We start from the raw sequence: 72,089 nt of genomic DNA, 5'->3' as shown, positions 1-72,089 counted from the left end.
AGCCAGTGATTTCATTTTCATACAGAGAGCGCTACGTGGCGGCGGCGTTACCAATATAAGAACCTAAACAGCCTACTTACGTAAAGAAAACATAAACAGCCTACTTACATAGCCCCCATGCTCCCCACAAAAAATTTTTACAAATGGTGTTGGGCACTGGCCAATACAGATTTGACAAGAATTTTTCACAATTACAGTAACAAAGATATAAAATGCACACACTTATTGATGCAATGTTGGTCGAAAGCTAAAATTTTCTCACAGTCCATAAAGATAGTCCTGATCATTCATCATAATAGTAATTACAGTTTCTCATTAGTAAAATAAATTGCACACAGAAGTAGTGGATTTCCATACAGTCTTGAAGAAGTAGTGTTGTCCTTCCAATGGAAAGACAGTGCTGACTCTTGACATGCTGACAGGTGATGGGCCATAATGGAGCAAACCCACAGCAGAGTCATTCGAAGTTTTGAAGAATATTGGTAGGTAGGTCATCACAGAGCAGACCCACTGGAGTCCTGGTAGAGATTGTGGTATTGGCGGGCCACCAGAAGTGCAGACCCACTGCAGTCCTTGTAGAAATAATGGTATTGATGGATCATCAAAGATGTAGACCCACTGCAGTCTTTGTAGAGATAATGGTACTGGTGAGTCATCAAAGATGCAGACCCACTGTAGTCCTTGTAGAGATAGCCAGCAGCCATCTGTTGTGACTGTGCAGGTGCACAATCACCATTGAAGAGTCTTGCGGATAATATAGCCACCACTTGTGCACTCACAAAGTTTTTGGAATTGTCCTTAGAACCAGCAATGCTGTTATCCAGTCCCTTGCTGAATTATTAACACACATGCAAACACTAACAAGTCCCTACTTCTCACATATTGTCCATATACTATGACCAACAGAAACGTGTGCAGTGAAATGTAACTAACAAGTTAATAAGATCATGAACTGGTGACAATTACAATTTTATAACATAAGAATACAATAAAGGTACAAAATACATCATTAAAAACATAACAATATAGATAACATTTGTAGTACAGGCTTTACAAAAGAATAGAAATAGACATATACATCAGTGTTATAAGAATTATGACATAAGTAAATACATAAACGATCAGAATAACTTTTGAAACATCAACTTTACACATGAGCATTAAAACAAAATAGAATAAATAATGTCTAACATCTTTACAAAGTAAATAACATATTATTAATGCCAATTATATTTGAGGATAACAGTAGTCCTCACCATAGTGAATGTAGCTTAATATTAGAAGAGGAAAAAATTCTATGAAACAGTACACAGAGACAGGAAGAAAACAAATACACAAGGGTACACAAACATATAGTGGGATAACACAAAAGGGAAAGGACAGGGTTTGTTTTACTGCAGTATTTTGCATGGAGATCTCCCTTTGTTCATCATTATTCCCAAAAAGTCCTACCTAAGCCTGCTTTCTGTATTCTGTTCATATTTCTTTCAAAATAATTATTTCTGATTGTACAATACTCATTTGGGCCCAAATGTTTTTCATATAACTTCGCAATGCATTCTTTACCTATTCTCCATAGTCAGTTTCTTATATAGTCTACCCCCTCTTAAGCTCACTTAAATCTACTGAGCTCAGATATATATACCAAGGGACGAGGCAATGCAGCATCACGTAAAACAATTAATATAAACAGCAATGAAAAAATGGAAAATTCAAAGCAAGCTACAGTAAATCTAAATTACCAAGCAATTCAACATTACAACTAATATGAGGCAATGAGCAGCAAACAAAAAAATAAATCTGGCTTAGCAGAGTAACACAAATTAAAGTTCAGTAGCACTATGCCTGGCAAACAGCAGCTTATATCTAAACATGACATAGCTCAAGCAAAAAAAATAGTACACTAAAGATAACAATGCAGATAAGGGAAATGTATAATCACATCTTAATATCTAAGTAATTAAAGTGGTGCACCACAACAACTTATTGTAAAAGAAATATTACCATGTATTTGAAAAGAATATTATGTATGCAGTTACTGTTACTAGTCCCTTCTTATTGTTCTTTCCTTTCCAAGTGCTCCGTTTTTGAAGAATGTGGATCACAAAATTATTATTTAATAGATCTGTTGACAGAAAGTGTTCACATTAGCAAATGCATTTAATTTTATTTTATGAAACCAATGCTGCAACACAGCTGAAAAACAGATGTCAAATGAAATAAGCAATTACGCAAACCAAAGCATAAAAACATCATTCAATAGCTATGTGGCATTTCGTAAGTCAGTAGCACTCAACTCTCGTAGAAAGACGCTTGTCGTAATCAGGTGTGCAGATGTAAAAATATTTCTCGTCATTTCATTAGGCATTTCAGTAAATATCATAAATTACGAGCTCCACAGTATGCTTTCAACAAGGAAATGTCAATAGCGAGGATAATGGCCTCCACCTTTTTTTTTTCTACCTGTGCCGCTGAAAGGCTAATGGCTTTTTTTCGGGCGGCTGTCGCCCAGGTGGGTGCCTGCAACGCATTACGTGCCGGTGGTCACTTAACTTTCTTACGGAAATATTTACGACACCAGTTTCCGCTACAGTGACAGTCTCATACGAAAATTTCACAGGTCGAAAATTTACGTCACAAGTGTGTAGAAACAAAATCCTATGAATATAACAGTGTCCAAAAAAATTTTCGCCAGCATTGTGATACATTCACGCATTTACACACGCATTTCATAACTCTTAAAGTACGATTCTTGGTTTCCAACATCCTGTTTCACAAGTCAAGAGTCCTTAACTTCTTTCATTATTCATATACATATAAACACGTAATCACATTCCTCATATATGGTAGCATCATCTTATTGACATAAACATACCTCAACAGCATAATACACATCGTCGTCATAATAATAACATCATAACACCTCAGTCAAATCTCAAAAACGTCGTAGCTTTCTGCAATAATTTCAAAACCTAAAAAAATTCTCTGCTCATTTCAATAGTGTCATCTACCTCAAACGTACTTTAAAATCATGCTCCCTTACCAAATATATCATTCAAAGCTCTCATAGTATCACAATGGTTCCGAAAAAATATGAACAGATCACACAGTACAGACAAAATACAATTTCGTAAGTGTAAAGTAATCCAACTCTGTAATTGCGTAAACATATGTCACTGATGTAATAAAAAAAGTTTATCTCTCAGTTACATGATCAGATAGCTGTGTAACTTGTGCGTTAGAGAAATATGGTACCGATGTGTAAAGTTGTATAAGCAAATACCATATTAGCTAGGGTTCCTTGTGGTTGCCACACACATGGTACACAAAGTAAGTGTGTACCCCCCTGAGGATTAATGTGATTATACCCTCAGGTGTTACAGATTACAGCAATGGAATGAAATGTATCACGGAAAACGTTCTTTGTAATTCAAAAATCTTTAATAATAAATGTTGTAAGTACAACATTAATCACTGAAATGCGTGTCCTGTAGCACTAAATGTGCATCTTGTTGTAAGATAATCTCTGTGGAAGTGTCGTAGTTATCGTCCTCCAAAAGCTAAGTTCTGCAGAAGCCAACGTACTTACCTCATGATAAACAAAAGTGAAATGCTTTGCGTGTAGATATCTTAGTTATTACGCTTATTGTTGTGATGAAGAAATTACTGTGCTGTAACGTATTGTTGTGCTACGGAAAAGGCTGTCTCATTGTAGCTATACCACAAAAGTTACTATTAAAACATATTTTACCTTCCAGAATAATACAGAAAAACTGTGCAGATATAAAACAGAAACACTGCAAAAGCAAACATTGTAAATTGTCACTCATTAGTAGCGTCGTGATAAAATCGTGTAGCTGTCACATAAACTAACCACTGTGTCACCTGGTATCTCACAGAAAGTACTTTAAATCCAGAATATATTTTCAAGTAAATCAAAATGTTGCATTAAAATCTCATTAGCATTACCAGTATGTGTCCTAAGTATGTAAGCCTGATAGTCATTACGTAGTCGTGCAACTAACAAGCAAGAATGTACAAATGCAACATTGTGTAGTCTGTTCACTATAACAATGCATTCGTAATTTCTGTTTAAAAATGTTCCCTAGGTTCTAGACTGGATATTTAACTTCAAACATTGTTGCATGTTAACAGTTTCTAAAGCATACTAGTAACGCGAAGTGAAACGTTTTATGGCAAAGACAAAGTTAAAAAGCAGATTATCTTTCAATAAATGGTTTCACATGTGAAATGTGGTGTAAACCTTTACTCTTCCTAGTACGCAGAGTTTCAACTTCAACGCAATTATCATGTGGTATACGTCGGATTCTGTAAGGTCCATTGTAAACTAGAAAGAATTTGTGACTCAAGTGTTTCTTCTTATGTGACAATGAATGAGCTTTAATGAGAACTTTCTGACCAATACATAATTTCTTTGCATTTGCTTTACCGTATAGTTTTCTCCTTTTGTCTGCTGCAGATTTTATATTTTTAAGAGCCAAATCAATTATGTCTTTGTGTCGAAGTTTACGTGTATTCGGGAAAGGTACAAGCTCTCTGATTCTGTTCGGTGGTTCTTCATTCTTTAGTACAAGAGTGGGTGGTAAAGCAGTGGAATCATGAGGCATTTCATTCAGCACATTTTGAAATAAGTGTAAATATCTGTCCCAATGCTGATGCTTTCTGTGGCAATAAAGTCTGCAAAGCTTATTGATTTCTTTCATAATCCGTTCAGATGGGTTACAATGTGGTGAGTACAATGAAATAAAGACAGGTTTGATTTTATGGTTGCGAAGCATGCGTGACCAAACAGCAGATCTGAATTGCGGTCCGTTATCTGAAATGACTTTACTAACGTGTCCAACTTCACGTAAGAAATTTTTAACAAAGGCGTTGGATACAGACCGTCCAGTGGCTTTACGTAACGGTGTGAAAGAAACAAATTTTGAAGTAAGTTCAACAGCGACTAGAACGTACGAAAATCCATTAGATGTTCTGACAAGCGGTCCCAAGAGATCAACAGCAGCAAATTCTTTTAATTTAGAAGGAATAATAGGAAACAACGGAGCACGATGTGAGACAGTAGATGGTTTCGCCTTTTGACAATGTTTACAAATAGACAAGACTCTTCGAATTCTCTTTTCCATATTGTTAAAATAACAAGTCGTTCGAAGAATATGATAACATTTTCGTGGACCAAAATGTGCGTAGCTGAAATGAATGTACCAAATGAGCTTATTAACAAAATCGTCTGGAATGCAAAGTACCCACAGCTTGTCATCAACAGTGCAGCGTTTGAAGAGTATGTTGTTTCTAACCAGGTAATAATGCTGAATCTGAGTGTGTGTCTTTTCATGCCATTTACTTTTGATGTCTTTCCAAATCGGATCTTTATCTTGTTCATGAGCAATGTCCTTTAAAGATGTGGTGATGAAGTTTTCAAAGGCGACTTTCTGAATGTAAAGAATACTGAAATTTTTCTCGAGGTTGCCTTCTGTGTTACTTTTCTCAAGCCCAGCCGGTGCGCGTGACAGTGCGTCCGCAACAATGTTCTCCTTACTGGGAATGTAGACTATTGTGAAGCGGAATTCTTGCAGAAACAATGCCCAACGTTTTAACCTGTCATGATTTAATTTTGAAGACATAAGAAATTGTAATGCACGATGATCACTGTATACTTTTACGTGCTTACCAGAAAGAAAGAAACGGAATTTGCTAAATGCCCAACCGATAGCTAAAGCTTCTAATTCAGTAACGGAATAATTTTTTTCAGATTTGGTTAGCACTCTGCTAGCAAAAGCAATGGTTTTCTGAACAGTAGTGTCATTTTCTGTGGCTTCTTGAAATAAATGGGCACCAAGACCGACTTTAGAAGAATCCGTGCTAAGGCAGAAATCTTGTGACAGATCTGCATGAGCTAGTATTGGCGCGTTAAGTAGCGATTCTTTCAAAGAATTGAATTCCAACTGTGCTTGTTCGTTCCAGTTCCAAATAGTATTTTTTCCAGTGAGAGAACAAAGTTTTGGTGTAACAAGAATTTGCATGTTCAGAAAACGACGGTAAAAAATTACGAGACCTAGAAAACTGCGGACTTGTCTTTTTGTGGATGGAACTGGAATGGCTCTGATTGCTTCTAACTTTTCAGGATCCGGCTGAATGCCTTCAGAAGAAATAATATGTCCCAAAAACCTCACCTTTGACCTACCGAATTCAGACTTTTCCAAGTTAACTGTAATTCCAGATTCTGCAAAAATACGTAACAAACTGTTGAGGATGCGATTATGTAGTTCCCATGAAGCTTCTGCTATTAGAATATCGTCCACATATAAGGTGATGTGACGTTTTAAGAACTCAGGTAATATGGAATTTAGCCCGCGAATGAATGCTGCTGAAGAAATGTTCAAACCAAAGGGAAGTTTCCGAAACTGATAACAAACGCCGAAACAAAGGAAAGCTGTGTATTTTCTACATTCTGGATGAAGTTCGATCTGATAAAAGCTGGATCTGAGATCAATGGAAGACAACACTTTTACACCATAAAAATTTTGAAGAAGTTCTTCCAACGTTTGCGGCCTGTCTGTTTCAGGAATAATGATCGTATTGATTTGTCTCGAATCTAAGACAAGCCTGATCGATCCATTTTTCTTCTCAACAACATGTAATGGATTGTTGTATGAGCTTACTGCAGGCTCAATAATGCCCTCGTCGAGCATAGATTGTATTTCTGTTCTAACACGGTCCCTATAATGTGCTGGAATTACATATGGTCTAACACAAAATTTAGTATGCTCACGAACACGAAATTGGTATTGAAATCCCTTGATTGTTCCTGTTTTGTGAGTAAAAACTGTGGAATGTGCTTGTAAAATCTCAAAAAGGTCCTGCCTATCACTGTCATTACAATTCTCAATTGTTTGAATTTTATTCTGAATTAACTTATTAGTGTCAAATACGCCGTCGATATCATCCCTGTCAGTACTTGCAGAATGATTGTTAGCGTCAAGTTCCGTCGAAAATTCCGAACTGTTGTCTAACAGGAGGTAAAGCCGATTAATTTCTTCGTCATGGTTTGAGAGCCAATCTTAAAATTTCAAAGCTACTGACTTACCTTCTTTTTCTAAAGTTATTTCAGCATCATGAAAGTTTAAGATTGCTTTGTATTCATTCAAAAAGTCTACTCCCAATATAATTTCCGTCGACAATAATGGAACAATAAGAAAGTTCATAGAGAAGCTGTGGCTTTGACAAAAGAATTCTAAGTTGGTTTGTTGGCGTACATCTACACTTTTTCCAAAGATTGCACCTTGTAATTTAATCTTACGTAACAGAAGTGTGGGACAATCGTTCGATTTGTTGCATTTGCTAAAGGCTGTTTCACTAATTACTGAAATGGGACTGCCAGAGTCAAGTACTGCCGTAAATTTTACGTCATTTACTGTAATGTGAAGCACAGGATATGCAATGTTGTTATGTTTTATGTCGTGTTCCTGGAGTAAGATGTCCCTAATGTCTTCCATTTTTACGTAATTACTAGCTACGGCAGCTGCGTCGTTAGTGTTATAAGAACGTTTTGTGGCTGCCAGCGGTGTGAGTCATTGCCTATTGTCTCTTTGTTGGCGCGTGTCGTTATTGGGATTTGGAGACCTAACTTCTACAAATTCACCGTGGCGAGAGGGCCCTGCCCTGTTTAAGTCCCGCCAGTTCTGATGCAATTCAGGTCTGTCGTTACGATCACATCGTCTGTCGTCATGTCGGTAGTTCCTGTAGTTTCTTTCTTGTCGGTTAAGTGGTGGAGAATTTCTCCCTGAATCGTAACTGCGCGCTGGACCATTGCGTCTAAAGTTATTCTGTCTCCCGTAATAATCATTATTTTGGTTCCCATATTGTCTGTTTCTCTGATTGTCTCTGTGATAGTCACTACCGCGGAGAGGTGATCTTTCCCTGTAATTATTACTACTCTGCCAACGGTTGTCGTACGGGTGGTGTCTGTTTTGGTCACGATATGTGTTGTGAGAATAGCCTTGTCCTGTCCAGTTATTATTTCTTTCATCGCGGACTTGCGACGGATGAGATCTGTAATTGTTGTGCTCCTGCGTTCCGCGATTGTCAGTGTCAATTTCCAGTTCTTGTAACAGTCCCTGAAAAGCTTCAATGTCGTCTTTGCAACGTCCTGCCAAAATAATATGTCGTAAATGTTCAGGTAATTTGATTAAGCAAATGCGGATGAGTTCTGAGGGGCTGTATGGGTTTGAAAGATACTGATTCTTATGCAACATGTCTTCAAAATATTTGACAAGACTGGAAAATTCAGATTGTTCAAAGTGTTTCATCATCATGATGCTATGTTTTACTCGGTCTTGTGTAGCTTGAGACCAATATGCTGAGAGGAAGGCATGGTAAAATTCTCCTTCACTGTGAGAATCGTGAATGACCGATCGCATTCTTACAGCTGGTTTGTTCCTTAAATAGCCACACATAAATTCTAATCTGTGTTCTAACGACCAGTTGGGAGGAAAACAATGAGAGAATTGATGGAGCCATGCTTGTGGCTGAATGTCGTTTCCAGAATTCTTAAATGTTTTGAATTTACGTGTAGTAATGAACAGCTTATAGTCAAAATCATCATGTCGGCGAGTCACATGCCGGTCATTGTTACGTCGTGTCGGCTGTTCAATCTCAAAATTCGGTGCACATTGCCAATTTCTTTCATAATTTTCGAAATGCGCTGTGTTATTCTTTTGTGGCTGTTCCGTATTTCTATGTCCCTCTTCCCATATTGGGGCGCGAGTGTTCTCTGATATACGTAATTCTTGTACTACTTGTGCCAACTGATCTTGCACTTCCCGGATTTCTCTTTTGTACTGTGTATTGATTTGATTTTGATTTTGTTTGAATTTTCTAATTTGTTCATACTCTTCAGTGTCCGTGATGGCTACAGGTCTTGTGTCATTCAGATCATCATCTACCTTTGTAGATAAGTTAGTGACCTGATCCGAAAGTTCGGCTACTTTCTCTGATAGTGAACACATTTCCTCAGCGTGTTTTTCTGAACCAAGTTTCAGAGTGTCCATTTGTGTTGAAATCGAATCTACTGTGTCCTTCAAGTTTTCCTGAGTTTTTGCAAGTTGCGTAACCGAATCGGTAGATGCAACTGAGTCAAATTTAGCTTGCAAGGTCTCATGATTTTCATGAACAATAGTTTGCAGTTCTTTTATGGCTGCTTCGTGATTCTGTAATGCATTTTCATGCCGCGAAAAAATAGGTTGAAAATGCTCACAAATTTGTGTTTTTACGTCATTACAGACTTTTTGACATTCCGATTCGATTTTATGTAACTCAGTAGTTAAATCTTCACGTGTTTGTTCAAGTGTGGTGTCTAACTTTTGAAGCTTTTGCTGTGTTTGTCTCTGATTTTGTTCCATTGTGTCTAACTTTTGAAGATTTTGTCCCATTGTGTCTAACTGTTGCTGTGTTTGTTTCTGATTTTGTTCCATTTGTTGCATTAGTTGTAATAACAATGCATTAGTGTCTGGAATCTGTTCCTCTCCTCTTTTCGGCAGTGCACTTGCACCGGCAACATTCACATTTTGACAAGCTGAAAATGTGTCTTGACTTATTTGAGAAAACGGTGAGGACGCAAAACCTGAATCTACAGTATTTGTAAAATTGTGTCCTGTCATTTCGGATTCCTGAGGCGAGCTGTTGCCGAACGATCGATCGATAATGCTTCCCTGTTCACTACCTGTTTCACTGTCTCCACCATTATTTGCCGCCCGCTCCATTTCCCTATGCACAGTTACCAAATTACTACTTGGAAAGTCTGTTAATTCACGACACAGTGGTGCTGATAAGCTACGCTCGTCGTCACTATTATTTCTCAGTTTACTTTGGAGCCTAGTGTTACGTTTTTCACACGCCATTATTGTGACAATATTTCACACGATAACACAGAAAAACACAATTTGAAGAGCAAAAATAAGAGAACACATTAATATAGCACTGAAAATAATATCTAGTTAATTGCAACTGCGAAATACTTGGTGCAAATCTACATGCATGCCACAACTGTTTTACTGTACAACAATGAAAGACTGCAACTACAAAGGAGATTTTCTCTACAATTACGTGCTAGCAATAAACAATAGCTACACTAATTACACAAACTACAAGAAAAAATCAGAAGATTCCAGTGAGGTATCCTGGCAGGGTCGCCATATGAAACGTCCACTTTGAACAATTATGCACGACTGTGCTTAACCTGACACACAATATTTTTAGCGCAACGCAATCTGACTTTCAAAAATCCCTACAAAAGATTGGCCCTGACTAACATTAAACTATACCTTCCAGAAATCACTTACCTCACAAAAATCTTCATTACTCGAACTGCTGCAATACAGCGAGCGCCACTACTGCCAGCTAAATAAAAGATTCAAACTACTGAAGGCACTAACTACTGATAGGGATAGTTAGCAAATGAAAGATATTAATAGAGAACGAACAATGTATTTACCTTGATATCATCATATATAAATATAGCAGTTCATGACAAATTACAAACCTCCGCCATCTCTCTCGCCACATCCACCACTGCTGGCGGCTCACCTCCAACTGCGCAACGCTACGCGCTGTTAACATCCAGCTGCCCCTCTACAATGGCAGACAACAATGCAAACTAGCCACAGACTGCACACAGCACAGCCAGTGATTTCATTTTCATACAGAGAGCGCTACGTGGCGGCGGCATTACCAATATAAGAACCTAAACAGCCTACTTACATAAAGAAAACATAAACAGCCTACTTACAGACTCTCATTGCCACACCCAAAGCAGGACTTGGGCTGACCACCGTATACAACGATGGCCCGACACCCGCTGATGATTAAATAGGACGGGACGTGACAACGAAGATCAATTATGACTTGATGCACCCTGTTTAAAACGGGATGTGTACCGAACTGTGACAGCTACGGCGTCTTCCGCCAGTAGCTCTACAGGCAGCTGAACCACCCATATGGTACGAACGCACAAGGTGGCATCTGTCACCGTGCAGTTGACCGCGCCTATGATACCGTCAGCGTCACAAAACCGGAGGCCACGTTGAGCGCTTTTCAGTGTCCTGTCACACGCCACATCGTCAACGATTCTGACATACGTTACGCTACTTAGAATGGAAAGATGTATTCCTAGTATGTACAATGGTGGTATATTTTCTTCATCACTGACGAAGCGTTTTACCTCCAGAGCTTTCGGTCTTGTGTATTCCTTGCTTTCCGTAAGCGGATGGCCATATTCCTGTGCAGAAAAAAAAAATGATCTCGTGGCATTGACGGCCGGGAGACCCCATCCGGGGGTAGTTGGGCCGCCGGGTGGAAGACTTATTTGAGGTGACGCCGCATTGGGCGACATGCGCGTCGGTGATGATGAAGACATCACAACACCCAGTCCACGAGCGGCAGGTAATGGAACCCGGGCCTGGTGCATAATGCGCAATGAAGCTGAGTCTAAATCAGCAAAGTAAACAAGTTAGTCCGTCTGTACGCGTCGGCTGGCGAAAACTCAGAGTGCGTCCGTACCGCTCGGCTTAGAACGTCAGACATCGGAAGTTCACTGAGGCTTTTTGCGGATGATGCTGTAGTGTATCGAGAGGTTGCAACAATGGAAAATTGTACTGAAATGCAGGAGGATCTGCAGCGAATTGACGCATGGTGCAGGTAATGGCAATTGAATCTCAATGTAGACAAGTGTAATGTGCTGCGAATACACAGAAAGATAGATCCTTTATCATTTAGCTACAAAATAGCAGGTCAGCAACTGGAAGCAGTTAATACCACAAATTATCTGGGAGTACGCATTAGGAGTGATTTAAAATGGAATGATCATATAATGTTGATCGTCGGTAAAGCAGATGCCAGACTGAGATTCATTGGAAGAATCCTAAGGAAATGCAATCCGAAAACAAAGGAAGTAGGTTACAGTACGCTTGTTCGCCCACTACTTGAATACTGCTCAGCAGTGTGGGATCCGTACCAGATAGGGTTGATAGAAGGTATAGAGAAGATCCAACGGAGAGCAGCGCGCTTCGTTACAGGATCATTTAGTAATCGCGAAAGCGTTACAGAGATGATAGATAAACTCCAGTGGAAGACTCTGCAGGAGAGACGCTCAGTAGCTCGGTACGGGCTTTTGTTGAAGTTTCGAGAACATACCTTCACCGAAGAGTCAAGCAGTATATTGCTCCCTCCTACGTATATCTCGCGAAGAGACCATGAGGATAAAATCAGAGAGATTAGAGCCCACACACAGGCATACCGACAATCCTTCTTTCCACGAACAATACGAGACTGGAATAGAAGGGAGAACCGATAGAGGTACTCAAGGTTCCCTCCGCCACACACCGTCAGGTGGCTTGCGGAGTATTGATGTAGATGTAGATGTAGATGTAGACCACTGGTCTGATACCTAATTCATTGGGAGAGACTAAAAAATAAAGTTAATCGTTACATTATAAAGGAGGGGCCAGACCGCAGTTATGACACCAAGAACAATGCAAATTGAAGATTATAATTCTAATGTATGATACACCGGTGATATACACTATGTGATCGAAAGTATCCAGACATCTGGATGAAAACGACTCACACGTTCGTGGCGGCATACAATGGTAACGCTTGAATTCAATATGATGTTCGTCCACCCTTAGCCTTCACGACAGCTTCCACTCTCGCAGGCATACGTTCAGTCAGATGTTCGAAGGTTTCTTTGGGAATGGCAGCCCGTTCTTCACGGAGTGCTGCACTGAGAAGAGGTATCGATGTTGGCCGGTGAGGTCGGGCACGAAGTCGGCGTTCCAAAACATCCCAGAGGTGTTCTTTAGCATTCAGGTCAGGACTCTGTGCAGGCTAGTCCGTTACAGGGATGTTATTGTCGTGTAACCACTCCGCCACAGACCGTGCATTATGAACAGGTGCTCGATCGTGTGGAAAGATGCAATCGCCATCCCCGAATTACTCTTCAACAGTGGGAAGCAATAAGGTACTTAAAACATCAATATAGTTCTGTGCTGTGATACTGCCACGCAAAACATCAAAGCGTGCAAGCCCCTCCGTGAAAAACACGACCACACCGCCTCTGAATTTTACAGTTGGCACTACACATGCAGGCGGATGACGTTCACTGGGCATTCGCTATACCCACACCCTGCCATCGGATCCCCACATTCTGTACCGTGATTCGTCACTCCACACAACATTTTTTCCACTGTCGAATCGTCCAATGTTTACCTCCTTACACCAAGCGAGGCGTCGTTTGGCATTTGCCGGCGTAATGGCCGCGGTGGTCTCGCGGTTCTAGGCGCTCAGTCCGGAACCGCGCGACTGCTACGGTCGCAGGTTCGAATCCTGCCTCGGGCATGGATGTGTGTGATGTCCTTAGGTTAGTTAGGTTTAAGTAGTTCTAAGTTCTAGGGGACTGATGACCGCAGCTGTTAAGTCCCATAGTGCTCAGAGCCATTTGAACCATTTTTGAACCGGCGTGATGTGTGGCTTATGAGCAGCCGCTCGACCATCTCATCTCCCCTCTGCCATAGTTCTTGCAGTGTTTCCTGATGTAGTCTGCAACTCCTGTGTGACGGTCGGGATAGATGTCTGCCCGTTAAACATTACGACCCTCTTTGACTGTCGGCGCTCTCTGTCAGTCGATAGACGACGTCGGTTCAAAATGGCTCTTAGCACTATGGGACTTAACGTCTGAGGTCATCAGTCCCCTAGACTTAGAACTACTTAAACCTACCTAACCTAAGGACATCACACACATCCATGTCCGAGGCAGGATTCGAACCTGCAACCGTAGCAGCCGCGTGGCTCCGGATTGAAGCGCCTAGAACCGCTCGACCACCGCGGCTGGCAGACGATGTCGGCCTGTACGCTTTTGTGCTGTACGTGTCCCATCACATTTCTTGTTGACTATCACATCGGAAACAGTGGACCTATTAATGTTTATGAGTGTGGAAATTTCGCGTACAGACGTATGACACAAGTGACACCCAATCACCTGACCACGTTCGAAGTCCGTGAGTTCCGTGGAGCGCCCATTCTGCTCTCTCACGATGTCTTGACTACTGAGGTCGCTGATATGGAGTACCTGGCAGCAGATAGCAGCACAATGCACCTAATATGTAAAACGTGCGTTTTTGGGAGTGTCCGGATACTTTTGATCACATAGTGTACATGTTCTCAAGCAACAAATAATTTGCACGAAAGTGAAGAACGTACAAGGTGCATTTGTACTGGTCACGAGGTTTACTTGCTAACAAAGACATTAATTTTCATTTAAGTTTCGAAATGGATATCTTCTTATATTAAAAAAGGTGCAGTAGTGCTGAGAATAACAAGAGGGAGAAATGCTTAGGATGAGAAGCGACAGCGTTTTATCCAGCCGCTCGGCGATAGCATCTTGACAGGGAGCTACAGTCCACTAGATGGTGATTAATTAATGATCGGAACGCCAACGATAAACGCCATGCTGTACATAACTCTTCTGAAAGCGCAAGTGCTCAGTACATGGCGTTCGGCAAGATGACACCTTGCACGAAGAAGTCACTACACAACACGTACATTGCACGCGGGTCACGTCACATGCCTAACGAGACTAATTTTTGTGGGTAATACTAAAAGATTTGTTCCGAACAAGGAAACAACTAACGGTCGTGGTTGACACTACTTTGTATTCACATCCTAAATGCACTCCAAAGTGCGAGAACTATTGCACAGTCCAAGTTGCCGACAAGAATAATGTAGGGAAAAATAGAAAAGAAAATTGAGGATCAGTTAGTTTGGCTCTAGGAAGGGAAATAGCACTAGAGAGGCAGATCACACTTTGTGGTTAATAATGGAAGGAAGACTAGGATTTGTTGACCTTGAAAAAGTGTTGGACAATGTCAAATGGTGCAAGATGTTCGGAATTCTGAGAAAAATAGGGGTAAGCTATGGGGAAAGATGGGTAATATACAATGCGTACAAGAACCAGTGAGCTGTACGTGGCCGCGCACGTGCCATCTCTTATTTTACATCCTGTCTCTACGCAGTGTCGGAGTGTGTGGAGCTGTTCCGATTGCTACAGGGTTCGTGGCTCACCGATGCATGAGATCAGAGTTGAGTGGTGATTTAATTACCGAAGCCAGACTGCTCACATAGTGCCATTGGTTTTCATGGTTGGCTTTTGGGGCTATTCCCTTGAGCAACAGCGAGTGTTCGAGGTGGCGTAGGTTTGGCGACCATCCGGTGGAGTTTAACTGTATTTTGGTTACTTGAAGTCCAAGTGCACCAGCGGAATTTTCTGCCTTGTGGCTGTTAGCGTTCCGGTTACCTGCCCTGGCTGCTGACGTAAAACTCAGGCAGTGTCCTTTCCTCACCGTGTTGTTGCTGTACAACACGTGTGTGTAGTTTTGACAGCTTATGCATACTTGGTTGTGGGCGGCTACGCCTTTTACGTTTTGGCTTTGGAGTTCTTTGTGCACTGTTCAGGTGGAAACCAAGTCGTATTTTGGTGGGTCCGTTGACTGTCTCTTGGTTGGGTTGCCGACGGATCGGACAGAGTTGGGCCAACTACCTGTCTCCCCTAAGCGAACGCTAGTATTTCAAGTGCAGACTGACCCCCAGAAACTTCTGAGCACCGCTGGCTGTACTGCCTTTTCTTATTGGTGTTTGATTGCGTATTTTAGTGGCTTATAGCCTATGGTTTGAATTTGTATGCTTTTAGTTGGGTTGTAAGTAATGGGTCTTCAGCCGCTTTAAAATTGAAAGTTCTTACTTGTCAAGTCTTGCACTGTTTGGGCCTTCAGCCTCATTTTTAATATTTTTTTGGATAAAACTTTGGACCTTCAGCCTTTTGAAAATTTGTTGTAGTTGTGTTTTTTAATAATGGGCCTTCAGCTGCTTTAAAATTTAAATTCCGTACTTGTTAAATCTTATATTGTTTGGACTTTCAGCCCGTGTAAAGTATTTTTGAAAGATAAAGCTTTGGGCCTTCTGCCTACTATAAATTATTTTATTTGTTTTAAGGAATCGGCCTTCAGCCGTTTTTAAATTAAAGTTCTTGTCTTTCAAGTATCAGACCGTGTGGGCGTTCAGCAAGTTGAAGATAAGGCCTTCTGCCTTGCGTTTTTTTAATTAATTTTACCTGCAGTCTTAAATCATGGGCCTTCAGCCATCTTTAAGTTAAACATTTCTGCTTTTCAAGTGTTGGATTTGTTGGGCCTGCAGCCAAGTTATAGAACTTACTTACGTGAGGCCTACTAAATATTCTGTTTTGAGTCTGAATTTTAATTTAATGGCTTTCAGCCATTTTTAAATTTAAGTGGTTGTGCCCTTAAGGCAGAAGATAGTGTGGCCTATTCAGCCGATAACTAAGTTCAAAAATTTTTACTGTATTTGTTTGGACAACTAAATAAAGTTATATGTGTTTGAGTTTAACTGACAGCCTCATTTTGGCCCCTTCCCCCAATTCCAACTACCTGTTCTGTCCTGCGGACTTAAGCAGGGCGTTTCAACAACAACAATTCAGTTTGGGGTATTGTTCAACTACTGCTTCACAGTGATAGAAAGTCGGTTATGTCATCGGAGAGTTAACTGTTCATTAGGATTTCTGCACTTTGTCGTTTTGTTGTAGGTTCGCATTATAACACCAAATCTCGTCACTCGTGATGATTTTCTCCAAAACAGAATTGTCCCCTTTTCGCGATCTAATGAAGTCGTGACAAGCGTCCACGCGTCGTTGTTTTTGTTCGGGAGTCATGGTAAGCAGGAAAAGCTTTCGCCCACTCCTTCTCGTCTTAATAACGTTATGGAGAGAAGCATGAAAAGTTTATTTAAAGAGGTTGCACCATTTAGATTCGTGAGACAACATTGACACAATACGTTCGGGCTTCCACTACTTAACACTGCCTGCTCACAACTGAATAGTCGAATGCAGTCTAGCTTGCACCGTAGTTATTGCACTGACATCTCTTACACGGCAGGAATGATATAACCGTGAGACCGTTCTGGACAGGCTCTGTAGTCTGCTATCTGCTAAATCCAGCGCCATGTTGACTTTTCGTGGATGGCGTAGCGTATGTCCATCCTTCTGCGATGTAGGAATTCGTTGTTATTGTAAGGATATTCTACAAACTTCCATCGTCACCAATTGGTTTTAGTATTTCTTCAAGTCGTGCTATCACATAATTTATAATATTGTAAGATAGCACAACATTTCCATTGCTTACAGTGTCTCCTTCTCCGCATTTACCATGCCCCATGTATCGCCAACATACAGTAGTGTGCTCCAAAAATAAACTTTCACGAACGTTGTCCTCAATTTCACAGTAATATATATCAACACCCACTTTATTGAAGAAATTTACTTCTAATATCCTCCTTTCTTTTGTCGTTCTGCCTAGATAAGTTGATTCTTGTACTTCTTCCATTAGTGTGTCGAGTAATTCTGATGTTAATTAAGTCGCCATTCACCTTTCAGCTATTTATCGTCTTCGTATTTTCTGTGTTCATTCTTAAATCATATTCTGAGCCGTGTATGGTGTCCATTTTGAAACACACCTGCTCTTGCACAGCCGTTGTCTGTATTACTTTTACGCGCACGCCTCACGTGAGTCACTTGTTTCCTCAGAGACCCTCAATCGTTGGCAAATTCTTCTGACAGCGACACGTATCTTTGAAAAGCACCACCTTGCCAAACGGGAGGCCGCCAAAATTTCAGTTACGGAATGGCGTGGTTGAGAACACAGGTTTTCCTGCTTCCTCATTGCGTCGATGTAGTGTAGTCACCTACCTTGTGTGTTTCAAGATGAGCGCATTCAACATGCTGGATTACAGGATTTGGTGAGATACTAACTTCTAGCTTGCTTCGTGAATTCGCATTGGATTCAGGCTACTGGAATTTACATAGGCTTCAAAAGCTCTACAGGATTCAACTCAGTTCCTGCGTCGTCTTTTCCTTCGAATTGCTGGGAGAACTGGAAGCACCTGCAAGCCAACAGCTGGTTCTAGTTCAGACATCCAAAGATACGAGGGCAGTTCAACAAGTAATGCAACACACTTTTTTTCTCGGCCAATTTTGGTTGAAAAAACCGGAAATTTCCTGTGGAATAATTTCAAACATTCCCGCTTCGTCTCGTATAGTTTCATTGACTTCCGACAGGTGGTAGCGCTGTACGGAGCTGTTAAAATGGCGTCTGTAACGGATGTGCGTTGCAAACAATGGGCAGTGATCGAGCTTCTTTTGGCGGAAAACCAGGGCATCTCAGATATTCATAGGCGCTTGCAGAATGTCTACGGTGATCTGGCAGTGGACAAAAGCACGGTGAGTCGTTGGGCAAAGCGTGTGTCATCATCGCCGCAAGGTCAAGCAAGACTGTCTGATCTCCCGCGTGCGGGCCGGCCGTGCACAGCTGTGACTCCTGCAATGGCGGAGCGTGCGAACACACTCGTTCGAGATGATCGACGGATCACCATCAAACAACTCAGTGCTCAACTTGACATCTCTGTTGGTAGTGCTGTCACAATTGTTCACCAGTTGGGATATTCAAAGGTTTGTTCCCGCTGGGTCCCTCGTTGTCTAACCGAACACCATAAAGAGCAAAGGAGAACCATCTGTGCGGAATTGCTTGCTCGTCATGTGGCTGAGGGTGACAATTTCTTGTCAAAGATTGTTACAGGCGATGAAAAATGGGTTCATCACTTCGAACCTGAAATAAAACGGCAATCAATGGAGTGGCGCCACACCCACTCCCCTACCAAGGAAAAGTTTAAAGCCATACCCTCAGCCGGTAAAGTCATGGTTACAGTCTTCTGGGACGCTGAAGGGGTTATTCTGTTCGATGTCCTCCCCCATGGTCAAACGATCAACTCTGAAGTGTATTGTGCTACTCTTCAGAAATTGAAGAAATGACTTCAGCGTGTTCGTAGGCACAAAAATCTGAACGAACTTCTCCTTCTTCATGACAACGCAAGACCTCACACAAGTCTTCGCACCCGAGAGGAGCTCACAAAAGTTCAGTGGACTGTTCTTCCTCATGCACCCTACAGCCCCGATCTCGCACCGTCGGATTTCCATATGTTTGGCCCAATGAAGGACGCAATCCGTGGGAGGCACTACGCGGATGATGAAGAAGTTATTGATGCAGTACGACGTTGGCTCCGACATCGACCAGTGGAATGGTACCGTGCAGGCATACAGGCCCTCATTTCAAGGTGGCGTAAGGCTGTAGCATTGAATGGAGATTACGTTGAAAAATAGTGTTGTGTAGCTAAAAGATTGGGGAATAACCTGGTGTATTTCAATGCTGAATAAAACAACCCCTGTTTCAGAAAAAAATGTGTTGCATTACTTATTGAACTGCCCTCGTACAAGTGAAATATAATATCTCTCTATCGCTAGTAAAATAACAATTTTTCGGAACATGGTTTCTGAGAAACAGCAATCAAAAATTAAAATAAAAGTTCTCTTTAAAAAAACTCCAGTATCGCATGCAGGTAGTAGAAATCTGAGATTTATTAACCAGGTGACCAATTTCGATCGTCGTACGATCGTCATCAGGTCATTAAACCGTTGTGAAACGAGTAATACAGAGTTTCAGGGGATAAGACTTAGGTAGAAATTAAATAACGTAACTAATTTAAAGTACGATTCCATATCTACGCGGCGCGGAGCAGACCGCTATATAACGATACACCACTGACAAAAGCAAGGCCGCTTGCGGTTAAGTAGTGAGGTTCCGTCCACTGCCTCCCTCATAACGTCATTTACAGCCAATGATTACAGAGTGTGACATAATTTCAAAAGAACACTACAGTAAAGTGTGATTATTGTAGATGCAATAGCAATAAATAAATGAATCTGAGTCGATGTATAAATGTATGAAAAGCATTTTCATTTACACTAGGGAATCGAAAGGAAGTAATGTCCCATGACATACCGTATTTCAACGTGGCGTAACTTCTGTAGTAGGATGCTATAGCTGCCCCAAGTCCAAAGGTGGCCGAGCGGTTGTAGGCGCTTCAGTTTGGAACCGCGCGACTGCTACGGTCGCAGGTTCGAATCCTACCTCGGGCATGGGTGTGTGTGATGTCATTAGGTTGGTTAGGTTTAAGTAGGTCTTAATTCTAGGGAACTGATGACTTCAGATGTTAAGTCACATAGTGCTCAGAGCCATTTGAACCAAGTCCAAAGAGACCGAGCGAGGTGGTGCAGTGGTTAGCACAATGGACTGGCATTCGGGAGGACGACGGTCCAATACCGCGTCCGACCATCCTGATTCAGGTTTTCAGTGATTTCCCTAAATCGCTCCAGACAAATTCCGGCATGGTTCCTTTGAAAGGGTACGGCCGACTTCCTTCTCCGTCCTTCTCTAATCCTATGAGACCGATGACCTCACTGTTTGGTCTCTTCCCCCAAACAATCCAATCCAATCCAAGACCACCGATGTCTTACTGGACTGCAAGTGGGTACCTACGAGATGAAACCTGAATCGATACATACGTTATCGACCAGTGATGTTATAGAATGAGTGAAGGAATGACACACGCTAAAATAAGCAGGAAATGGGTCGCCATGGTTTATGACTGTATGCCATTACTAAGAACAAACGTTACACTTAAATTGTACATCAAAAATACGTGAAATATCGAAGAACGTAAGTGAAGGTGCGTAAACCAAGTGTAATCTGTAACGTTACAAGCAGAAATGCATGATACGTATTCCCCAGCCAATTTATGAGGGTAATCCCAAAAGTAAGGTCTGCTATTTTTGTATAAGTACGTAGACCTGTTTATTTCTACAATGGCTTACATCAGTTTACAGCTTGAAAAATTAGCTATTTTTCGACATAATCACCATTTCTGTCGATGCATTTTTGTAGACGCTGAGGCAGTTGTTGTTTGTCCTTGTCATACCAGGTCGTCGCCATGATCTTCATAAAATTATGAATCTCTTCTTTCACCTCGTCGTCGGGGCTTAATCGCTTTCCGGCCAAATGTCATTTTAACTTAGAGAACAGGTGATAGTCACTGGGCGCCAAGTCAGGACTAAATGGTTGGTTGGTGATTATGATCCACTGAAACACTTGCAGGAGAGCAACGGTTTGCCGAGCGATGTGTGGGCGAGCGTTGTCATAGAGAATGGGAACGCCCTTGATGAACATTCCTCTTCTCCGTTTCTGAGTTGCCCGTTTGAGTTTTGAGTCTCACAGTACTTTTTAGCGTTAATTGTAGTCCCAGTGGGTATAAAGTCGACCAACAATACCCCTTTCCGATCCCCAAAAACGGTTGTCATGACTTTACTGGCAGACTGTGTTTGTTTGAAGAAGGATAGAGCCACTGGTGTGATTGTTGCTTGGTCTCAGGTGTAAAGTGGTATGCCCAGGTTCCGTCACCCGTGACAATTGAGTCCAGAAAGTTGTCCTGTTCGGCTGCAAGGCGGTGAAGAAACGCAAGGGAAGCATCAACTCGTTGCCGCATGTGGTCCTCAGTCAGCATGCGTGGCACCCATCTTGCGCACACCTTCTGGTAGTTCAATGTTTCCTATAAAATTCCGTGAGCGGTGCTTCGGGAATCCTCAGGAACCAAAGTGCAGAGATCGTCCAGTGTGATCCGCCGATCTTCAACACTGTCTCCTCAGAAATTGACGGTCTCCGGCTCCTTTGCTCTTCATGAATTTCGGCCCGACCAGCTGCAAACTCTCTACACCACTTATGAACATTTTTGACATCCATGCACGACTCACCATACACTTCCGTCAATTGGTGATGGATTTCAATCGGGAGAGTGCCCTTTGCGTTCAAAAACCGAATAACTGCGCGCAGTTCGCACTTAGCGGTAACTTCCAACGGGAGCTCCATTCTCAACGGCTGCCAAGCCAAGACTGAGCGCCTCAGCGCGGCGTGCGCATGTTTACACACAGCGCGTGAAGCACTCTTCATAACAGTGTGACCAACTGCCACACAAACAGGGTTCTGTACTTTCAAAAAATAGGAGACCTTACTTTTGGGATTACCCTCGTAGTAAAATATATGTAATGAAGTATGTACGTCATTTTACGATCACGTAAAAAGAAGTAGTAAGGAAACTCACCAAACTGTCAACGGTTATTTAGGAAGCAAGAACCGAATAGCTATATTGCTTCTTGTCAATTAACAGACTACGTACAATGAAAATGTACGAATGTATAAAATACAGCGTCATAGTAACGCCAAGTATTGATCTAGGCAACAAGGCATAACCAAACTGTTTCATTTTCTTCTTCTTCTTCTTTCTTGGCTCCACAGCTCGTGATGAGCCTGGGCCTCTTCTTCAATTTCCTTCCATCCCTCTCGATCCTTTGCCAATACTCTCCAGTTTCTATAGCCCATCTTCCTAAGATCTTCGCTTACTCCATCTTCCCATGTGGCTCTCGATCGAGCACGTCCTCTCTGCCCTCCTGGCTATTCTTGTAATATCATTTTTGGTACTTCTGTATCATTCATGCGAGCCACATGTCTCAGTCACCTTAGTCTGGATGATTTCACTATCCTTCTGATGGGTTGATCTTTGTATATGGTATACAACTCATAGTTGTATCTCCTCCTCCATCTTCCTCTTTCACAGATTGGGCCGATAATTCGTCTAAGTACCTTTCTTTCAAATGCATCCAGTGTTTCAATATCTTTAGTTGATAATGTCCAGGCTTCAGAGTCATATGTAAGCACTGGTCATATAAGTGATTTATAAATAGTTAATTTCGTGGTACGAGTCAGGAGCCTTGAGGATAGAAGTCTTGTTAGGGCAAAATAGGCTTTGTTGGCCAGTATTAATCTCTGCTTAATTTCAAAGGAGGTATCATTTAGATGTGTAACTGTCGAGCCCAGATACTTGAAATGTTCAACACTCCAAAATGTACAATTGCCCACTGTTATTACATTTGGCATATTTTCTCTATGTGCTTCTCCAGCTGCCATATATTTTGTTTTTTGTTCATTAATAATTAACCCCATGTTCCCACTGGACTGTTCAAGAACTGTAACTGTCTCTTCCATTGCTTTTTGGGTCCTTGCTATTGTATCTATGTCATCTGCGTAGGCCAGTATCTGCACCGATTTATAGAAGATCGTTCCTCTGTTCAGAAGGTTTGCGTTTCTCATCACCTTCTTCAGAGCGGCATTAAAGGGAAGGCATGCCAATGCATCGCCTTGTCGCACTCCATTTGTAATACTAAATGTGTTGGACATCATTCCTCCTATTCTTACACGTGTTTCGCTCACCATCCTTACCAACTTTCTAGAGATACCTAGTTCATCTAGAGCTTGATGTAACTGCTCTCTATTTATGGTATCATAAGTTTCTTTGAAATCTAGGATTTGTCTTAAGGTGAATATTTGATCTATGGTTGACTTCCCAGGAAGGAATCCGCATTGGTACGGCCCCGTCTCCCTCTGTATGATTGGGAGTATTCTGTCGAATAGTATATTAGAGAGTATTTTTATCCCAAATTAAGTAGTGTGATCCCTCTGTAATTGCCACACTCCAACTTATCTCCCTTCTTATATATGGGACATATGATATCCTCTTTTCATTGTTGGGGCATTTTCTCCTCTTCCCATATTCTGGTGACCATTTTCAGAAGGCTTTGTTCCAGCTCTCTGCCTCCTTGCTTAAACAGTTCTGCTGGAATACCAACTGTCCCTGCCGTCTTGTTGTTTTTCAATTTCTTCATGGCAGTTTACACTTCTTCTATATTTGGTGAGGTAGTGTTGTTGTCTAGGTCCTCTTCCCTATTCCTGTCTGTTGGGTTCTCTGGTATAGTTATTCTAGGGTTGAGGAGACTATCAAAATATCTGCGCCATCTTTCGTATATTCCCTTCCCTTCAATTATTATATTCCCTGTCTCATCTTTTATTAAGCTTGTTTTGCTACCAAAAGGCTTCCGTGCCGCATTCACCTCTCTATAGAATTTTAATATTTCATTTTTGCTTCTCATGAGCTCCATTCCTTTGACACTTGCTTTCATCCATTCTCTCTTTTTTCTTTGGTGACTCCTCTTTTCAATCCTCCGTTTTTCTTTGTATTCTTCTACTATCCTCCTCGTATAGTGTGATCGCAGTGTCATTCTGTATACTTTGTTCTTTTCTTCGGTTACTATTTCGCATTCAGTATCAAATCATGATGGTCTTACTTCTCTTGTCCCAATTCCAAGTATCTCTCTTTCCGATGTCTCCAGCGTTGTTTTTATCGCTACCTACTGATCTTCAATATTGTTATATTCTCCAGCGTTTTCCAGAATCCGAGTTATCTTCTCCTGATACTGTTCTCTTACTTCCGCTGATTCTAAAGTTATTATATTACATTTCTGTGCCCTGGGTCGGTCTCCTTTGGCTATGTTCGATATCCTTGCCTTCACCCGAGCCCATACCAGAAAATGATCTGTATCTATGTTTGGGCCTCTGAGACTACTCACGTCCAGTCGGTTCGATTTGTGTCTCACATCTATCAACACATGGTCGATCTGGTTTACTGTGTTTCCATCAGGTGAGTTCCATGTTACCTTATGAATTTCTTTATGTGGGAACAGTGCTGATCCTATTACCATATTTCTAGATGCTGCGAACTGTATAAGCCTTGTTCCGTTATCATTACTTGTTGCGTGTTTGCTGTGGGGGCCAATTATCGGTCTATAAATATGTTCTTTCCCCATCTGAGCATTTAGGTCTCCAGATATTATTTTAATATCATGGCCTGGGCACTCATCATATACTCTTTCCAAAGATTCATAGAATACTTCTTTCTCTTCTTCTTCGGATTCTTCTGTTGGTGCATGGGCATTAATTATGGAGTAGGTAAAGAATTTCCCCTTTATCCTGAGTGTTGATAATCTTGGGCTAATGGGTGTAAACGCTATTACCAAATGCTTTAATTGATGATGTACAACAAATCCTGTCCCCAGCTGGTGATTTATTTCACTGCAGCTATAGAATATATTCGCCTCTTTCTTTTCTATAACTCCACTCCCTGTCCATCTAATTTCTTGTAGTTCTATTATACTTTGCTTCAGACTCATTATTTGATCCAGCATTACTTTCAGTGCTCCTGGTCGATATAGGGATCTCACATTCCAAGTACCAATATATAGATCTGATCCACGCCTTATATTTCTCTTCTTCCTAATTTTCCATCCTTCATTTACATGTATTCCATCCTCTTTGTCCTTTACCATGTCAGGTCCGTCTTCCTTCATCCGTCCGATTACATTTTGTTGAAGTTTCGCAACAGTTGTTTTTTACAGAGCGGGCTGTCAACCCTGTTTCCAACCCCTACCAGGGGACGGGTGATTTTTAATCAGGGTTTTCTTCCCTTAACCTTTGGAGACCCAACTCCCAACTGCAAGGCAGCAGTTATTGTTTTGCTAGTTTTGGTCCACCCCGGGTGTTTTATTCCCCCAGTGTCCACCATATCTGGTGAACATTCCCCAATCCGCCACCTGGGAGGGCGCACGATGGGAGACTAGGAACTCCCCATTCTGATCCCAAAAAACGGTTGTCATGACTTTACTGGCAGACTGTGTTTGTTTGAATTTCCGGGGCTTTGGCGAAGAAGGATGGAGCCACTGGTGTGATTGTTGCTTGGTCTCAGGTGTAAAGTGGTATGCCCAGGTTCCGTCACCCGTGACAATTGAGTCCAGAAAGTTGTCCTGTTCGGCTGCAAGGCGATGAAGAAATGCAAGGGAAGCATCAACTCGTTGCCGCATGTGGTCCTCAGTCAGCATGCGTGGCACCCATCTTGCGCACACCTTCGGTATTTCAATGTTTCCTATAAAATTCCGTGAGCAGTGCTTCGGGAATCCTCAGGAACCAACGTGCAGAGATCGTCCAGGGTGATCCGCCGATCTTCAACACTGTCTCCTCAGAAATTGACGGTCTCTCGCTCCTTTGTTCTTCATGAATTTCGGTCAGACCAGCTGCAAACTCTCTACACCACTTATGAATATTTTTGACATCCATGCACGACTCACCATACACTTCCGTCAATTGGTGATGCATTTCGATAGGGAGAGTGCCCTTTGCGTTCAAAAACCGAATAACAGCGCGCAATTCCCATCTGTCGGTAACTTCCAACGGGAGCTCCATTCTCAACGGCTGCCAAGCCAAGACTGAGCGCCTCAGTGTGGCGTGCGGCCGGCCGTGGTGGCCGAGCGGTTCTAGGCGCTGTAGTCTGGAACCGCGCTACTGTTACGGTCGCAGGTTCGAATCCTGCCTCGGGCATGGATGTGTGTGATGTCCTTAGGTTAGTTAGGTTTGAGTAGTTCTAAGTTCTAGGGGACTGATGACATCTGATGTTAAGTCCCATAGCGCTCAGAGCCATTTTGTGGCGTGCGCATGTTTACACATAGCACGTGAAGCACTCTTCATAACATTGTGACCAACTGCCACACAAACAGGGATCTGTACTTATAAAAAAAATAGGAGACCTTACTCTTGGGATTATGCTCTTAGTAAAATATATGTAATTAAGTATCTACGTCACTTTACGATCATGTAAAAAGTAGCAGTAAGGAAAATCACCAAACTCTCAACAGTTGTTTAGGTAGCAAGAACTGAATAGCTATATTGCTTCTTGTCAATTAACAGATTACGTACAATGAAAATGTATGAATGAATAAAATATGGCGTTATACTTACGTCAAGCAATGATCTAGGCAACAAGGCATGACCAAACATTCCATTTTCAATCTGTAAAATAACAAGAGTAGCCATGGATGGACATTTACCCACCTCATAGATACCATGACAATAAATGTTTCACTAACATTTAAGGATTGACAAAGTGTCAGAAGTTTTTGTACAAATATAAAAATCCTGGAATCACAAAAACGATATCTGATTGTGAAGGCATTAGGTATGATCGAATTGTTTCAACCTCAATGTGCGAAATCACAGAAGTCAGTGTTGGTCGGACATTGGCCCTCCAAACAGGTAGCGAGGTAATGAAATGCGTCACCGACATTCATCCTATGCGTTGTTGCTAATGATTATATGGTTCAAATGGCTCTGAGCACTATGGGACTTAAAATCTATGGTCATCAGCCCCTAGAACTTAGAACTACTTAAACCTAAGTAACCTAAGGACATCACACAACACCCAGTCATCACGTAGCAGAGAAATAATGATTATAACTGTATCATAAACACAAATACGAGTATTAAAGCAACTAAAAAATACGAAACCTTATAAATAAAACATGCTTGTACACAGATACTTTCAGTGTGAAAAGGCTCTGTAATGCAGTATGCTGATCGTACAAACGGAGTGATTTGACTCATATTTGGTACCGTAACATTAATTTATAAGATATTTGGTAGAAATATTCTCTGTTTTAAAGATACATTCTTTCAATTAACAAAAACATTAAATAGTCTATAATGCGAAAGGTATATTAGATTTATTTGAAACAGATGTTGTCTAATGAATAAGAGAATCTAAAAAACATTTTTAGAAGAGGTACACTGACGGACAAATATCGCTACACCGAGAAAGAGTTGCGTGTTTCTACAACTGAAAGATGTCGTCCACGCAAATTTCGCACCAGGAGCATAAGAGTGACTCTAGTATTACCACTGTGAGGATGCAAATAACGTTTGTTTTAAATACAAGCTGTTACGTTCGTGAGTGTTAGTTAACTTTGAGATTTAATGTGGTGAGCTCATGTTAGTCAAGACTCTTTAAGGTGGCAAAGACGTCATTATTGATGTAAAGTTGATGCATTAAGTTGTTCTGAAAGCGGTGCTGATATTCAAGATAATAAAAGCGGGTTAAAAGCTGTGAGCTATCTGGGGAAATTATCCTTGCATTACTGAGCAACTGTTTCACCAGGTATCCAGTCTAGTTTACCAAATTGCCAATCAGGTTAACATTAATTATAATCTTTTAATAGTCATCTTACGACAACCGGTGAATTTAAATAAAAAGGAATCAATCAGTTTATATTTGGACATTTATTTTGACATTCATGATTGTTCCGTTAAAATTTCAGCATATTATACTTGATTCATAACTAACCTGGTGCCTTATTTAGGATTGTGAAAATGTGAGTTTGTAATCCTACAGAACACATCAAATATGGAGCCAAGATTGGGAGACCGCATACAACACTGCATTCCTAAAATAACACACGAAGAACGCTGAAACATATGCAAGAGGAAATTAACCACAACCAGCCGATTCAATTTTCACCCAAAGAAGTTATGTTCATAGAGCAATCCTGTCCATTATGAAATTACCACACACTGGTATACTAAATTCATACTAATTGTATGTGAAATCTTCTCGAAAAGAATAGCGGAGGTCTACTTTAATGATTACACCACATGCTTCTCGTGGCCAACTTGGTTTACACAAAGAGTGTAACTCCACAATAATTTTGATAATTAAAATAAATTACATTGAAACGCAATTTACAAAAGAAAAACATCAAACTGGTTACTATCGTCTTACTATTAACCTGATAGGTCAAACAATTGTATAAGCACGTGGTACTGGTCTCACAAAGTACACCCCATGTGGGTGGAACATAAAGAAAAGTTGCTATATTGAAAAATATTGTCAAGACGAGAGGTTATAATCTCACACACATTCGCATTTAAGATTGATGATCTTAGTTAGTGTTATGGATCACCGACACGTGGTTCCACTTTCCTCACAAAGTAGTGATAAAGCAACTACTGGAAGATAATCTGAACTTCACATTCGAATAACGCTGTGTTGCAATTAAAGATAACATAAGATATTTTAGATCTGAACCTGAAACAAAGGTGATTAAATTTTCAGTTAGGCTGAACTTAAGAAATCCATTGTCCTATGGACTTAGCAGAGACGTGCTTAGCCGGAGACCTTACTACTTCAGACACTCGTCGTGGACAGACTGGCCTCGGCCCCTACCGAGGGTGCCTCACAGATACAATCGGAAGTGACCAGAGAGGCAGCTTCCTATGCCAGTATGACAAGGGACGGACAGGACCATACCAAGAATAGAAACGTCTTTGCTTTCAGAAAGCGTAGCTACCTGTTCCAACGTTGGTTCTACTGTTCTCTAGCAGACAGGCTTGTCTGCTACCATCAAGCATGCAACTAGAAATACATTTGCTCATTCGTCCTTTCACACAGAAGGGAAGGGGGATGACAGTATCTTATCATATACACTATATAAGAGAAAGCGGATGTAGGTTCCGTATGAGACTGTGTGACATGTATTACATATAAACTGTGTTTCAAAGTGTAGTAGTGTGGCAGATTGTTCTTGTTTATGCGTAAAAGTAACATATTCCACTGCTCAGTCTCCTCCCAGATAGAAACACCACAGTAAATTTAGAAGTGGAATGTATGCCGTAAATGACTACAGATTTAAGAAATTAACATGAAAGGAGTCCAACAGAGACCTTTCGTTGACACCTCACTGAGTCTGAACTAGATAGTGTGATAGGGCTACGAAAAGTTGGATATTCCTTCTGAGATACTGCAAGAAGACTTGGCGGGAGTGCATGGACTGTACATTATTGCTGGCAGTGGTCGTCACAGAAATGTATGGTCCGAAGAAGACCGGGCCCAGGACAGCCACGTGGTACTACCGAGAGGAAGGCTGTCGTGTTCGACACATTGCTCTGGCGCCTTATACCGCAACTGCGGAACGAATTTGAGTGGGAGTTGGCACCACAGTGACACAACGAGCTTTTACAAGTCGGTTACTTCAAGGACAGCTTCGAGACACATGCTCTGTAGTGTGCATTCCACTGACCCCAAACCATGTACACACTCTGGACCTGTACCTGGAATTATGGTCAGGGGTGCGATTTAGTATGACACCTGCAGCACTCTGGTGGGTATCTCAAGCACCCTGACTGCAAATTTATACGTCAGTCTGATCACCCAACCTGTTGTGCTGTGATCCATGAAAAGAATTCCATGGGGTGTTTTCCAACAGGATAACTCTCGCCCACGTACCGCTGTTGTAACCCAACACGCGCTACAAAGTGCCCACATGTTGAATTGGCCTGATCGATCAACAGATCTGTCTCCAATCGAGCACATGTAGGATGTCATCGGACGACAGCATCAGTGTCACCCACAAAGATCAGTAACCATGCCTGAATTAACCGAACAAGTGGAACACGCATGGACATCCAGCATGTGTACAACAGAATGCATGCACGTTTGCATGCTTGCGTATAACATTCTGATGGCTCGACAGGTTATTAATACACTGGCGTTTCACATGTGCAATGGCTGTTTTCGCGCTTGTATTAATCCGTGAACTTGCAGTGTTAATCACTTAAGTATGTTATCCTACACAAAAGTATTCCCAAAAGTTCGCTACTCTGCATTAATTATTTCTTGATGGTGCGATTTTTTTTCCGTCAGTGTATGAGCCATAATTAGAATGGAAGTACAGGGGTAAGCAAATTGAATAAAAAATTTCCAAAGTTTAGAAATTGCATTAAAGAATAGAGAAGCTTATTACTTCAAAATAAAATCTAATGGAACGGATGAGCTGGAAAGTAGTTAAAGGACTTCATCATAAAGGTCAAAGAAAAACTTTTCTCTTAACTCTAGCTGTTCGGTGAGGAGATGTGATGGTTCCTTTTTGTGAAATATGTAGCTTTCGAATTCTTCTAACGTGTTAAGTAGCATACCCTTTGCGAAGAATTTTAAGGTTGTTGCCTATTTATCCTTCATAATACATGTTTCAGCTAAAATGTTGTTTGAAATCAGATTTAATACTAGTTGTTCTCAAAAATCTGAAACGGAAGTTTCTGCCAATTTGGTCCACGTAATAATTGTCGCAAGTGTCACAAGTTATTTTATAAATCCAGAAAGTAAGACTTTTCTGTTCTGAGTACGGACAGTACTTCTTACTTCATTTTCAATGTATTTGTCGAGAGTGCAGTAGTAAACTCTATGCATTTAAGGAAATTGCCATTTCTGTCCGATATACTGCCCAGATATACCATATATAACACAAAAGTAAGTTTCAGTAGATTATGTTTATTGAAGAAAGTTATTAGCAAATATATTAATATTACCTTTCATTGTAATTTCAACGATATTGACTTTGTAAAAAGGAAGATAGGTATAATTTAAAGCCGAAATTAGGAATGCGCACAAATGAGAAGATAATCATAACAATAAATGCTGTCCATATTACATGTGTTACTAGCTAAAGAACTTTCACCCATAATGTTAACAGTTGATTGCTCTGAACAGGTGAAAAGATTAATCCTCTACGTGAGGCTATTACTGACCAATATTGGGGAAAGATTGATGCATTGATGCTACAGAATCATGAACTAAATTCCAATCCTACTGACGATATACATCGATTTTATGACAGATTATCTAACCTGACAACGAGTAAAAATTGTTAGAGAAAGGCTGTGAATACAATTTCATTGCTTCACTTGATCCTTCAAATATTAAACATTTAATAGTAGGTGTCAGAGGTGCAAGGAAGTTTACCAAATGCAATAAGTCTGAGACCTTTCGAATAGCTCTTAAAACTAAGGGTCTCATTTTAGGAGAGGAAAATCGGAATAAATACAAATTATGATGTGAAAATCGTTAGAGAAATTAATGACAAATTAAAAATAGTGACTCTATAGTCGTAAAATCAAGAGCTGTAGAAAAACCAGAACATAGGGAGCATTTGAGGTGTGATGCTGCAGAACATTGTTGAACATTAAGTGGGTGATAATGAAAGAGGAGGTTTTCTGTAAAATCGGCGAGGTAAGGGATATTTGGTAAACACTGACAAGAAAAGGGAACACGGCGATAGGACAACTGTTAGGGCAATAGGGAAAAACTTCCAACTTGTATGATACTAGAGGAAGCTGTTGAGGATAAAAACTGCAGAGGAATACAAAGATTGGAACACATCCAGAAAATAATTGAGAACATAGGTTGTAATTGTTAATATGAGACGAAACGGTTTGAACAGGAGAGGAATTCAGAAGACCAATTCCTCAAATAATGATAGAAGTAATCTTACAATTTAAATAAAAGTGTGAATACTATTCTTAAAGCCTTTTTGGTTTTGAGGAGAACATTAGTACTACAAATACATTCCAACTGCCAAATCAAATTTATGAAATCAAGGTTCCTATTAACTCAAGGTTCTCATCATTTGGCATGACCAATCTTTACACTAATACCCAAACACAAAAATATTTCTGTTATGAGGGTAAAGTTATTACACATAAAATCATGAGCACAGGTGAAGTTGCAAAATTTATCGAACTCCTTAAAGTGTTTTATCCTTTAATTTATTTCCTTCAATAGAAGAATTTATCATCAGAATAACAGCCTTGCAATTCGGAATTCCCCACAGACATTTTTGTGACTTTAGAGGCAAAAGCTTTTATAGATAATCTTGATAAAGCAAGTAAAATATCCTGATAAGAGACGATACACTCAAGTTGTGTGTCTTCAAGAAGAAACCAGTTCTCTTGTTACTAGGCTGAACAACACGCATCCTAAGTTGAAGTTATGGTGGAGCACAAATCCAACAAAGACATTAATTTTTTAGATATAATTCTAGAAATCTACAATGGCAAACACCAATTCTCCGCTTATGGAATACTTACAGCTTCAGATGTGACAATTAATGCTTCCCCTTGTCACCCATTTCAATACAATAAAGCATTATTCCAGACTATTATCTCTAGAACTTAGAAACTACCCTTAGAAACTGATGTAGGTCAAAACCAAATAAACATTCTCAAACAAATTACTGTAGCTAACAATTATAAATTAAAATATGTTGATGACCCTATCAATTACTTAGAAAGCTCTTCTCAAAATTCAACTCAAATTACAAATACCAATTAAAATAATTAGAAGTTCACAAAAATGATATGTATGGACAGTATGTCAAGCAGAATTACCAATCTCTTCTAATGCGTAGAGCTTACTACTGCATTTTCCGAAAATAACATTTTATGGTACAATTTAAGACACACTATCCACAATCAGGATAACAAATTCTTAAATTCTGGTGTTTATAAAATAACTTGCAACACTTGTAGCAGTTATTATGTGGGTCAGACTGAGAGCAACTTTCATGTCAGATTTAATGAACATATCTATGGCACAGTTAGTAATAAATCTGATTCTGGACAACACAGTAGTTGAAACAGGCATTCTGAAGGATCAATGGCTAACAGTCTTAATGTTATTCACACACATCCAAAAGGTATCTTGCTTAACACGTTAGAAGAAGTCGAAATATATATATACTCCACAAAAGGGAACTTTCACTGCTTCTCAGAGAACAACCAGACTTCAGAGAAAAAGTTTCTGTGACCTATTTGAAGAAGCTAACAACAACAGTGCAGTACATCCGTTTGTATTATGACATAAAAGACCTCTATATTATTTATTACAATTTATAAACTTCATAAATTTTGATTTTATCCTATTCACTTTCTCCAGCACTTGCATTCTAATTATGTTTCATAGCTACATTCACATAGAAAAAGTTTTACTGATTCTCTTATTCATACGACAACATGTGTTTCAAACAAATCTTATATGCTTTTCACATCGTAGAGCAATTCATAATTTTTTTGAATGGAAGAATATCTCCGTTATATATACAATGTATCCACTGTCTTGTACATTTATGTTATTGGTAACAAATGTGAATCTTATTATTCCATTTGTACAGTTTTTCTGTCATATATATTATATGACTGGCGTCATATTACAGCTACGTAATGACCTTTGCATATTGCATTAAATAATCTTTTTCACACTGATAATGCCTGTGTACTGCCACTTTTTCTTTATAGAGATAGCATGTTTTATGTTCCTTTATGCTCGTATTTGTGTTTATGCCACAGTAAGCAATTCAACTATAATCGTGGCAATATGCATAACTATGAATGCTGGTGACACATTTCATGACCCCATTACTTATTACTGGCCTAATGTCCAACTAATACTGACTTCTGCGATTTTGCAGATTAAGGTTGAAATAGTTGAATCATACCTAATGCCGTGACAACAAGTTGGCGTTTTTGTGATGCTAGAACTTTTATATCTGTGCGAATACTTGCGACGCTCTGTCAGTTTGTCTATGTTAGCGGCACTTTCTATTGACTTGTTACATAAAAGTTGGGCCAATGTCCATCCAGTGCCAGCTCCTCTGATTTTGTTGATAGAAAATGAAACAGTTGCCTACGTAACCAATGGCATTCACATGATGCCATATTTTGCACATTCATCAAAATATTTACGGATGTTTCGTTGTACACGCTCTGTCAATTGGCAAACAGCAGTACATCGATTCAGTTCTTGTTTCCTAAATAATCGTTGACATCTTGGAGATTTCTGTTATTGCTACTTCTTTATGTAACTGTAAAATATCAAATACTCATGCGAACTTCGTTGTACATATTTTTCTCAACTGACAGAGGAATATGTAACCTGCTCAAGATTCTGCCACCATACTGTTAATATTCTGCAAATTCTTTTCGATTTATATTTTTGTTAAATCAGTTTACAAGGCACAGTTGGATGATTAATCACTTAATTGGTTGGTACTTGCTAGCACCATGTCTGGTAGTTAATCAGAGCTGAGCGCTGGCGATGTGGGATACCCGTTCCTCAGAAGTCACTATCAGCTAACGAGGGGCTGGGAAGAGATTTGTCGTGTTCTGCAGATTTTGCACTGCTCAGTTCTTAACAGGAAGACGTATACCTCTTCCCGCCAGAGCACTACGGCGTCAGATGTTGGGGCGCGGCCCTGCTACACCGGGCATGACTACACAAAATGTCTGCTATCACCTCACCTGAAACAGACCTATAGGTTTAATTTTACCGAGCGCAAAGCCCGTGGCCTCCTGCTGATTCCCCTCAGGTGGAGTAACCAGGCGACCGACCGCCTCCCGTTGTTCATCAGCAGATCTTAAACCTTCCATCTCGGCAAGCAAGGTATCTAATTCCACGAAGATTACCTAGAGCAGACCACACGTAACCGGTCCTCTGGCTCCGTGCATTCTAATACGGTCTTCTCGTGTTAGACGAGCTATCTAGTGTAAGCGAGAGGGGCCATGTGGGTGATAATGCACGCCGGCAGGAGAATGAGCAGGAAACCGCATCTTCAACTACGTGCAACCCCAGAGCTAGCAAACCAGTTCGGATCTCATCAGTGTATTTAGGCAAGGTCTCGTGCTGGTGCTGCACACGCCAAAAGTGCTTGCGCTCCAACTCATGCCTGAACCGGAATAATTTCAGTTGAAAAACAAGCTGTCTCAAATCATGAAGAGGCCGAAACGGCTCTGTGAAGTCGTTTCATAAGGCGCTTGTCGAATTCGGTACAACCTATTCTTTTTACTACCTGATTTTAGCTCAATTCATGAACTCTTCCAGAAAGACTAAGCACTCAAATAAGGCCTATTGAAGATTAAATGTGTGTTTTAATGTGGGGTTTCGGTTTTTTTTTGTGGGAAACGCTGAGTTGGTCATCGTCTGCTGGGAGCAGACGATGTTGCTTCTCGTTTGAAGGAAAGCACAGGATAACCAACTCAGGTTTCCAATACCTGAACATAGAGGTTTACCCATCTTAGTCGAAGGCTGTGTCGAAGGCTGTTTTTGTGTGTGAGGTTGGTGACGGAGAGCTACCCCTCTGGTAGCTTCCGCTGCACTGGGAGCTAGGAAATCTCGAAAGAGTAAGGGGCTCGTTACAAGGCCCTTCGCTCCGCATAATTTAAAGGAAGTCTTGCTTAAAACCCTGTGCGTTAACGGATAAAAAAGCTGAAGGACAAATGCATCTGAAATACACAATGTATCAACATGAAATTAAAACCGAACCCTTAACCATAACACAAATTCATCCTGTTCAACCTGCATAGGAAGCCCGTTAATCACTTGTAGTATTGAAAACTTGGATTTGGCAACATAGCAAAAGCATTAGAGACGATCAAATTTAACGATCCCTCGGTTTTCTGACCATTCTCCTACCGGCGTTCGTTATCACCTACATCACCCCTGTCGCTTAGACTAGATGGGTCCTCCAACACGAGAAGCCTCAAATCTAACTGTAGCTCCCTGAACTGACTAATTAAGCTTTCAACGGCAGCACTTTTGTCGTACATCAGGGATGCCTGCTTTAAACCGCTACGGCTATTCATCCCAAGAGTGTCCTGTACTTTGATCCTATACACTTTTTTGCACAGACTGACTGTCCCCTAAGAAGATCACATTTTCCCGCAGTCCTGCCAACGCCGACGAACCATCAATGAGCACAGTACTTACATAAAAGCAAATGACTTGTAAAAAGCTGCCATTAATTATGGACCCACTGTCATGCAGTACACACACAGAGTACAAAAATATAAAAATAATTAACAGTCACTGAATAAGCAGCTGCAGTTAACCAAAACTCACTGATTAGATTTTAAGCAAGTGGCTTTTAAACAGCAGCTATTAATCATCAACCCACTGTCGTTTAGTATACAACAAAATACAGAATTTAAAAAAACTCATTTAACAGTCACTGAATACGCACCTCAAGTTAGCCAAAATTCACTGATCAGCTTTTAACCAATTGACTTTTTCCTTTATTTTCTAATTATCAAAAAAAAAAAATGGTTCAAATGGCTCTGAGCACTATGGGACTTAACATCTGTGGTCATCAGTCCCCTAGAACTTAGAACTACTTAAACCTAACTAACCTAAGGACATCACACATATCCACGCCCGAGGCAAGATTCGAACCTGCCACCGTAGCGGTCACGCGGTTCCAGACTGAAGCGCCTAGAACCGCACGGCCACACTGGCCGGCTTCTAATTATCAGTCTTTACACTGTTTTAATGCAGCCCGCCACGAATTCCTCTCCTGTGCCAACCTCTTTCATCTCAGAATAGCACTTGCAGCTTACTCCTCAGTTACTTGCTAGATGTATTCCAGTTTCTGTCTTCCTCTACAGTTTTTGCGCTCTACAGCTCCCCATAGTACCACGGAAGTTATTCCCTCATATCCTAATAGATTGTCCTATCATCCTGTCCCTTCTTCCTGCCAGTGTTTTCCATAAGTTCCTTTCCGATTCTGCCGAAACCTCCTCATTCCCTACTTTATCAGTCCGTCTGATTTTTAATATTCGTTTGTAGCACCACATCTCAGATGCTTCATTGGCATAATATCATACGAAATCTAAGGGGATGTAACTGAGGCGCACAGCCGGTCACTATTCGCACTTCGGCTTTGGCGTTGCGCTACTCTGCCGGCGAATATGCAGCGCTTGTCTGGCATAACTCCTGCCATGTTAGGTGCGTGGACACCGCTCTGAATGAGACATGCCGCGTAATCACTGTGTGCCTGAGACCCACTAAAGTGGAGCAGCCGTATCATCTAGCAGGTGTAGCTCCGCCCGACATCAGGCGTGAAGCAGCTGCTCCAGCAGAAGGACGTAGCGCCTTGACATCTGACACTCACCCATTATTTGGCCATTCGCCAGCACCGTCTCGCTTGAAGTCCAGGAAAAGATTTTGTAAGGGTCTATGTAAACAACAACAACGCAAACCAAAGGGTAGACATGTGGAAAAAAAACCAGTAGAGACTGCTCCTCTAGGCTGGAGACAACGTAAAGAAGAACTACCACCCGGTAGTAATGAGGCCTATAATTTCTAAGACATTCCCAGCGATTTGTTGTCATCTCATAGAATCGGGTGTACTGGCGGTGGTCCGCATCTTCCCCACACGACATTTCGACGTCGTAACGCGGTGTCTTCATCAGGTGTTCCCTGAGACTGTCTCAGGGAACACCTGATGAAGACGCCGAGTTGCGACGTCGAAATATCGTGTTAGGAAGACGCGGACCACCGCCAGTACACCCGATTCTACGAGATGACATAATGAGACCTGTTATACCTGGAAGTCCCTCAACAGATTACCAACTGGTGTTGGGTGGTGCAAAGAAACTCTTGAAAAATGGGGATACACTAGAGGACCCTCAATTTGAGAGTGCGGAGAGGAGCAGACGATGTCTCACCTGCGCCACTGCCGCCTGTACTCGTCATCATGCACCGAAGAAGAGTTGATGCTGGCCAGTTCGAACGCCTTGCACGTTGCCCGTTTCTGGGCGAAGACAATTTAATTCAGTGTCTGTTAGTCTACACTTAAGCGTATTTATGAAGATCAAAAAATTCAAATGGCTCTAAGCACTATGGGACTTAACATCTGAGGTCATCAGTCCCCTAGACTTAGAACTACTTAAACCTAAGGACATCACACACATCCATGTCCGAGGCAGGATTCGCACCTGCGTATGAAGTTCATTTATGTACAATTACTTCTAACTGTATGCTAACTGAAATGCCTTGAACGTAGCTACTTTGGGCAAAAGCAAGTTATTTATAGATTTCTTTGTCCCTTTTCATGTTTGCATGTTAATATCCACTGTCTACTTACATGTTTTATAACTGGTAATTTCTGTTAATTCCCTTAAAATTGATGCCTTTCACGCGACTAAAATAAAAATAAAAAAATATACTTCGATTCGCTTCTTTTCCGGTTTTCCCACAGTCCATGTATTACTGCCGTACGACGCTGTATTTCAAACGTAGATTCTTAGAAATTTCATCATCGTATTAATGCCTATGTTTGATAGTAGTAGACCTCTGTTGACCAAGAATGCCCTCTTTGACAGTGCTTGGGTGCTTTTTATGTACTCCTTGCTCCGTCCGTCATTGGTGATTTTGTTTCTTTCCAAATCTTCATCTACTTCTTGACCATCAGTCCTAATGTCAAATTTCTCACTGTTCTCATTTCTTCTACTTTTTATTACTTTCGTCTTTCTTCGATGTACTCTTAATCCATACTCTGTATTCATTAGACTGAACATTTTAATACTTCCGTGTTTCATCAATCAGCTGAAAAATTTCTTCTGTTATGCATGATTTCTTCCCAGTTACCTTCTTTGTACACTTCTGGCCATTAAAATTGCTACACCATGAAGAAATGCATATGATAAACGGGTATTCATTGGACAAATATATTTAACTAGAACTGGCATGTGATTACATTTTCACACAATTTGGGTGCATCGATCCTGAGAAATCAGTACCCAATACAATCACCTCTGGCAATAATAACCGGCCTTGATACACCTTCGTATTGAGTCAAACATAGCTTGGATGGCCTGTACAGGTATAGCTGCCCATGCAGCTACAACACGATACCACAGTTCATCAAGAGTAGTGACTGGCGTGACGAGCCAGTTGCTCGGACACCATTGACCAGACGTTTTCAGTTGGTGAGAGATCTGGAGAATGCGCTGCCGATGGTAGCAGTCAAACATTTTCTGTATCCAGAAAGGCCCGTACAGGTCCTACAACATGCGGTCGTGCATTATCCTGCTGAAATGTAGGGTTTTGCAGGGATCGAACGAAAGGTAGAGCCACGGGTCGTTACACATCTGAAATGTAACGTCCACTGTTCAAAGTGCCATCAATGCGAACAAGAGGTGACCGAGACGTGTAACCAATGACACCTCGTACCATCGCGCTGGGTGATACGCCAGTATGGCGATGACGAATACACTCATCCAATGTGCGTTCACCGTGATGTCGCCAAACACGGATGCGACCATCATGATGCTGTAAACAGATCCTGGATTCATCCGAAAATATCACGTTTTGCCATTCGTGCACCAAGGTTCGTCGTTGAGTACACGATCACAGGCGCTCCTGTCTGTGATGCAGCGTCAAGCGTAATCGCAGCCATGGTCTCCGAGCTGATAGTCCATGCTGCTGCAAACGTCATCGAACTGTTCGTGCAGATGGTTGTTGTCTTCCAAACGCCCCCATCTGTTGACTCAGGGATCGAGTCGTAGCTGCACGATCCGTTACACCCATAAGGATAAGATGCCCGTCATCTCGACTGCTAGTGATACGAGGCCGTTGGTATCCAGCAAGACGTTCCGTATTACCCTCCTGAACCCACCGATTCCATATTTTGCTAACAGTCATTGGATCTCGACCAACGCGAGGAGCAATGTCGCGATACGATAAACCGCATTCGCGATAGGCTACAATCCCATCTTTATCAAAGTCGGAAACGTGATGGTACGCATTTCCCCTCCTTACACGAGGCATCACAACAACGTTTCACCAGGCAACGGCTGTCAACTGCTGTTTTTGTATGAGAAATTGGTTGGAAACATTCCTCATGTCAGCACGTTGTAGGTGTCGCCACCGGCGCCAACCCTGTGTGAATGCTCTGAAAAACTAATCATTTGCATATCACAGCATCTTCTTCCTGTCGGTTAATTTTCGCGTATGTAGCACGTCACCTTCGTGGTGTAGCAATTTTAATGGCCAGTAGTGTATCTATCGTTTTCTTTCCAACTTCTGTGATGCCCTTTTCAGATATTCCCGTTCCTCTTCAACCGAACTGCCTGCTGAGCTATTCTTTGTAGCAGTATCAATAGGCTCAGAGAACTTCAGGACTATCATTCGCTAGCACTTGCGTATGCCACTTCCTTACGCACTGAATCTTCCTCTCTAACCTCTTATAATTCAGTCTACTCTTCATCACTATTAAATTGTGAGCTGAGTATATATCTGCTTCAGGATACGCCTTGCCACCAAATTTATGATTTCTGACTCTCTGCCTGGCCATGATGTAACTTAACTGGACTCTTGACGTGGCTTCCGGCCTTTTTGGAGTATACGTCTTCCTCTTGTGAGTATTCGACAAAGTATTGGCTGTTACTAGCCATAATTTATGGCAGAACTCAATTAGTCTTTCTCCTCTCTCATTCCTAGTACCTAGGCAATAATCTCCCGTAGATGTTCCTCTATTCCTTCCCCTATAGCCGCATTCCAGTCCCCCTTGACTGTTAGATTTTCATCTCCCTTTACGTATTGAATTACCCGTTCAATATCGTGAAATTCTCTCTCTGTCTCTTCATTTCCAGCTTACGACGTCTGCATGTATACCTGAACTATTGTTGTCGGTGTTGGTTTGCTGTCGATTGTGAAGAGAACAACCCTATCACTGAACTGTTCACAGTACCACCCTCTCCGCCCTACCTTCTTATTCATAAAGAATCCTGCTCACATTATACTATTTTCTGCTGTTTTTGATATTACCAGATATCCTTGTCTTCTTTCCACTTCACTTCATTGACCCCCACTTTATCTAGACTGAGCCTTAACATTTCCATTTTCAGATTTTCTAGTTTCCGTACCACATTCAAACTTTCCACACCTCGACTCGTAGAACGTAATCCCTTTGTTGCTTATTCAATCTTCTTCATGGTCACGACCCCCTTGGCAGCACCCTCCCGGTGACTATTCCGGATTCTTTTGTCAGATACAGACCATGTGTACTGTGGATAGATATTATGTGTCTTTAATGCAGTGGTTTCCTTTGCCCTCTGCATCCTCATGCTGTTGATCATGGCTGATTATCCGCAGTTTCCCTCCCCAAGGGTAAGATAGTACCCTGTCCGCTCCTCTTAAAGAGCTTCTGTTAGTTATTGGTGGTGGCAGCATAAGCCCCACCGGGGGCGGGGCAGGGGAGAATGCGAGACATTCATGACGGAAGTTTCTTAACTTGAGCAGGAGGGCTGCCGTCTTTCCAGTCCTTAAGCCTACAAGAGACCGGACCCCCTTGACTACTGTCGAACCCGCCACATAACCTCCAAGTTGCTGACCTGTTTTCCAAAACATCATGGCCACTCGCGGAGACCCCTTCGCAGGTCAGGCGCTAACTGAAAGGGAAAACCTGGCTCGGTGCCTTCACAGGGGCCGATTTTCTCTCCTGTACCACCCAGAACTCTCGCGCCCCCAGCCTACTCCCTCTGCACACCACACACGCGCCATCCAAAACCTTCTTGCTTCGCGCTTTAGTCCCCACCGATGGCGGCACTGGTGTAGTTCCAAAGTTATCCAGACAAAGATAGTCAACGGCTGTCGCAATCGATAGAAGGCCGAGCCCAAATCATCAGCGTTGTGGACCCAAATTCTTATAACAGCTCACAGATAAAAAGCATCAAATAAGCCCATTTTCAGTAGACTAAGTAGCTGCAACTCTACCGGATACATCAATACAAACACTTACCTTTTCTGATGAAAAGCATGCACAGAAATGTGAAATATAACTTTCGTAATCACCGCTAGTCTTATTGCTATAAATTGCAGTAAAAGTCTCTGAAGCTTCTTCCAATTCCTGAAGGCAAATGGAATGCTTTACATCAAGTTATATTCCTACTGCTGAGTGAAAGTCGTCGTTAATCATTTGAACAGGATAACAAGGGTAAAGAAAAAACCGATTTGTGAAAAATTTGAATGTAAATCTATACATTTACTCGCAGAAAGTACTTGAATCACATTACTACGTGTAATGCTGAGCGCAGAAAAAAATGGGACAGAGAATTCCAGTACCTAAGAAAAACGAACAAAATAAAATCCTTCCATACAAGACGCCATGTATTGACAAAGGACCATTGACAGGGAGTGTGACTGCACTACCATTAGGATGAACTAAAAGTAAACAGATTCTGTACTGTGCCTTGAAACACACCCTCCTCACAAGGACTCACCACATGTGAGACACGCTTCCAACCATGAAAGTCACAGAAACTTCACGATGCGAGTTAAGAAAATACACACGTCAAAAAGAGGTTTGTATCACCACGGTTCCGCAACCGAGTTCCGGAACCTGCACAGAATATTTGAATAGAAATCAACATAAACATCATTTCCGCCCTTATTATTTCTCAGGCAAACAACACATTGCATGTTGTACTACCATACAGCGTGCATGGGGGATTAATTAAATAGATATGGAATGCAAATACTTTAAATTTTTTGTCGCCGTATGTCCGATTACGAGGTCTCGTAAACGGTTGGCCCTGACTAGTATTTGTACGCAATCTGACTGCATAGAATAACAACAAAGAATGAAAGAAAATTTTCATTAACACAATTAATTAATTAAGTCCCCAGCAACTATAAAACGTACGAAACCAAAGCACAAGTGTAACTGTTCTGTGTGTGGAAGTGTGATTCAACGTACACATCTGGCACCGTTCTTCTTCAATAAGACAAGAAATTTTAAATACCATTTATACTGAAGTAATTAAAAAAATAGAAATACTATAATTGCGCAAGAAAACCATAATTACACTCTAATACAAGAACACGAGCCAGATGCTTTGTTGACTGAACCTGTGACGAAGCATTGTTTAAGACACTGAAATAATGAAAAGAAAAGGAAATTTTTTACCTTCATATATGTTGACGAAAAGCACTCTGATCATTACAGTATTTCCATTCGAACAACATCTGCTGTCTAGCCCATCAAACAACTGCATAAAACATGGAACAAGCACTCCCTACTACAACATCTCAACACCGACTCACTACTACCACATCTCGATAAGCACTCTCCACCACGACTTCTCGACAAGAACTCTTCACTACGACATCTCAGCAAGCAGTGACTACTACGAGTTCTCGACAAGCACTGCCAGTGGAGGCGGCTGAATAATACTCTTTGGCGCACTCTCTGGCGCTGTGGCTCAGTGTAGCCACCTTTCAAGCGAGGCCTTCAGAGGTGGTGGTCCAGATTGCCGTACACACCGGTACCTCTAATAGCCAAGAGCACGTCCTTTTGCATTGATGCATGTCTGTATTCGTCGTGGCATACTAACCACAAGCTCATCAAGGCACTGTTGGTCCAGATTGTCCCATTCCTCAACGGCTATTCGGCGTAGGTCTCTCAGAGTAGTTGGTTGGTCACGTCGTCCATAAGCAGCCCTTTTCAATCCATCCCAATGTTCAGTAGGGCATATGTATGAATGAACATGCTGGCCACTCTAGTTGTGCGATGTCGTTGTCCTGAAGGAAGTCATTCACAAGACGTGCACGATGGGGACGCGAATTGTCGTGCATGAAGACGAATGCCTCGCCAGTATGTTACCGATATGGTTGCGCTGTCGGTCGGAGGAAGGCATTCAGGTATCGTACAGCCGTTTCGACGCCTTCCATGCCCACCAGCGGCGTATGTCGGCCCCACATAATGCCACCCCAAAACAGCAGAGAACCTCCACCTTGATGCACTCGCTGGACAGTGTGTCTGAGGCGTTCTGCCTGACCAGGTAGCCTCCAAACACGTCTCCGACGATGGTCTGGTTGAAGGGATATGTGACACTCATCGGCGAAGACAACGTGATGCAGATCCTGGGTGGTCCATTTGGCATGTTGTTGGGCCCATCTGTACCGCGCTGCATGGTGTCGTGATTGCAAAGATGGACCTCGCCATGAACGTCGGGAGTGAAGTCGCTCGTCATGCAGCCTATTGCTCACAGTTTGAGTCGTAATACGACGTTCTGTGGCTGCACGAAAAACATTATTGAACATGGTGGCGTTGCTGTCAGGGTTCCTCTGAGCCATAAGCCGTAGGTAGCGATCATCCACTGCAGTAGTAATCCTTGGGCGGCCTCAGCGAGGCATGTCACCGACAGTTCCTGTCTCTCGGTGTCTCCTCCATGTCCGAACAACATCGCGCCGCGACGCCTGGACACTTCCTTTATTGAGAGCCCCTCCTGGCACAAAGTAACAATGCGGTCGCGATCGAACCGCGGTATTGACCGTCTAGGCATGGCTGAACTACAGACAACACGAGCCGCATACCTCGTTCCTGGTTTAATGACCGGAACTGATCGGCTGTCCGACTCCCTCCGTCTAATAGGCGCTGCTCATGCATGGTTGTTTACATCTTTGGGTGGGCTTAGTGACATCTCTGAACAGTCAAAGAGACTGTGTCTGTGATACAGTATCCACAGTCAGCGTCTGTCTTCAGGGGTTCTGGGAACCGTGGTGAGGCAAAACTTTTTTAGATGTTTATTGTTACGCATGAACCATGCATTCACTGTCGGTGATTAGAAGAAACGTATTGAGTGTGCTGCTCTCGCCGCGCGGGATTAGCCGAGCGGTCTGAGGCGCTGAAAGCGGTGAAAATACCACCAAATTCGTCCACAAAAATACAGACAAAAATAAAAGATAATATTAATACGTAAATGTCACATAATTAGTTAAAATTTTGGCTTTGCACTGACCTTTCAATAATCTAATATATAAAATACAGTAAGCAATACAAATTCTTTCATACTTGCGACTTTACCTAATAGTTTACACAATACACAAAAAATCATTTTATACAAATGTTCACATAAAATGCTTTCAATGATTAGTTGTAGCAGTAGCACCCAGCAATGGTCAACATGTGCAGACATCAACAAGTGACATCATTTCAGTAGAAGCAGTCCATCAGTGGCACCCAGTAATGTTGAGCAGGTGCAGACACCAACAAGTGACATCATTTCAGCAGAAGCAGTTCCATTAGTGACACCCAGTATTGTTGACAGGTGCAGACAGCAACAAGTGACATCTCAACACTGGTTGAGCAGTTCCAACAGTGGCACCTAGTAATGTTGACAGGTGCAGACACCAACAAGTGACTTCATTTCAGTAGAAGCAGTTCCATTAGTGGCACCCAGTAATGTTGAATAGGTGCAGACACCAACAAGTGACATCATTCAGCAGAAGCAGTTCCATTAGTGGCACCCAGCAATGTCGAGTAGGTGCAGACACCAATAAGTGACTTCATTTCAGTAGAAGCAGTTCCATCTGTGGCACCCAGTAATGTTGAACAGGTGCAGACAGCAGTCCATAATATTCACTATCACTAATCACACTGTTTATCAGAGCTTATCAGCAGAAATTAAACATGTCCCAGTGGCACCAATCATGTAGAAAAAGTGCAAGTAACAGTCCATAATATTCACTATCACTAATCACACAATTCATCAGCAGAAATTAAACATTTCTAAGTGGCACGCATTATGTTGAACAAGTGCAGGTAACAGTCCATAATATTCACCATCACTAATCAGACAGTTCATCAGCAGAAATTAAACATTTCTAAGTGTCACACATCAATGTTGAACAGGTGCAGGTGTGAACAACAGTTTAAATGCACACACAGTTGCTTTTACAAAATTATTCTCAATGCTCTTACACTAAACATACAAATTATAACAAACACACAAATGATGTCAGATAATTGTCATATTAACTATTACAAATACACAAATGTCAGTAAACCTATAATATTTACAGGTGTCAGTGCAAGCCACAACAAACAAGTAAAATAATATTTAGGTGATAAGTCGGTACCAATTTGGGATTGGGAAAGGAAAACACACAAACACACTCACTCATCTTTCGTCCACATTAAGTACTACTGTGTAATTGAATAGTGTTAACTGTGTAAATGAAATTCTGTCAAAATTTGATGTTCATCATGCGTATCAAGGAGTAGTGGCAGCAATGTATAACAGTCAATAATAGTTAGTCAACATCATAGTCAACATGTCAAGACCAATGTTTGCCAAGCCAGATCAAAATGTACGGTTGCTGAACAACTGTCAGTGAGCCAAGATATGCAATTACTTCCTCTCTCCAAAAAAAAAAAAAAAGTATGTACTGCTTATTGATTTAACAAAGTGTGTGTAGACAATCTTCCTTCCACTTTAGTGTTCTAGTCTGCTATCTTCATCCTCCTTGTTCCATATAGACCAACAAAAAGAAATATGCATCTCACTTACTTTACCTCTTATCCACCAAAACTCCAATAATCATCAGCATCACATAATCTCAATACTTCAATAATACCTCTTATGTCGATATATATAAACCTTATCATCAATATCATTTACCTTTTCTCTTGTCCACCAAAACTCCAATAATCATCAACTTCACACAATCTCAATACCTCAATAATACCTCTTCAATACGTCGACACATATAAACCTTACCATCAATATCATTTACCTTACCACTTGTCCACCAAAACTCCAGTAATCATCAACTTCACACAATCTCAATACCTCAATAATACCTCTTCAATACGTCGATACATATAAACCTTAGCACCAATATCATTTCACTTCCATAACAACTCTTTCCTCTAGTCAGTCTCCTTGAACAAGTACAGATAAAATTCTAGTGCAAACTTTAGTTCATCATCCCATACAATCCGAAGACACAATGTCCACACACAACCTCTGTGTAGTCCACCTGACCCATATCTTCCACTCATTATGAATCATAAAATACATTTTGGTTACCTTGTCCATCATTAAATAAAAGAAATGCATACATGACCTCTAACAGACTTTAGTTCGAATAACTCTCAGTAATTAAGTACGATTACGGAGTGTGAATGATCATAATATTTCACAGTGTGTACACCACTTCAAGAATCATGGCAGAAGCAAACATGTGGAGTATTTTTTGTGTCAAGTGTCACTTGCTATTTCAATTGCTCACGAAGAATGCAGTGTAATAATTGTTAATGGTCTAAACCTAGTATTGGTATGTCATGTCGTTAGCTTCCTTCCTATTAGCATAAATTTATACAGCTTCCATAAAACCTCCAGCTCCTATGACTTCAACGAAGTTCCTTGTACTAATGTCGTTCGTCGAATTATAGCAGTTCATTTTCTTATCTTAAAAATACAAGGCACTGAGCGTAAGCAAAACATGCAATAGCGAGTAAATATACCAGTAGAGAACAGAATGTCAACAAGTGGATGCAGCACAATTCCTACAACGAGGCTCTGCCAAGCAAACAATCTATAATTAATACCATAGTGTGACCTAAACTCTATGTTCGTACACAGTATGTGAGCATTTCTATATACCAAATTAAAGAGTAGTTATGACAACAAACAGAAATGTATATATATGCAATCCATACGCAAAGCAGCAAATATGTATCCTACATAATAAACAAGTCATTATCATCATACCAGCATAAGCAAATAAGTGTTTGTATGTAATCTTAATAAGTAAACATGAAGGCGCAAGCAGATAAATCACAAAGTATAACTTACATACATAACCATATTAGCACAACTAATCAGGTGACAATTATAATTGCCGGCCGAAGTGGCCGTGCAGTTAAAGGCGCTGCAGTCTGGAACCGCAAGACCACTACGGTCGCAGGTTCGAATCCTGCCTCGGGCATGGATGTTTGTGATGTCCTTAGGTTAGTTAGGTTTAACTAGTTCTAAGTTCTAGGGGACTAATGACCTCAGCAGTTGAGTCCGATAGTGCTTAGAGCCATTTGAACAATTATAATTTAAATAAATAAGCACAGCAGGCACATAATTAAAAAATATAACATCAGTGAAAAAGCATAGCAGCCAAGCGATGCATAATATACATAAGTAACAACCCTGTTCATTAATCAATCATTGTCAAAATCAGTAAACACGCAAGCACGTCACTTCACAAGTAAATTCATAGAACATGAAATTTAGCACAAAGTATGAATCACGTAATCGCGAGCAGCAAATTACGTGTAAAGTACGTACCTAAGTGGAATTATGTTACCTGAAAAATAAACTCAATTAATAGTTACCCTTTTTAGTTTATTACTTTTTTCTTCGAAATGACATTCTTCCTAAAAATTTCTCGATAGCAAGTCCTCTTAAAGTCGGACTCACACAGAATTTACCTGAAGTTTTTAAATATTTTACACAACCGTATCCTGAAAAATACTGAACGTTAATAACATAATTTATCAAGTCACTATAGCGTTATACTGAAATTAATCGGAGATTTTAGACTGTGTATTTGTTTACGGCTGTCAGTGCATTCACACTGAGCGCTCGATCAGCTGTAGGCGCGTGACGTAAGAAGTAATTGTTTGCAGTCAACGACTGCCTTGTGCGGCGCGCAGACTTGACTGTTGCTTTGAGTATGTGCCGCCGCCAAAACACAGCGCGGTATCCTTGTATTCTTTGCATGTTTACATGTAGCTGTTAGTTTCTCTAAAGTATGTCATTCCCCAAAAATTTTAACGTTCGATATATGATGTATTCCCTTAGAGCGTCGAGATTTAAGAGTTTCTACTTCGACAGTGTTATCATGAATAATTTTGCGAACCCTATATGGACCGTTATAAAGCAGAAAAAATTTGCGACACAATCCCTTTCCTTTGTGAGACCAACGGTTGGACTTAATTAACACCTTTTGACCAACTGACAAGATTTTTAAACGACCGGGACATTTAGCTGATTTCTCTCTTCTAGCAACCGCAGATGTAATATTTTGTAGAGCCAGATTGACAACTTCAGAATGCCGCAGTTTCCGTGAAGGCGGAAAAGGAACGATTTCAGAAATGCGATTTGTCGGTGCTTTGTTTTTTAATATCAGTATTGGCGATAAAGAAGTTGAGTCATTAGGAAGTTCATTCAGAATGTTTTGAAAAATATGAAGATACTGATCCGACGTTCTGTGATTCTGATGACAATAAAGACGACACAATTTATTGATTTCCTTCATTCACCTCTCTGAAGCGTTACATTGAGGGTGAAAAAGTGAAATGAAAATTGGTTTAATCTTACGGCGCCGTAGAGTACAAAGCCAAATTTTAGAGTGAAACTGTGATCCATTATCTGATATAACCTTATCAACATGACCCACTTTTTTAAGAAAATGTTTGATGAAAGCGTTAGATACTGAACGAGCTGTTGCTTTGCGTAAAGGTGTAAAACACACATATTTTGATGTCAGTTCCACTGCTACCAAAATGTACGCAAAACCATTAGTAGAACGAACCACTGGACCGAACAAATCGACTGCAGCCATGTCCTTTAATTTCGCTGGAATGATAGGAAACAACGTTGCTCTGTGAGAAATAGTTGGCGGCTTAGCCTTTTGACATAATTTGCATTTGGCAAGAACAGATCGAATACGTTTTTCCATATTACTGAAGTAGCAATTTTCTCGTAATTTATGAAAGCATTTTCTGGGACCAAAGTGTGCATTACTGAAATGCGTACCAAATCAGTTTATTAACCCACTCATCAGGAATACAAACTAACCAAACAGAGTTGTCGACCGATTTTCATTTAAAAAGAACTTTCCAGATAGTTCGCAAAAACGAGGTGTGGCCAAATTGTCCAATCTAACAAAGCGTCTAAGAAAATTACAGACACCAAGGAAACTACGAATATCACGTTTTGTAGTACGAACAGCATAATTACGAACAGCGTCTAGTTTCTCTGGATCAGGAAGAATACCTTCTGTAGAAATAATGTGACCGAGAAATTTCACCTGAGAACGACCAAATTCAGATTTTTCCAAGTTCACTGTAATGCCAACTCTTGCAAAAATACGTAATAATGAATCCAAAATTTTGTTGTGCTCACTCCAAGAACGTTTAGCAATAAGAATATCGTCACCATATGAAGTAATATTGTCACGAAGATAAACAGGTAAAATTTCGTTTAAACTACGAATGAATGCTGCTGAAGATACAGTAAGTCCAAATGGTAATTTCCGAAATCACTTTTAGGTAAAATAGTCATATCCGGTTATTGTTTACCGTCTCTCTAGATAGATTGATAGTCGAAGAGTTGTTTTGACGGATGCAAAGAATAGTAAAAGAGTAGGCAGCGGTGCAGAAAACTAAAAGGGAAATAGCACCACTACAGCTCGGGGCCCTATGCACGCTACGGCACGTATTCACTTAATGTAGTGAATCCCCTGAGGACCTTAATAGCCGCACATAAATTCCAGTTTGTGACTTAGTGGCCAATTTGGTGGAAGTGCGTACGTAAATTGATCTAACCATGAACATGGATGTATGTCATTCTTAGAATTGTGAAAGATCTTAAATTTCCGAACAGTCAAAAAGTGTTTATAGTCAAAGGTTTCGCCTCGTGGCGACAAAGACCTACCGCGACTGTTCCAGTCCGAATGTCGATTATTGTCTAGTTCACGCGCCTGGCGCTCTCTTGTTGCATCCCGTAAATGAAACAAATTATTTTCTTCAAAGCCCTCTGCTATCTGTGATTCTAAATTTCTTCTGCTGTCTTTTCCAACGATTTCGCCCTCAATTTGTTTGACTTGCTTTCGTAATGCCTCAACTTCCCTTTTAACGCGTTCATTAAATTTTCCCTGTTTTTCAACGTGCTTATTTATGTTCTGGTACTCTTCGGTTTCTGCAAATGGTAATGGAGCTGTATCATCCGAATCTCTGTCCCCATTTAAACTAAGACTTGTCAACTTATCTGAAATCTCCTCAACTCTTTCCGATAAGTCACCTAATTGTTCTTTCTGTTTATTTACGTCTTCCGTAAGTGTCGCGACTCGGGTTTCAGTATTGACACATTTGGTAGTTAACTGTTCATATTGTTGCGTTAAGTTATTTATCCTGTCATTTGGTACGGATTCCTCGATTCTTTCAAGTATTTCTTCCTTACCGTGTGCACATTGTAAATTCAACTCTGAAAATTTCTGTACTATCACGTGATCTCTTTCTTCCTGTTCTCTGTCCTGTTCCTCTTGTCTAATTTCTATTGAAATTAAACTATTATTGTGAGCATTCAAAATCGGTTGTACTTCTTCTCTAATTTCTTTCTTTGATTCATCTTTCATGTTTCTGAAACATGTCCCTGTTCGTGAGCCTAACTGTGTTTCCATTGTTTCCATCTCGGTTTTACTTGTTCCTATTTGTGATCCCAGTGAGTCTAACCGTGTTTCCATTGTTCCCATATCAGTTTTAATTTCAGATCGTAACTGTGATCCCACTGTTTTTAATTCAGATCTTAACTGTGATCCCACTGTTTTTAATTCGGTTTTAATTGTTCCTAGTAGTGATTCTAACTGAGATCCCAAATTTAGTATAGCACCCATCAACTGCTCCATTTCTTCTGTCGTTAACCACATAATCTGAAAATGTTTCTATTGTGAAAAATTTTGAACTGTTCCCGGACTATTTTCCCTACTTATTAAATTGTATTCAACTTCATTATTTATCATACTGTTGTCCTGTGTTGGCGAGTTCTCCATGTCAACAATTTCGTCATTCTGACTATCCATCATTTTTGCCTTTTTCATCGATCGCGTAATCATTTACAAAATATAAAAAACTCATCACTATACGAAAATTACACACAATGACACTTTATCTCCAACAACATCATTCACACGAAATGCTTTCCGACAAACACGATTAAGGAACAATTGACATCTTTATAATTGCACAAAATTGTCAAACCAGTATACAAGACATCAAAAATTAAATTCTGCAAAAAATACCATTAGAAGGATGACAATTACCAAATCTACACATGCAATATAGACTACAATTACTAAACTACAAATTGCTACAACAATACTACTGTCTGCTATTTTTACAATCAGAAGAATTCCGAGGGACGATCCGAAGCAGCGGTCGCCACGTGCATGGGGGCTTAATTAAATAGATATGGAATGCAAATACTTTAAATTTTTTGTCGGTGTATGTCCGATTACGAGGTCTCGTAAACGGTTGGCCCTGACTAGTATTTGTACGCAATCTGACTGCATAGAATAACAACAAAGAATGAAAGAAAATTTTCATTAACACAATTAATTAATTAAGTCCCCAGCAACTATAAAACGTACGAAACCAAAGCACAAGTGTAACTGTTCTGTGTGTGGAAGTGTGTTCAACGTACACATCTGGCACGGTTTTTCTTCAATAAGACAAGAAATTTTAAATACCATTTATACTGAAGTAATTAAAAAAATAGAAATACTATAATTGCGCAAGAAAACCATAATTACACTCTAATACAAGAACACGAGCCAGATGCTTTGTTGACTGAACCTGTGACGAAGCATTGTTTAAGACACTGAAATAATGAAAAGAAAAGGGAATTTTTTTACCTTCATATATATTGACGAAAAGCACTCTGATCATTACAATATTTCCATTCGAACAACATCTGCTGTCTAGCCCATCAAACAACTGCATAAAACATGGAACAAGCACTCCCTACTACAACATCTCAACACCGACTCACTACTACCACATCCCGATAAGCACTCTCCACCACGACTTCTCGACAAGAACTCTTCACTACGACATCTCAGCAAGCAGTGACTACTACGAGTTCTCGACAAGCACTGCCAGTGGAGGCGGCTGAATAATACTCTTTGGCGCACTCTCTGGCGCTGTGGCTCAGTGTAGCCACCTTTCAAGCGAGGCCTTCAGAGGTGGTCGTCCAGATTGCCGTAGCCAAGAGCACGTCCTCTTGCATTGATGCATGTCTGTATTCGTCGTGGCATACTAACCACAAGCTCATCAAGGCACTGTTGGTCCAGATTGTCCCATTCCTCAACGGCGATTCGGCGTAGATCTCTCAGAGTAGTTGGTTGGTCACGTCGTCCATAAGCAGCCCTTTTCAATCCATCCCAATGTTCAGTAGGGTATATGTATGAATGAACATGCTGGCCACTCTAGCTGTGCGATGTCGTTGTCCTGAAGGAAGTCATTCACAAGATGTGCACGATGGGGACGCGAATTGTCGTGCATGAAGACGAATGCCTCGCCAGTATGTTACCGATATGGTTGCGCTGTCGGTCGGAGGAAGGCATTCAGGTATCGTACAGCCGTTTTCGACGCCTTCCATGCCCACCAGCGGCGTATGTCGGCCCCACATAATACCACCCCAAAACAGCAGAGAACCTCCACCTTGATGCACTCGCTGGACAGTGTGTCTGAGGCGTTCTGCCTGACCGGGTTGCCTCCAAACACGTCTCCGACGATGGTCTGGTTGAAGGGATATGCGACACTCATCGGTGAAGACAACGTGATGCAGATCCTGGGTGGTCCATTCGGCATGTTGTTGGGCCCATCTGTACCGCGCTGCATGGTGTCGTGATTGCAAAGATGGACCTCGCCATGAACGTTGGGAGTGAAGTCGCTCGTCATGCAGCCTATTGCGCACAGTTTGAGTAGAAACACGACGTTCTGTCGCTGCACGAGAAACATTATTGAACATGGTGGCGTTGCTGTCAGGGTTCCTCTGAGCCATAATCCGTAGGTAGCGATCATCCACTGCAGTAGTAATCCTAGGGCGGCCTCAGCGAGGCATGTCACCGACAGTTCCTGTCTCTCGGTGTCTCTTCCATGTCCGAACAACATCACTCAGAGGCGCCTGGACACTTCCTTTACTGAGAGCCCTTCCTGGCACAAAGTAACAATGCGGACGCGATCGAACCGCGGTACTGACCGTCTAGGCATGGTTGAACTACAGACAACACGAGCCGTATACCTCTTTCCTGGTGGAATGACTAGGACTGATTGGCTGTCGGACTCCCTCTGTCTAATAGGCGCTGCTCATGCATGGTTGTTTACGTCTTTCGGTGGGCTTAGTGACATCTCTGGACAGTCAAAGAGACTATGTCCGTGATACAGTATCCACAGTCAACGTCTATCTTCAGGAGTTCTGGGAACCGTGGTGATGCAAAACTTTTTTTTATGTGTATAGTTACGCATGAACCATGCATTCACTGTCGATGATTAGCAAAAATTTATTGAGTGTGCTGTTCTCGCGCACAAACAAGCTTCACATCGCCATGTCAGCATACAGCAAAGTAGCAACCAACAGCGTTAGACTCCAGCAACCAGCAGCATCAGCTCAAAAACCAACGGCATCAGAACCTAAATAACGACCCTCCTCCAGCACTGCTGGCAATTATTTGCTTTTTGTATTCTCTTTCTCTGGTATTTGTTACTGATTCAGGAACTGCGGAAACACTCTTCTGCACGTCGCCTTCACATTTGTCATCTCCCTCCAGAACACAGACAATATGTCAGAGTTCTCCCTTGCGGTTAATCGCTCACAGTCGATGTCCTATACTAATAATATTTCTCTTGCTTTCTTTTTCTTTTGAGTCGTCAGTCTCGTGACAGGTTTGATGCAGCATGCCTCAAATTCTTCTCCTGTGTCGTCCTCTTCATCTGAGAGTAGCACCTGTCACCCAACGTCCTCCATTGTTTGTTGTCTTCCTCCACAGCACCACGTCTCAAACGCCTAGATTCTCTTCTGTATTATTTAACCCACTGTCCGTGATACACTACCGTACAACGCTGTGCTGCAAATGCCCAGTATCTTGAACTTTTTCCTCAAATTAAGGCCTATGTTTGATACTAGAAGACTTCTCTTGGCCAAGAATGCCCCTTTTGGTTATGCTAGTCGGGTTTTTATGTCCTCCTTGTTTCGTCCGTCATAGGTTATTTTGTTGCCTAGGTAGCAGAATTCCATCGTATACTTCGTGATCACCAATTTTAATCCACGTTCATCCTACTGTGTCATTTTCCAGATTTGTCAAACTGATATTTCAACCTCCTTCTTCTAAAACTGTCTTTACGTGCCTTACCATGAATGAAAAATCGGTGTCATAATTTTGTATAACCATTTGATTATCAGCAAACAGTAATTTGAACAGGCAATCCTTTCTATTTTCGTTCCGATTCTTGAATATTTTTAATGTACTTTTTTAAAAGTTTTGCTAAATGTAGATTTTAAATGAACGGCAACAACACCGACTTAAACTATCAATACGTGGGAAAGACTCAGAAACATTAATCCTTAGCATTTGGCTACGAAATAGATACTGCAGTTCGTGCTGCTCTGTGTCTTATTTATATTGCTAGACAATATCTCAACTACGTTTGTGAGCACGGGATTCTAAGCGGTTCCGCGATGAAGAAAGGCTACATGTTTATCAAGTATATGTCCCTGAGCCCTTCTCTGTGAAAATATTAGATAGGCAGAATCTTCGGTTTCTAAATTCACTTTGATCGTCTGCATATTTTACTAATTTTCTTTTGTTCTGTCCTTCGATAAATGGCTGGGCATCCTCTGTAACGAAATGACAGTATAAACAACCCGCAAAATCAAAATTGTTTAACCGACCGGGACTCAAACATGGAGCCTTGTCTTTACCTGGAAATGCTCTTACCGACTGAGCTATCCAAAAAAGATTGACGACCTGTTCTCGCAGCTAGGTTGTGGGCCCGATGTCCGGTTCGTCACAATGTTTGAACCAGCGAGGCTACATGGAAAGATCGCACTCCGTGCTGGAGAGTGAAAGATTCCCTCAGGAAACAATGGGCCCATACAACTCTATGTTTGTCATCTTTATTGTCTATCGACTACCGTGTTCATTACTCTGTTCATCTGGAATATCTTTTCTCTCCATAAAGAAATCAAAGATAAAAATCAGTCAATAGCTTCCATTAGATTGCTTAAAACACTGCATCAACAGAAATGACATCAAACACCTTAGCTTTGCTCTTCTTTGATGCCACCAACGCTTTGTTTACTTCTTCTAGTGATTTACTTATAACTTCTTCATCTCCTTCCGCAGTGCACCTTTTCCTCCATAGTTAAGTCTTTCTTTTCCCATAAGAGTTACACCCTATCATTCCTCCAATCTCCAATCTAGTTCTCATATTCCTATCTTAAAGGCGGCTTCTGGGGAACTTTGCAACTTTCAACAATTCCGCAACTTCCATTTCAATCAAACATCTGCCTACTTCTAAACAGCTTTATTTGATGATTATTCCCTAACTCTCTCTTTTTATCTGAATTTTGCTTTTACGTGGCCTCGTCTCCATCTTTACTCTATATCTATTAATTGTAGTCACATTTTTCACTTCTTACAGCACACATTTGGCTATAAATGTTTCAGGTTTTCTATTCTCACTAGGAGATTATTGGGCTAATGAATGGGTTGAATCTAAAAGTTACACAGTTCAAATTATTTGAAAAGCTAGAACTTGGATAGAGGCTGTAGAGATTCCTGCGCGTAAGATCAGCACTGAAGTCTTTGTTCTACGTCTCTACACCTATGAAGTTAATTTTTTCAAAATGTTATCGTTTGTATTTTAAAATAATCTTCGTGGCCTTCCGATTCGAAAAAAAATTCAGAGGAAAACCAAGTTATCCAACAGTACACAGAGACCCACGAAAGTAGTGTGTTTTTGAGACGATAATGAGGCTTGCGCTAAACGGCCCCGGGGTTTAGGAAAATCGCTTTCTCTTAGCAGTACAGTAGAACTGTGAATCCACATTTCAGCAATATTAGAAGCAGTTATCAAAAAATACTCGAACGTCCTACCGCGAAATATAAAAAAACCTGGTGTGGTTTTTTCACATATTCCTTTATCCGAGAAATTCTGTTATGAAACAGTTTTTTGCCTTGGGCTCAACGAAAGTCGTTTTGTGGCAGAAATTGGAAATATCGTATTTTGTTTTATAACACGAAACTCTCGTTTCCGTAATTACAATTGCGCCGTCGTTTACAGAGCTATCGATTTCCCTTTCTTTCGCAAACGACGCAATTTTAATAAAATCCTAGTGCAGTATTTCTCAATGTTTCGTGTACATAGGAATGGGCGATAGATAGGAAGTTACTTTACCCACTTCCATTTCAAACTATGTAATGACATAATCCCTTCCTGTTATAATTGTTATCTTTATCTGAGGTGTTGCACGAGTCGTCAGAGACACGGTATTAATGTCCTGCTAAATAAAGTATGGGACCAAAGGTCTCCATTCACTGCGTACAATAACGCTATGCGTGTTGTCGTTTTATCCAACAGAGGTTGTAATCTCATGAGCAACTGAATCAGAAGTTGGCGCTGTGTTAGACAGGGTGTACTTCTACACATAAGTAAGCAAGGGAGAGGAAGATTAGAGTCGAACATACTGTCGACGTTGAGGTCATTAGAGACGGAGCACAAGAGCGGATGTGAAGCGATGGAAAAGAAAATAGGCCGTGTTCTTTCCAGGGAAACCAACCAGGAATTTGCTTTAAGGGAACCATAGGATACCTGAATGGCTGAACAATCAGATGAGTATTTAAACCACCTTCACCCGGAGTAGAGTATGGTGGCTTACGGGGATAGTTCTCTGCGAAAATTTCAAATAATTGAGGGTGTTTCTTTTTATTTTGGTTAAAATGTTCTCAACGACGTCCTAACAGGCATTATGGAAAGTATGAATGTGCTGCAACTTGAGATGTGACCAGCCTGTTACACGTTCTGCACAAATGTGGAAGAAGAACGTGTCGAGGGAGCAGAGCAACGGCAGACAGAAGTTGACGAACAGGCCCTTAAGACCACGGCGGCTTTTGAATCTGGAAGGGTTTCTCCATGCTCCAGGGATTGCTAACTAGAGGTATATATGAGGTAGAAAACTTAGAACCCAAAACTTTAAATGCGCTTTTCCCGAAACCGTATTTTCCAAGTTGACGGGAACCATGACTTGAGAACAGTACATACGACTTTGATCTGAATTTGATGCTGACATTTTAATTTGATTTCTCAGTGGCGTACTTAGCCGCCGCGCGGGATTAGCCGAGTGGTCAAAGGCGCTGCAGTCATGGACTGTGCGGCTGGTCCCGGCGGAGGTTCGAGTCCTCCATCGGGCATGGGTGTGTTTGTTTGTCGTTAGGATAATTTAGGTTAAGTAGTGTGTTAGCTTAGGGACTGATGACCTTAGCAGTTAAGTCCCATAAGATTTCACACACATCTAATTCTTTTGGGGTACTTAGCCGTCTTGCGATATCTCAAAAAGTCAAATTTCGGTGCACGCATTTGTCTCGTTACTGTGAACGAAGATAATGACGTTTGTTTCAGCACGTCACCATTCTGTTAGGATTAATATTTTTTAATTGTCCTACGTACGCTGATGGCAATGAAACAGGAGAAGGACTAATTGATTTCTGTAATAAATTTCGGCTAGTAACAGCGAATACTCTGTTCAAGAATCACAAGAGGAAGAGGTATACTTCGAAAATGCCGGGTGATACGGGAAGATTTCAGTTAGATTACATCATGGTCAGACAGAGATTCCCAAATCAGATTCTGGATTGTGAGGCTTACCCAGGAGCAGATATAGACTCAGATCACAATATAGAAGTGATGAAGAGTAGGCTGAAGTTCAAGACATTAGTCAGGAAAAATAAACACGCAGAGAAATAGGATACGGAAATACGAGCGTACTAAGGAATGGCGAGATATGCTTGAAGTTGTCTAAGGCTTAGACACAGCAATAAAGAATGGTTCAATAGGCAGTACAGTTGAAGAGGAACGTACATCTCTAAACAGGGCTTTCACAGGAGCGGGAAAGAAAAACATAGGTACAAAAAAGGAAACCGCAAAGAAACCATTCGTAACAGAAGAAATACTTCAGTTGATCGATGAAGGGAGGAAGCACAAATCTGTCCAGGGAAATTCAAGAATACAAAAATACAAGTCACGAGGAATGAAACAAATAGGAATCGCAGAGAAGCTAAGACGAAATGGATGCATGAAAAATGTGAAGAAATCGAAAAAGAAATGATAGTCGGAAGGACTGACTCAGCATAGAGTGTAGTCAAAACCACCTTCGGTGAAATTAGAAGTAAATGTGGTAACATTAAGAGTGCAACCGGAATTCCATTTTCAAATGCAGAGGAGAGAGCGGATAGGTGGAAAGAATAAATTGAAGGCCTCTATGAGGGGGAAGATTTGTCGGATGTAATAGAAGAAGAAACAGGAGTCGATTTGGAAGAGATAGGGGATCCAGTATTAGAATCAGAATTTATGACAACTTATGAGGACTTAAGATCAAAGAAGGTAGAAGGGATAGAAAACATTCCATCAGATTTTCTAAAATCATTAGGGGAAGTGGCAATAAAACGACTATTCACATTGGCATGTAGAATGTGAGTGTGGAAATGTACCGTCTGACTTTCGGAAGAATATCATCCACAGAACTCCTAAGATTGCAAAAGTTGACAAGTGCGAGAATTATCACACTAATAGCTTAATAGCTCATGCATCCAGGTTGCTGACAGGAATTATATACAGAAGAATGGAAAAGAAAATCGAGGATGTATTAGATGACGTTTATAAGACCTGCCGACCTGGAAAAAGCGTTCGACAATGTCAAATGGTGCAATATGTTCGCAATTCTGAGGGTAACACGTGTAAGCTGCAGGGAGAGACGAATAATATACAATATGTAAAAGAGGCAAGAGGGAATAACTTTGGTGGAGACCTAGAACGAAGTGCGCGGACTAAAAAGAATGTAAGATGGGGATGTAGTCTTTCGCTCCTACTGTTCAGTCTGTACATCGAAGAAGCGATGATCGAAATTTCAAAAAAAAAAAAAAAAAAAATGTTCAGGAGTGTAATTAAAATTCAAGGTGATAGAATATTAATAATACGATTCGCTGGCGACATTGCCATTCCTAGTGAAAGTGAAGAAGTGTTACATAATCTCCTGAATGGAATGACAAATGGAATGACTAATGAGTACAGAATATGGATTGAGAGTAAATCGAAGAAAGATGAAGTTAATGAGAAGTAGAAAAACTGAGAGCTGCGAGAAACTTGACACAAGTCACGAAGTAAATAAAGTTATGGAATTCTGCTACTTAGGCAGTAAAATAACTAATGACGGACTGAGCAAGGACGACATCAAAAGCCGACTATCACTGGCAGAAAGGGCATTTCTAGCCAAGAGAAGTCTCTAGTGTCAAACATTTCATGGAAAGGGCGTACTAATACGTTATTACAGGCACCAAGAGATGGGACACATATACAACGATTTGTTTAGTTTTTTCTAGTGTGTTTTTAAGACTTAAAATTACCGAGTTCTGATATTAATAAGTCAATATGAATAATTTTTGTATAAATACGCCATACTTGTGGTTTTATTAAGAATAAATAGCAGTAGCTATAGAATTAGCGATCTTATAGTGCTAATTATTTCCTCTAGACGACGCTCTGGACCTCAGTTAAGGAATTAAAGTAAATTTTAATACATTTCATTAAACTCGTTTCTTGATTAGTCAAATTTAAAAGATAAATTTTAAAACTGAAGACTCAAAACGATGTGTAAGTCGTGCCACATTCGCCAAAGGCGACGCCTTAAGTTCTCCAGCGCCCTCTCTCTAAACTATACAGGGTGTTACAAAAAGGTACGGCCAAACTTTCAGAAAACATTCCTCACACACAAAGAAAGAAAATATGTTATGTGGACATGTGTCCGGAAACGCTTACTTTCCATGTTAGAGCTCATTTTATTACTTTTCTTCAAATCACGTTAATCATGGAATGGAAATACACAGCCACAGAACGTGCCAGCGTGACTTCAAACACTTTGTTACAGGAAATGTTCAAAATGTCCTCCGTTAGCGAGGATACATGCATCCACCCTCCGTCGCATGGAATCCCTGATGCGCTGATGCAGCCCTGGAGAATGGCGTATTGTATCACAGCCGTCCACAATACGAGCACGAAGAGTCTCTACATTTGGTACCGGGGTTGCGTAGACAAGAGCTTTCAAATGCCCCCATAAATGAAAGTCAAGAGGGTTGAGGTCAGGAGAGCGTGGAGGCCATGTAATTGGTCCGCCTCTACCAATCCATCGGTCACCGAATCTGTTGTTGAGAAGCGTACGAACACTTCGACTGAAATGTGCAGGTGCTCCATCGTGCATGAACCACATCTTGTGTTGTACTTGTAAAGGCACATGTTCTAGCAGCACAGGTAGAGTATCCCGTATGAAATCATGAAAACGAGCTCCACTGAGCGTAGATGGAAGAACATGGGGCCCAATCAAGACATCACCAAAAATGCCTGCCCAAACGTTCACAGAAAATCTGTGTTGATGACGTGATTGCACAATTCCGTGCGGATCCTCGTCAGCACACACATGTTGATTGTGAAAATTTACAATTTGATCACGTTGGAATGAAGCCTCATCCGTAAAGAGAACATTTGCACTGAAATGAGGATTGACACATTGTTGGATGAACCATTCGCAGAAGTGTACCCGTGGAGGCCAATTAGTTGCTGATAGTGCCTGCACACGCTGTACTTGGTACGGAAACAACTGGTTCTCCCGTAGCACTCTCCATGCAGTGACGTGGTCAACGTTACCTTGTACATTAGGGTTATCGTCAACTGCACGAAGAATTGCCTCGTCCATTGCAGGTGTCCTCGTCGATCTAGGTCGTCCCCAGTCGCGAGTCATAGGCTGGAATGTTCCGTGCTCCATAAGACGCCGATCAATTGCTTCGAACGTCTTCCTGTCGGGACACCTTCGTTCTGGAAATCTGTCTCGATAAAAACGTACCGCGCCACGGCTATTGCCCCGTGCTAATCCATACATCAAATGGGCATCTGCCAACTACGCATTTGTAAACATTGCACTGACTACAAAACCACGTTCGTGATGAACACTAACCTGTTTATGCTACGTACTGATGTGCTTGATGCCAGTACTGTAGAGCAATGAGTCGCAAAAGCACCGAAGTCAACATTTTCTTCCTTCAATTGGGCCAACTTGCGGTGAATCGCCGGCCGGTGTGGCCGTGCGGTTAAAGGTGCTTCAGTCGCAGGTTCGAATCCTGCCTCGGGCATGGATGTGTGTGATGTCCTTAGGTTGGTTAGGTTTAATTAGTTCTAAGTTCTAGGCGACTGATGACCTCAGATGTTAAGTCGCATGGTGCTCAGAGCCTTTTGAACCATTTTTGCGGTGAATCGAGGAAGTACAGTACATACTGACCAAACTAAAATGAGCTCTAACATGGAAATTAAGCGTTTCCGGACACATGTCCACATAACATCTTTTCTTGATTTGTGTATGAGGAATGTTTGCTGAAAGTTTGGCCGTACCTTTTTGTCACACCCTGTATAACTCGTGGCTGCTTAGCCATCAGCATCAGTTACAGTGACTGAGGCCTCCACAGACGGTCAGACGCTAATCGGCGTCCTCCAGATGGATAATGATGCGTCGTTTTAGAGTAAACGTTTACATCATTGACTTCAATAGGTAACATAGCACTTTTACTTTTGTAATTACAGTGCAAACTCTGATGATGAGCCGTGATTAAAAGGCCGAAACCGATCAGAAATTAACATCGGCTGCGATCAAGACTGTTTTTAAATAATTTTATGACAGTAAAGATCGCAATTCTCCAGCAGTGTCATACAAGATTATGAACGTTTGATAAGATGCTTGCTAGGCAGACACACGACAGTGTAGTCGCGGTGGGGGGCTGTTACATTGTATTGGCTGATGTCGTGAGAGATTGCAGGGTACTCTCACTTCTGGTGTTATGCCACTTCATGTTCTTAGAGAATATGTTCTTTATTGCGATTGGACTTCATACATCTTGAAGAAATTGGGGGCAGTAGTTAATGCTCATGCTTGCATGCTCTAGGGAAGGAATAATGGTAAGCTTTACCTGCGTTCAAAGGAATAGGGTGCCGATTTAAACGACTGCAGTAAAAGAGCATGGCGACGGTCGGCCGAGGGAAGCGCATTTTTTCTGTGGAACCTGGGGGGAGGCATTTCTGGATGGCCGAGTTCCGAGGTCTCATTGTGCAGGCACGTTAGTTAGCGCCGGTTGGGAGGCATCTGCGTCCAGGTAGACCGACTAGCGCCGAGAAGTCGCCGCTGCAATGGCCAGTGCATTGTAGACCGGCAACAAAGCAGAGGATGGGCCCTTATTAGGCAGGAAGCCGACGAGACAACTGTGAGCGTTCTGCAAATTTCCGTGGGATAGGTCACTGGCACCCAGACGTCCAGACTCTGTTACAAAACGTATTTGTGAAAGCATGAGGCATTTAGCGAGTTCATGGCCTTTGTTTGGAAACTTTGAAATGGACACAACAGGAGAGATAACAAGCTTTTTATGAAGAGGTGTGGTTCCATCCTGGTCATGTTGTTAGCAAAAGACACAGCGTAGACGCGCGAGAAAGAGGCCGTGAAGCTGAATCTTTTTTTCCTTTTCTCCCAATGAACTGTAAAGTCTCTGACTGGTCAAAGCTGTGTATGCAGAGCAAGGGACGCTCTCCGAGCTTCGAACGCCGCACTCCAGCTTGTGATTGGCTTGTGCTAAAGTGGGGCAAGTCTAAGAAGTAAATTGGCTTTTCCTACCGATCTGAGGAGCAAAGAGAACGGAAAGAGAAGAGATCTCAGGCTTGTATTGGCGCTTCGCTAGTAAAGGACTGCAGGTCTCTATCTAAATGGTGAGACTCGTGTTCTTTGCTAGTGTGCCACTTAACGCCTGTGCCAGTCACCTTCTAAACCATCAGAGGTACTGCTTGTAGCATCATGCACACAATGAGTGATGCGTGGGTGTACTTGCTTGTCTTGAGTCGGTCGTCTAAACATTTGACATATTCCGTTAAGCATAGTCGTGGCATGGAATCAAATTGGTTTGGCAGACCAGCAAACGGGTCCACCTGCACACTGGAATCCATCGGGGTTTCAGAGGCTCTTAGGGAAGTACGTGTGTTCCGAAGTAACCGAACACGAGACCGCGTATTTGCGTGTTTCGGGCGCGTGCCATTAGTAACAAAATAACAGATTGAGGCCGCCCATGACTTCAGTCGCCGAACGCAGCGTGGTGTCCGCTCTGACCAGCAGTGGGGTAAGGTATTCGCTGCTACGGCGTAGGGCTCCAATATATGTTTCTCAGCACCCTGTTCTCTCGAAGCATATTTTTCTTTTGGGAATGGTAGAATATAGATGCTTCATGGTGGCATATATTTTGTGCCATAACCCGGATTCACGTGTATGAAGTCAGATAAGGCGATTAGTGTTCCGATTAGTGTCGTGTGTCGATCCCCAGCTGATCACTTTGTCCGCCATAGACCCCAAGTTAGTGAAAGAGTTTCCAGAATGGGATTTTAACTCTGCAGCGCAGTGTGCGCTGATATGAAACTTTCTGGCAGATTAAAACTGTGTGCCGGACTCAGACTCGAACTCGGGACCTTTGCCTTTCGCGGGCAAGTGCTCTACCAACTGAGCTACCCAAGCACGACTCACGCCCCGTACTCACAGCACAGGTAGGAGGCGAGGTACTGGCAGAAGTAAAGCTGTGAGGACGGGGCGTGAGTCGTGCTTGGGTAGCTCAGTTGGTAGAGCACTTGCTCGCGAAATGCAAAGGTCCCGAGTTCGAGTCTCGGTCCGGCACACAGTTTTAATCTGTCAGGAAGTTTCAGTGAAAGAGTTTGTCAAATAAAAATGCTTGTGTGACGTTTCTTTAGTAATTTTTGTTGTCTTGTGATGTTAAGGATGAATAAATCTGCTGTCATTTAGGTCACAAGTTCTCCCTGAGTTCTGATTGACATTACCTTCTCATTTTATTATTAAAGTCTAGATTTGAAACGTAGGTAGAAGGCTTTCAGGCATTTGACATCTGTCCTACCTCTCTGACATGGTTCGAGCCTCATTCAAGTGTCTGCGAGTGTTAGAACAACATGGTTGAGCACGCGTTCGCAGAATACACCAGCATGATCCTTCTGAATGGCGAAGCACATGGTAATGAAAGAGCTGCTCGTCGCCTTTATCATATTGTTCTCCACAATGTGCGACTCCATCCCATATCGTTATCGCCACAATTGCGTGACGGCTTCGAGAAAGGGTACCTCCACAGTCAGCAGACGTGACTCTTGTGCTCCAAGGCGACGCCGAACACCGGAATTGGAAGAGGCCGTATTGCATCTCGGCGAAGAGAACCCGTCAACGAGCAAACGAGCAACTTCTTTGACTATAAATAAGTGTAGGCTAATTGTAAAACAAGCGATGTACTGGCTCACGCTTAATCAGTTACTGTGCCGCATTAGCAATATGTTCTGAAATGGTTGTGGCACGGAAACGGTACGTTTTCGCGCATGGCCTCCACTTTAAAATATTAACTCCCCTCTACAAGACCTGGAAGTTTGTAACGGGATTTACCCAACACCCTGTACACGCGTACGGCCTGTCCAGCTTTTGTTTAGCGATGAGGTACAGAAAGCTTAAGTAAGGCCCCTACCTAGATAATGACATAAGCACGAGGAGAAAGTGTAGAGAGGTACAAGAAGATTTATCATAAGGGCACATACTGCACATACACCAACCGATGCTACTCTTATATCTGTGAACTACATTTGTCTTCGTAGACCTACTGAGCCCAGCACAGAATTTCACAACCACGCTATGTGCAGAGCTAGCGACACAAGCTCGAATGTGGCGATCAGCCAATGCCAGCAACCCTCCCCTCCCAACCGCACGCTCTCGAGTCGCTTCCACCCGTGTTGAAACTCGTCAGTGCAGACGATAATTAGTTGGAAGGAAGAATGAGTACTTAATTGCTATCGTAATTGCTTATTTATAAGGCTGGTTACCCCCCATGAACCATGGACCTTGCCGTTGGTGGGGCGGCTTGCGTGCCTCAGCGATACAGATAGCCGTACCGTAGGTGCAACCACAACGGAGGGGTATCTGTTGAGAGGCCAGACAAACGTGTGGTTCCTGAAGAGGGGCAGCAGCCTTTTCAGTAGTTGCAAGGGCAACAGTCTGGATGATTGACTGATCTGGCCTTGTAACAATAACCAAAACGGCCTTGCTATGCTGGTACTGCGAACGGCTGAAAGCAAGGGGAAACTACAGCCGTAATTTTTCCCGAGGGCATGCAGCTTTACTGTATGATTACATGATGATGGCGTCCTCTTGGGTAAAATATTCCGGAGGTAAAATAGTCCCCCATTCGGATCTCCGGGCGGGGACTACTCAAGAGGATGTCGTTATCAGGAGAAAGAAAACTGGCGTTCTACGGATCGGAGCGTGGAATGTCAGATCCCTTAATCGGGCAGGTAGGTTAGAAAATTTAAAAAGGGAAATGGATAGGTTGAAGTTAGATATAGTGGGAATTAGTGAAGTTCGGTGGCAGGAGGAACTAGACTTCTGGTCAGGTGACTACAGGGTTATACACACAAAATCAAATAGGGGTAATGCAGGAGTAGGTTTAATAATGAATAGGAAAATAGGAATGCGGGTAAGCTACTACAAACAGCATAGTGAACGCATTATTGTGGCCAAGATAGATACGAAGCCCACGCCTACTACAGTAGTACAAGTTTATATGCCAACTAGTTCTGCAGATGACGAAGAAATTGAAGAAATGTATGATGAAATAAAAGAAGTTATTCAGATTGTGAAGGGAGACGAAAATTTAATAGTCATGGGTGACTGGAATTCGAGTGTAGGAAAAGGGAGAGAAGGAAACATAGTAGGTGAATATGGATTGGGGGACAGAAGTGAAAGAGGAAGCCGCCTGGTCGAATTTTGCACAGAGCACAACATAATCATAACTAACACTTGGTTTAAGAATCATGAAAGAAGGTTGTATGCATGGAAGAACCCTGGAGATACTAAAAGGTATCAGATAGATTATATAATGGTAAGACAGAGATTTAGGAACCAGGTTTTAAATTGTAAGACATTTCCAGGGGCAGATGTGGATTCTGACCACAATATATTGGTTATGAACTGCAGATTGAAACTGAAGAAACCGCAAAAAGGCGGGAATTTAAGGAGATGGGACCTGGACAAACTGAAAGAACCAGAGGTTGTACAGAGTTTCAGGGAAAACATATGGGAACAATTGACAGGAATGGGGGAAAGAAATACAGTAGAAGAAGAATGGGTAGCTCTGAGGGATGAAGTAGTGAAGGCAGCAGAGGATCAAGTAGGTAAAAAGACGAAGGCTAGTAGAAATCCTTGGGTAACAGAAGAAATATTGAATTTAATTGATGAAAGGAGAAAATATAAAAATGCAGTAAGTGAAACAGGCAAAAAGGAATACAAACGTCTCAAAAATGAGATCGACAGGAAGTGCAAAATGGCTAAGCAGGGATGGCTAGAGGACAAATGTAAGGATGTAGAGGCCTATCTCACTAGGGGTAAGATAGATACCGCCTACAGGAAAATTAAAGAGACCTTTGGAGATAAGAGAACGACTTGTATGAATATCAAGAGCTCAGATGGAAACCCAGTTCTAAGCAAAGAAGGGAAAGCAGAAAGATGGAAGGAGTATATAGAGGGTCTATACAAGGGCGATGTACTTGAGGACAATATTATGGAAATGGAAGAGGATGTAGATGAAGATGAAATGGGAGATATGATACTGCGTGAAGAGTTTGACAGAGCACTGAAAGACCTGAGTCGAAACAAGGCCCCCGGAGTAGACAATATTCCATTGGAACTACTGACGGCCGTGGGAGAGCCAGTCCTGACAAAACTCTACCATCTGGTGAGCAAGATGTATGAAACAGGCGAAATACCCTCAGACATCAAGAAGAATATAATAATTCCAATCCCAAAGAAAGCAGGTGTTGACAGATGTGAAAATTACCGAACTATCAGCTTAATAAGTCACAGCTGCAAAATACTAACACGAATTCTTTACAGACGAATGGAAAAACTAGTAGAAGCCAACCTCGGGGAAGATCAGTTTGGATTCCGTAGAAACACTGGAACACGTGAGGCAATACTGACCTTACGACTTATCTTAGAAGAAAGATTAAGGAAAGGCAAACCTACGTTTCTAGCATTTGTAGACTTAGAGAAAGCTTTTGACAATGTTGACTGGAATACTCTCTTTCAAATTCTAAAGGTGGCAGGGGTAAAATACAGGGAGCGAAAGGCTATTTACAACTTGTACAGAAACCAGATGGCAGTTATAAGAGTCGAGGGACATGAAAGGGAAGCAGTGGTTGGGGAGGGAGTAAGACAGGGTTGTAGCCTCTCCCCGATGTTGTTCAATCTGTATATTGAGCAAGCAGTAAAGGAAACAAAAGAAAAATTCAGAGTAGGTATTAAAATTCATGGAGAAGAAATAGAAACTTTGAGGTTCGCCGATGACATTGTAATTCTGTCAGAGACAGCAAAGGACTTGGAAGAGCAGTTGAACGGAATGGACAGTGTCTTGAAAGGACAATATAAGATGAACATCAACAAAAGCAAAACGAGGATAATGGAATGTAGTCGAATTAAGTCGGGTGATGGTGAGGGAATCAGATTAGGAAATGAGACACTTAAAGTAGTAAAGGAGTTTTGCTATTTGGGGAGCAAAATAACTGATGATGGTCGAAGTAGAGAGGATATAAAATGTAGGCTGGCAATGGCAAGGAAAGCGTTTCTGAAGAAGAGAAATTTGTTAACATCCAGTATTGATTTAAGTGTCAGGAAGTCATTTCTGAAAGTATTCGTATGGAGTGTAGCCATGTATGGAAGTGAAACATGGACGATAAATAGTTTGGACAAGAAGAGAATAGAAGCTTTCGAAATGTGGTACTACAGAAGAATGCTGAAGATTAGATGGGTAGATCACATAACTAATGAGGAAGTATTGAATAGGATTGGGGAGAAGAGAAGTTTGTGGCACAACTTGACCAGAAGAAGGGATCGGTTGGTAGGACATGTTCTGAGGCATCAAGGGATCGCCAATTTAGTATTGGAGGGCAGCGTGGAGGGTAAAAATCGTAGAGGGAGACCAAGAGATGAATACACTAAGCAGATTCAGAAGGATGTAGGTTGCAGTAGGTACTGGGAGATGAAAAAGCTTGCACAGGATAGAGTAGCATGGAAAGCTGCATCAAACCAGTCTCAGGACTGAAGACCACAACAACAACAAGGCTGGTTACTGGTTGTTTCTTTCGTTTAAATATGTTTAATCTCTGTGACTGTAATTGATCGTTAGTAAACGATTGAAACTACCCAAATGATTCTGTTTCTACTTAACATAGTCAGTCCAGCTTTTAGAACAAATACAAATCAAACGCCAAGTCGGGATTTTCTGTTTCTTTGGACCTGGAAAACCTACGTAGTTCGCGCTCACAAATGCTTCATCACTCATACTGCGGTTTCAATATCAGCTCACAATACGACATTTAACATATTATGCCTGCTGCAGTCATACACACAGTTCTGTTGCAGTTACGTCTATACGGGCATAAAACACTAGTGGCTCGAAGACATGTGAATTTTTCTGATTCTGAATCAGAACGTCTTGCGATTAACGAATAACATACGCTGTTAGAGAGGTGTGTTATCACACAGGTGCAACATGTCAGTGTTACAGAAATGTATTGAGTCAGAATGTTATAATGGAGAAGACGGATTGGAGAATACCAAATCTCCGTGCTGCTGCTCTCACATATATGAGACACAAAGGCCATTCTCTGCGGCATTAAAGTCATCTGGAAAATTCAGACAAGCACTGTACCTAACTGTCGCTGTTGTAATGTTAATAAAGAGACAGACGAGCTCCAAGGATCTGCATGTGAATCAGTGGTCGGATGTATTTGTAGCTATTCGAGAAGACATGAGCACCAAATACAGGGTGAGTCAGAGGGAAAAGTACATGCTTTGAGGGGTGATAGTATTAGTGATTGTGAACAAAACACTTCATATGGATATATGCCTTAATCCGAACGTTTTCCGGGCTAGAACACTTTTAATGTCTATTGTTATTTATTTTCTGTATTCATTAAACACTGCCATCGTTTACAACGTACCACAGTAGTGCAGAGAAAGTTGAAACGAAGAGTTTGATACTCGATGCTTGTAGTCTGTCACGTAGGGAGGCTGCCTCAAATAGGCCTACAAACACTAAGCTACAACGCACTACGCGTCGCGAGAGATTTTCAGATTCTCGCGCTCTCTTCGTACAAACTATATGTCCTAGAGAAAAAAATGAGTAGGATCTTTCTTGTGGGAAATTTAAAGTAGTTTAATTTTGTACTGACACACGTTTCTGCTGGAGGGTATTGGTTTCGAGTTATTTAAGAAATACGTACAAAAGTGATATTAAATGTATTCTTTCTCGTAAACGATTCGGAATTGCGCACATGTCAATATGAAGTATTTTGTTCAGAATCACTGATAATATCACCCCTCAAAGCATGTACCTTTTCTACTGACTCACCCCGTATATGCGTCAGAGTGACAAATCGTCGAGAGTCAGTAGGACTGTGGAGAAGCTAGTCCTTTAGAGATCTCAACACAACGTCCACCCCCGATGGCATATGGAGCAGTGGAAAAACGCGTTGCGGAGTGAGGAATCGCGATACTCGGTGCGCATCTGCCATCGCGACACGTAGCGAACAAGATTTACACGATTTACGACTGCTTGTGACAATGTTCTTAAATAAATCATAAACAGTTTGACTTTTGGGAAAACATCATCGACACAATTTCTGAAGATTGCACTAGCCGACAAGTGCGAGAAGTATCGCACAATCAGCTTAACACCTTATGCATACAAGCTGCTAATACGAATAACATATGAAGGCCTTATTTCAATAGTGGTACAAGTCAATTTTTGTTTATATTGAGATACAGAGTCCTAAAGTTAATTGTGCACTGAAAAATCTGCAGTTGAGATACGAGAAATATTCAAGAATATGGCTTCTTGCTGGAGATGAACCTTTCTTTCTATTTGTTTGGATCATTAATTTCAGAAGCCTTATAGGCAGAAAAGAGGAAGTAATGGACTTGTACCACTATTGAAATAAGACCTTCATATAGAAGAATGGAAAACAAAACTGACGATCTGCTAGATGACAGTTAGTACTGTTTTAGAAAGGGTGAAAGCACAATGAGGGTCTGACCTTGTGCTTGACAATGGAAGCAAGACAAGAAAAATCAAGACACTTTTATAGGGTCTGTCGACTCAGAAAAAGATTTCGACTATTTCAAATGGCGAAAAAATTATAAATTATGAGAAAAACAACTATTTACTATAGAAAAAGACGGGTGATATGTAATATGTACAAGAACCAAAAGGGAACAATAACACTGAAAGACTATGAACGTTGTGCTCAGGTTAAAAAGGTTGTAAGAAAGTGAGGGAATCTTTCGCCCTATTGTGTAGGCTGTACATCGAAGAATCAGTTAAGGAAATAAAAGAAAGTTTCAAGAGTGGAATTAAGAGTCAGAGTGAAAGGATATCAACAATAAGGTTCGCTGACGACATTGATACAGTCAGTGAAAGTGAATAAGAATTAATCTGTTGAATGGACTGAATAGTCTAATGCGTACAGAATATCTACAGAGTAAATCGAAGAAGTACTAAGGTAGTGAGAAGTACTAGAAATGAGAGAAGCCAGAAGCTTATCGTCAAAAGTTGTGGTAACGAAGTAGACGAGGTTAAAGAATTCTGCTACCTTGGAAGCAAAGTAACCCATGACGCACAGGCAAAGAAGTCTACAGTATCAAACATAGGCCTTAAATTGAGGAAGAAATATCTGAGAATATATGGTTGGGTTACAGCGTTGTATTGTAGTGAATACTGGACTGAACGAAAGCCGGAGCAGT

The sequence above is a fragment of the Schistocerca serialis genome, chromosome 8, assembly GCF_023864345.2.
Source record: "Schistocerca serialis cubense isolate TAMUIC-IGC-003099 chromosome 8, iqSchSeri2.2, whole genome shotgun sequence".
Classification (NCBI taxonomy): domain Eukaryota; kingdom Metazoa; phylum Arthropoda; class Insecta; order Orthoptera; family Acrididae; genus Schistocerca; species Schistocerca serialis.
The sequence above is the reverse complement of the archived record's forward strand: the minus strand, read 5'-3'. Positions refer to the sequence as shown.